This window comes from Prunus mume, linkage group LG3 (genome assembly GCF_029339155.1).
Source record: "Prunus mume cultivar Tortuosa linkage group LG3, ASM2933915v1, whole genome shotgun sequence".
Lineage (NCBI taxonomy): Eukaryota > Viridiplantae > Streptophyta > Magnoliopsida > Rosales > Rosaceae > Prunus > Prunus mume.
In genome coordinates this window covers 25,856,808-25,928,896 of record NC_142700.1, presented here as the reverse complement: position 1 = coordinate 25,928,896, position 72,089 = coordinate 25,856,808, and the positions used below count along the sequence as shown (strand labels likewise).

The following is a 72,089-nucleotide window of genomic DNA, read 5'->3' as shown; positions in this document are numbered from 1 at the left end:
TTAGCATTTTGCAATTGATATCTACGTTGGAGATGCTATGAATGCAACCTGCTTATTTACCGGGACGTTGCTGGGATCATTATGCATAATGCCACGTTTTTACACTTTAGATGTTAGGTTAACACTGCTCATTTCCATCACTTGAGTGTTAGTTGGATGTCTTTGATGTACTCCCAAATGGTCTTGGGTTCAAGCCCCGTGATACTTGTGTGTGTGTGTGAGTTTCCCCCTTCTCCCTTCCTAACTTTGGCCCCAAAAAAAGAAAATTAAAAAAAAAAAAAACCTGCACTGGTAACCCATACATATGTTACTGGTTAACCAGACGAAATATTTTACATATATATATATATATATATATATTATTCAAATCACATGTAGAAGCGTAACCTCTTTCATACCATGTTATACGGCCAAGAGCTTTAAGTCCATAGAGGGTGAATTGAAGAGAAAAAGGAAGAAACAAACAGAGATATTGTTAGAACCAGCTGAACTCCATCCAACTCTGTCGGATAGATAGAGATTGAAGGTAGATGCAGAAATGGATTGAACAAGGCATCATTATTAATGCAGCTTCAGATTCTATTTGGGCTTGTACTTGAGGTGGACTTTTGGCATCAACAACAGCCGCTTGGAGAGAAAAGAACTACATTATCTCAATCACTGCTCGGCCAACAATGTTTCCCTTGTTCAAATCCTGAAACGCATTGTTCGATTCCTCGAATGTGTACTTTCTAGAAACAGCATTAGTTAAATCAAATACACCTGTTTCTGCCAACCTCACAACCTTAGGAAGATCCTGCCTTGCCCTTCCTCCATAAGATCCAATGATTTGTATCTGTTCCACAAGATCATTGCCAAACAAGTCTGTTAGCTTAAATGAAACAGAGCATTCCTAGACAACTTGAGCTTAACTCAGCTCTTCCAAAAAGAAACATAAGACCAAATCTGACTTCAATGACAGACACATGGGGATTTGAGCTAATTTTGTGGTCTTTTAGATGCAAGAGGAAGTAACTGTTTAGAACAAAAGGAAAAATTGAGGGTCAACATTACGTTATTCCTCTTTGTTCTTTCATCATAAGGCAACATTTTAAGCTGTAAAACCTCATGTTCTTGAAATCTGAAATGGACCCACATAAATGCAAGACTACAAATGGAATCTGAAAGATCAAGCACGTTACTTACTAGTTACTACATAACTTCTTGCAAGTGTTTCCCCAAGATTTCTCAATTCTCTTATCGTTCCTATAATCTTATCACGACTACACCTAATTACATTCACCTAATAAATATTGATGTGTTTGCCACAAACATTATACCATATGCCAAAGATTGAAAATCAATTCAGTATAATACATCATTGATAATACTCACCTTTCTACGAACAAGACGATTTATATCTACTTCCCCAACTGAACCCGTTTGTGCAAGCCCAATCATTACAGCTTTTCCTCCATCTTTCACACTTTGTACACATTGCAAAAAAGTCTGTGGCCTTCCCAGGGCTTCCACAGCGACATCCACACCCTTTCCACCAGTTATTTCCTGTCCACAAGAAGTGAACTATAACAAACTAAACAGCAAGTTAACATTACAGGGATAGAACAATGAAAGATTTTGCTTCATCTCAAAAATTAATTTCAGCAGTTTATGTTCAATTTAAATCTAATATGAGGAAATGTTTCTCAGCCATCTGAAGAGACACGGATTGCTGAGATACATTCAGATCTATTTCACCAACCAGGCATCTCAATCTCCGTATCCCATCTAACAACTGATAGACAGGTCCTTGTTTAAGGACCTTCTTAGAAGATGACTCATTTATTATGGTTGGCTCCATGGAGTAGTTTAATATAGTTTGTGGGACTGCGTACTTGAAACACCACAAAGGAAGCCACAAAAAAAAATTATCGACATCATAATGAGCACAAAATACCTGTGTGCTTGAAGTACCATACCAATATTGTATCAAATCTCACTAAGAGGAAAGAGAATTTCTTTAAGTTGTTACCATTATTTTGCCAACAGCATCTTCTTTAGCCGCATTTATTGCATGAGTAGCACCAAATATCTTGGCTTTCTGCAGTTTCTCATCTTGAACATCCACAGCAATAATATCAGAGGCACCAAACGCTCTTGCTATCTGCAAACAGCTGTAGCAAATGATATAGTTATAAAATATTTATAATAATTTCATGGGTGAATGAAAGTAAAACGGGCATTAAGATAAAAAAAAAACCCACCCAAGATAAAGCAAAAGTGCCTAGCCTTGTATGGATGAAATGAGAACCAGTTCAAAATTAGAAAATAAATACATGAATAAAAGACATACCATCAACCTGACATGGATCCCAAAAGAGAACTTTCAGAGATTAAAAGGAGATGGAAGAAGAGAATGAAAAGAGAAGAAATTGGAAGAGAAAGAGAGAGACAATGATGGATAAATTGTCCAAAATTTATGTTGCCGTGACCTGCTTGTCCACAGATTGTAATCTTCTTCTCATTAATAAATTGTGTTTCTTCCCAAAAAGAAAAGGAAAATTATAAGGCCTAGAAAGGAATTTCCAAATCTTGGTGTTATAGTATCTGCCAGGAAAAGCTTTGAACCTAATATGAGATTACACAAGGAGTAGCAATTAAGAAACCCAATGTGATTGGTAGTTCTATTCCTAAGAGGACTACTCCTAGGCTCCTCTATAACTCGAGGATAGGCCCCAAAGCTAAGAAAAACCAAATGATAGAGAGAAAAAGTTCTCTTACTTTTCCTCCCAACAAATCTTGACAAAGACCTTGAAACTCACCAAGTCTTGCCACAATTTGTTTCCCTTATGGATTGTACAGCAATTGGAATTCATAGCCTCCCATGTACATGATCTTACTAGCTTTGGTGTGAAGGTAAGTTAGCTTATATTCAACTTCGGTGATCGCACAATCACATCCTAGGAAGGTTTCTAAAGACATAGAGTGAAGAGTACACAATGAAAATCTAGGAGGACGCACAGCCACATTAAGAAGAGCAAGGAAGAGGAGCGACCATATGAAGGAGAGCAAGAATATGGTGCAACCATACAAAAGAGGGCAAGGTGGTGCTGCAACAAGCTTAGAAGAAAGACTCTGCAGTGGATAAGGAAACATACAGCTTTGGTCTAAGGTAATTATCCAACCCATCGACAAAGAGTTAGATCTAGTTCATCTTTAAAATCATCAGAGTAACTTTTTGAAAATCACTTCCTATAGGAATAGTGAATTCAAAGAATGCATTATTTTATTCAATATAAAATTATGCAGTATATGTTATCTTATTGATGTATTGCATGCATGATTGCATAGATTTTACATGATGTGATACGCATGCATTGATATCAATCAGTTGCGTGTGATAATTCACCCAAACCCATTGACCAGAACCATCTATATTTACATGGAATAGATTATAGAACTTGGACGTTGTGGTCAATGAACCAAAGTGTAGCTTAGTATTTACCATGGATTGTACATAAAGTGTGACTTTGCATTTACCATGGATTGTACATAAAGGGCAACAGTATTATCATGCACATTTTTAATGAATCTCATGCTTTTTAAAACTATTAGGTTTGAATCATTTTTAACAGAAAGTCTGAAATGATGCCCCATAAACATCGATTATTTCCTACCTGGACACTTATGTTTGTATACATTTTATGCCTTCCAGGTGGAACTTTCTACCACAAAATAGTACATGCTTATGCTTTTATCCATTTTTATTCTTATAACACACACCTCCAAAGAGAAATTAAACCAAGTTTTATAAATACAAAAATTTGAACATACAGGTCAATAAACATACAAATTTACTTGAGTACAAAGTTTACCTTGATCCAACACCCCCAATTCCAATCACAGCAATTGAATCCCCAGGACGCACCTCAGCTGCATTAGCCATAGCACCATAAGCAGTAAATACTGCACATCCTAAAATTGCAGACTCTGTGTATGGCAATGACTTCGGCAAAATCGACAATCCATTTGCCGGCACAACACAGTACTCAGCAAGGCCTCCCATACTATACATGTATACTGGTTTTCCTGCACAGCATATAGTAGCTTTTAGTTATCAAACAACGAAGGTGTGTACTCTACATGATTTAATCCAACCTTATCAAAACAGGAAAAAAGAAAGAAGACCTCCAAGGAGGATGAATCTTGGAACACATAACAGACATGTCAGGCATATGTGCAAACGTGGCAATCAAGATGAAAGATAATTTGAATTGAAAGAACATTTCTACTGTTTTCATTCAACTTCTGCTTTCTTTCTGGGGAACAATGGCCACATTCTTTCGATTATTCTTCCCATAACGGCACAAATGAAAGATCACTATTCAAAGTTTTCAACATAGAGAAAACCTGATTTTTGCTTACAGCAAACAAAATTCGGATTAAACCATTTTGTCATTTTTTTTTTCTTTTTTGAAAAGAAAAGGAATGTAAAGCAAAAATTAATAGTAGCTAGCATAGTTTTATCACAATCTTCATAGACATATTCTCTTTTCTATTTTTCTTTATAGTACGTGTCCGGAATTAGCCAAAAACAAAAAACTATGGATCTTGTATACTACCTATACAAAAGGCAAGAAGAAAAATGCCATCACAAGTAAAGATTCTATGTGATAGTTTAAGGAAACTTTGCTGCTACATGTTGACAGGGTTCAACTTAGTCAACAATAAAGTTTGGAAAAGAAAATGACACAGTTAATCATAAAGATCAGAATGAAAGACCTGTTCATTTCCAATCCCTTACGCCCTGCATTAGAATTACGGATACTAGAAACAACCATTTATATATGGCTATTAAAAGTTCAACAGACTGACAATAAAAAAAGGAAGAAAAAAGAAAAAGAAAAAGGACAGAGAGAGAGAGAGAGAGAGAAGAGCATGCTTACCACTGCTGTGGAGGAATAGCCGAGTCTCACCATCATAAAGGGTCCCTTTTGCACGGTTATAGGCAAAGAAATCCTCACATAAATCATCATGGCCCTTTTCTCAATTCAGTGACCAAAAAAAATCAACTATTTGATACACACTTTTCTCCTAAAACGAAATGGTAACTACCACATTGTAGAGCAGTCAATAAACTATTATTGATAACAACAGATTGGAGAGAACGATCAAAGTAGCATCTCTGAGTAGTATTACCTTTGAACAGTAGGAACAGTTACCACAAGGCATGATGAAAGCTCCAATAACACGAGATCCAATTGGTAATCTGAAAAATCAAGAATATGAAACTAAAAATCCACAAAGCCGACGTCCACACACACACACACACACACAAGTGTAAACCTAAGATAACGGCCAACCAAAAATGTACACAACTCCTCACATCTTCTAGTGGACTTTTTCTTGTTAGTCTATAATTTCGAACCTCGCAGTTGGATTAAAATTATAATATGCTTTTTCCTCATCTATTGAACATGTCGAATGTCAAATCAATAACTATCGGTTACTGCATACTTCTTTTTCTTATCCACGAAACTTTCAGTTTTCAAAACTAATGGTGCATTTGGATGATTGAGTTTAAGGTACTATGAAATTTCGAAGTAATTTTAGAAAATGGAATTTAAAATTCTGGAATTTGTAAAGTTTCCTGTTTGGTTAATCTATTAAGGATATAAGATTTAAATACGTGTTAATGGTGCTGGAGGTGGTAATTGTGTGAATGGTGATACTACTGGTAGTGGTGGCATCGGCGATGCTGCTAGTGGTGGTGGTAGTGATGGCCATGGCAAGATGGTGACAGTGGAGTGCAGGTAGAGGTGGTGGTGGTTCTAGCCTTTGTCTCAAAACTATCATTGTCTTGTATTCTGGAAATGATACCTATTTAGGTGGAATTTAAAGTAGAGATTTATGAACCGCAAATTCTAAGTTTCTTTCCATGTAAAATTTATACACTCATACCAGGAATCAGTACATGTCATTTCAGAAATCTTGACTTTTGTATAAATTCCAAGTTTATGTTCCCATCCAAACACACCGCAATGTGATGGATTTACCACGACCCTTCCGACTTATATTTGTGAAATATCAAATCTAACGGTGAGTATAACTGCAAATTTCCCATAAAAAAGTTATAGTAGTATAAAAGTTTCAGACTGGTGTCAATTGATGTCTACACTTGTTTTTTTCATTTGGTGATCTAGATATCTACATTTTATGAGAGCAAATTTATAGAACACCATTAAAATTGTTGTGATCTAAATGAAGGGCACCTTGCTATTGTTTTGGTATCTGTAGCCGGTCCATGTTCGACAACCTCACCAGTTATCTCATGCCCCACGACACAAGGGCTAGCAAATGGAAGCTCACCTTTCATAACATGGAGATCGGAGTGGCAAACTCCACAGGCTACAACAAGAAAAGAAAACACTAACAATATCAGACAACATTTTGTGAAGAGTAGTGAACACATGAGAAGTGCATCCACAATTTAGTGAAAACCGAAAAGGCGCAAGAAGGGACGGACAAGAAACCTATCATTGGCTAAAACAAAAAAAGGTCAAGTGAGAATTTACTTGTGGGAAGATTAGAGAATTGAAATGGCAAAACCCAATACATAGAAAAGGCAATCAAGCTTAATTAAGAATGCTCATACATCACATTTCAACAAATCATATTCAAAGCTCCAAAGTCTATGGCGCATTATCAGCCATCCACATGTGTTTCCGATTTTCTTTTTCTTTCTTTGGCCAATCATCTTTAAAACTAAAAAAAATTCTGGGTATTTTCATCAAAGAACTATAAATTAATAAATAAATAAAAAGTCAAGAATCAAAACCAGCATGACAGATTCAAAATCAATCACTGAAAGGTAAACAGGGAAATGAGGAACAAATGATAATAACAATTCCAAAATCCAAAGACTAGAGAGTTTGAAGTCATATATAATATACCCTTGGTTTTGAGGAGAATTTCACCGGATTTGGGGCGAGGGATGTGAAATTCCTCGATGGTGAGAGGTTTGTTAGGTTCCCTGAAGACAGCTGCCCTCATGGAAGAAGGCAACCCCCCACCACCACCCAGTGAGGCAGAGTGAAACCACCTGCTGCTGCTACTCTTACTCGTCTTCTCAATGCCATCAAATTCAAATTCAAGCTTCTTGTTGTTGTTGTTGTCGTCATTTAGGCATTGACCCACCAACGACGACGATGATCTGCTGCTGCTGCTGGTGGTGGTCTTTTGGCACAACCAAGACCAACCAGAGGAAGAAGAAGAAGGAGGAGGAGGAGGAGTTTGAGGAGACAAGTCTTTTGGCGATGGCACTGCGGATCATCATCTTTCTTTTTTTCTTGGTTTCTTTGTTTGTTTCTCAATCTGAATACTCAAAAGTGTTGAATAAAACAGACAACAATAGAAATAGCAAGTCAGATGGGATGATGCTACTTGCTTGCCAGGGATAGCTCGCCAGGCGCGAAGATAGTGCCTTACTTTTTTAATCGAATTTTAGGAGAGAGGGGAAGGAAACTATTTTATAACAACTTTTTCTTCCATATTAAATTTAACCATCTCTTCTCTCTCCTACGTTATAACTTTCATGTTTTTTTTATATTATACAAGGAAATTGAAAGCATCCTAATCCGATGGGACTAACACGTGGAAGGATAATCTTTCAATGGAATAAAATTTAAAAAAAAATTAGTGTACTAATCACAAAAGTTATTCATTTTTTATGCAAGCATAAAATAGTCTAAGGAAACTTAGGTTAGGAGATGTTCTAAGAGGTATTGAATAGATACTAGTTACTCAATAGTTCCCACTCGTAGGTATTGTTAATTAGGCATTAACAATGCGGTAAGACTGGCATATTCTATCTCTACTCAATGCCGAAGATAATTTGGTCTCAATTATCTGTGTAGAGACTATAAGAGGAATTTGGGTACTATAAGAGGGGAATATCTATTGACACCAAAAATGGGTATCAACTTAGATGTGAAGTGGTAGATGATGTGTGAAGACGTGTGCCTTTAGCGTGTGTATGTGCCTTTGGGATGCAAGGCCAAGATGGGTATCAACTTAGATGTGAAGTGGTAGATGATGTGTGAAGACGTGTGCCTTCGGCATGTGTAGTCACTGAAGTTCAACATAAGTAAAGTAAATAAGCATGTAGAAGGCAAGATATATGTAGTTCACCCAAATAATAGGCTACGTCCACGAAGAATGATATTCTCATTATGATAATATTTGTTTACATTTATACAAAGGGATTAGACCCAAAGATAAATGGAAGAAGACTTAAGGCCTAAGGTACAAAGCCCAAGAATCCAAGACTAAGACCAAAGTGGAGAATAGTCTTCTTTTATAGATGAGGGGAAGTCTTCACCTCTTGTAATCTTCCAATGTGGGATTCTTGACATTGCCCCTAGTTGTGACTTGCGGCAAGGCTTCTTTGACTAAGGTGATGACCTCTCAGAGCATGTCACGTGGCTGATCTAGCCTAGCTAGTTGCTCGGCTAGTCAAGGTACCAACATGATCGTATACATGAATTCTTCGATGGAGTTTTACTTGCCCATCAAAGAAGAATTCTTCGTTACAACTATGTAAGTGATCTTTAAATTTGAGGCTTCACATTTGTCTTGTATATATAAGTTGATATGCTTTGACAGTGCAACAAGTCTTAGTTCTAACCATGAGTTATGATAAGTGTACTGGCATAGTGATTTGTATACGAAGACAATGAATGTGCAACATAGGATTTATCATCTCTAGTAAAATAGGAGAATATTTCATGAAAGGATGATTCAGAAATCTCTAGCCATAGTGTAAATAGTATTCTAATGCTATTGTATTGAATCATGTATGAAGGAGTGTTATTCATAGTATCATAATTAGGGCTTGATAGTAATTCCATGCCTAAGAGTTACAGTCAGAATATTGTATGATAGAAAAATTGAATTACATGGACATGGTAGTCGTAGTCGGAATTATGTTCAATTCATTTAGTCCAGATAGCCAAAATATGTTGCTAGGAGACACGGGTGGCTTGTGAAAGCCCCGAGGTAAAATGGTAATTTTATACTCGAGGGATATTTAGAATGAGTTCTTGTAAATATTAATTGTGCTTAATATTGTTGATTCCATTGGCAGGTTAATTAGAACGCAACAGAGGTGCATAGTAGTTTTGGTGAAGAGGGCAATATTAGTTAATGATTAATTAATTTGGGCAATTGAGTAATTAAAAGATGTTCTGTTGCTTTTTTTTTTTTTTTCAAAGATCAATCCTCAAATTCTAGATGAGTATTGCTTTTTGTGTGTGTGTGTACAAAAGAATACAAATGAGTAATAAACACTTTTAGCATGCCTATTTTAGTAATTTAACATAGTCGAAACAGTTCCACACAAAAAATTTATCAAAGTTTTTTACACTGCTTATTATCTCACAACACTTTTGCAAAATACAGTTTATCAAACGCTCAATTACTTTATTTCACAATTGATTATCCTCACAACATAAGATAATCAATTTTGTTTAAAAGCACAACAATATCAAATTCGCCCTTCGGCATCAAAGAGGCGGACTTAGTTGAGGAATGCCTTAAAAAACATCTCAGCAGATGAATGTGCCAGGTAAAACATGAGGTGCAATATGTAGAGTAGTAGTATATCATACAAAAGGATAACCAATTACTCATATCTTTCTATTTACTCTAACACTTAATTACAACAAGCTTTAACTAATTACTTCATTTTTAGCTTTGGACGTCTTTTAGTAGTAAATCCCAATTTTACACGCCCTCTTTTAGCCTTAGGCAGCTTCACTCCACCGTGTCGCCGAAACATGTGCCACCAATGCAGCTTGTTCTTCTTATTAAGGCGGCCGTGGCCAAGATGATGAGATAAATGAGGGCCATGTCTCAACCGTCCAATCCCACCTCCTTTCGACAACTTATTTGATTTCTTTGAATGCCTAACGTGCCTCAATAGCCCTTCCGCCAGTGCATGAAAATGCCCCTGCTGCTGCTGCTTATTATTATGTGACATGGTTTTCAGTTTCAACAACGATTTTTTGACCCCTCCTCTTTCTCCTCCTTGATGACCATCACTGCCCTGCTTGGATTTTTGGCCCTGCAACATCATCTTCCGTAGGTGTTTCCATGTAGAATGGCCGTGATCATCATCACTGTTAACATTTCCATGATGATGGTGGTGGTGGTGGTGATGGTGGTGAAAGATGAGTCCCAACTTGTTCTTGAGCTTCCTTAACCGTCCAACGGGCTTGTCCGTTTGTAATCTTTTATGGCTATAGAGACCCTCTGATGGGGAGGAGGAGGAGCAACAGCTACTAATTAGTGAACTACTATCTTGTGTCGTCACTCTTATCGACCTTTGTCCACTTCTCATATGAATGTCACGAGTAAGTCTTGAAGACTGACTTGGACTCCAGTAATCCTCCTTAGAATATTCATTACTACTGGCGCTGCTTTCAGTTTCAGTTTGCTCACTGGTTGACCATGTTTGGGACTTTGAGGTACTTGAGCTAGTCTCCTCTTCCAATACTTGCTTGCGTGGCATGACCTTGTTCTGTTGGCCCACATAAGACATCCTGTAGCTCCCTCTCCTCTCACTGGACTTGTGTTCATCTAACAGAACTGGCCTCATGATCATCTGATTACGATGTCTCGTTGTTTTTCTTGTCCGCTTCTGATTCAACTTCTTGCCAGGTCCAAGTCCAACTGACGAAGCTTTGGACCCCCTCGACTGAGGTGGCATGGACGGTTTAGATCTTGCAATCTTTTTGCTCCTCATTGTTGGATTTGTCCCCAGACTGATTTGAGATGTTTGATCCGTCTTCACTTGCATGGCAGGCTTCATATCTACCTCATCCTGAGTTGGAGTTGGGGGGACCCTTAGCCCATTAACATAACTTGACATCTTAAAATTCTGATTCACTGGTTGACTCAGAGATTCAAATCTCTCCATAATGGCCTTTAAAGATTCATATCCCCTAGAAGCAAACTTCCCAGTTGGATTCTCATGCTTTTGAGACAGTAGTTGACTTGCCGGACAAGTCAGCAGCGCAGTTCCACCTAACAAAGACAATGACTCGCTCCTATCACTCGGCTGATCTCTTCTAGTACTAGTACCAACTACCTGCTCTTCTGTGTGTACTATAGGAGTAGGACTAACTGAAACATCAACATCATTATTGAAAGAATCCGCCAAGTCATTAGAACTCAATTGCAAAGCCAAAATTCCGGACTCAATTTGTTTGATTGCATTTGTGACAACTTTAGAGTAATCACTAGCCTCGTCTGACTTTTCCTTTATCAGACCAAGTTCTTGCTTGCCATCCTTTGTTGGAGAGACTGAGGAACAAGCACCCAAACTATCAATGCTTGGATTACCAAGAGTTTCACCAATGCCATTCGATTTTTGTAGTCTTTTAGTGTGCTCATCAATACGATTCAAATGACTAAGCCAATCGTGCCGCTGATCTTGACTCTGACTGTTTTTGCCAGGTACCTTGGCTTTCTCATTTGAGATTTTTGACTCCTTGGCTGAGTACTGTTTGTTCAGATTGCTTTCTAAGCAGATCCGGCACCGTTTCCTTTTGTATTCAGGTAGGTCTGTTGAGGTGCTTATTTTAGACTCTGGACTTGCTCCCTCGGGCTTCTTAGGTGACAGCTCATCCGTTTTTGAAGTGATCTTGCAGCTTTTAGAATCCTTTCCATAATTCAGGACAGTATTAAGAGGTGATTTTACTGTTGCTGGCAAAACAGAATTTAGCTTAGGCACCGCCTTGGGTTGCTCTGCTTGAGAAGAGCAGGGTGTGCTCTCAAAACCTGATCGAGCTGCTGTGATCTGCAAAACCAACACCATTAGAAATCTAAAATCAGAAATGATAATGGAAGGGTGAATATACCTACGACTTACAAATCCTAAGTCACAGCATTGTTAAAATTCAGAAAGGGAAATAGGAATCATTGCAAAAAGCAAAGGGACAAAGGTGACACTTGAAACTTGAAAATTTTAAAGAGCATCAGCGCATATACATACATTATTTTACGGTTTATAAAGACCATCAACGAATAAAATGTATTTGTACTATTTTTAATGGTTTTGACGTCAAAAGAGAGCTACTTTTGCAGAATTTTTACACAGGTGATACCTTTGAATGAGTATTCAAAATCTTGTCAGTAGCGTCATCCAGAAGATCTTTTAATAGTTGTTGCGCTCTCACATCCAAAGCTTTGCCCACCTTCATGAACATAATATTAGGCACAAAAAGTCATCTTAGTTGTGAATTACTTAATAAAATCAATACAAAGTAATCTCTCTGCGACTAGGTAACAAAAAAAGAAGAAAAAGAAATAGATAGCCACAGTTAACATAAAGTTCCTGGCCTGCATCATACACTAAAACTCATTACTTAGAAAGCGGAATTCTATATTGATAAGAGCCATAAAATCAATGATTTGTTTTTTTAATACACGCGATATTGGGGGAGGGGGCTTATCGAACCTGAGACTTTTGGTCCACAAAGTCAAGGCCATTTCCACTCGGTTAGACCCAGTTGGCGGAGCCATAAAATCGATGATAAGGTTTAAAAATATATAAATGATTTACATTGGTAATGGATGTGTTAAGAGTAAATCAGTGGATAAGGCATAGGAGGCAAAATTGGTTGGATATTAGCAGACACCCAGTCCTCTGTAATTTCTATCTATTTCCCAATAGTAATAATAAAAAATATTAAATATACTGAAAAAAAGAGATCTGTTCTGTTCCAACAATTTGTAAAATTGATAGCATACTGGAAGACATTATCCACATGTTTCTGCTGAAAAGAAAACCTGACTAGATGATTCTGAGAGTCCTTACATTGTTTGAATTTATACGTTCGAAGCCATCTTCCCCATTTTGAAGGAGTCCATATAACTGTCTCAGTGCATAGAGATTAGACAAAAGTTCCACAGGATTCATAGTTTCTGATTGGAACCTGTCGCGCGTACCAATTCGCGGTACGTTAGCGACCTGAATCGATGTATTCAACGAACCGCATTTGTTAGGGAGAACCAGTACTGGGAGAGAGCGAGAGATGTGGAAACAGGGAGAGAGAGAGAGAGAGAGAACGCGCGCAATGGAGAGAGAGAGCGATGAAAGGAAGCTTTGAAATTGGGTCAGAAAAAGTGAAGCAAAGAAGAGGAAGGCATTGGGTCGTTAAATTTAATAAAGAATGTAACGCACCTGTTGGAAATTAAGGCACGGGTCTTTCAGACCCTTTCAACTTCCAACTAATCTTACCATTAAATAAAATAAACTCCCAATAATTAAAGTTTTTTCAATTTTAAACTGGATTAAAAAAATATAATTATCTTAGTTTTATAAACTAAAAACGGTACCCAAAAGGCAAATTTCTATTAACTAATGCCCACCATATCGAAGGGATGTTCAGGCTTCCTCTTCTTTCTTTCTCTTTTCTTGTTTTTCATTGAGTTGTTCAAGCACAAGTCTTTTTTAAAGATCACGCATGTGTTCATGTCTCTTATGTTTAGGTTTTGCATAGTGTGGAAGCAAAATATCTACGGATTCTAGGTCAAATAATTAAGCCAATCAATTTGGGAATTATTTGACCTAATTGGGAGTTATTTTATTTAATTGACAATTATTCAATTTTTACCATAATTAGGGATTTGATTAATTATGTCAATCTCTCCAAATTGGGGAAAAATAATTCATTTCCATCTCTGGAACTATTCTTCCGAAACTCTAGTCTCCGAGACTCCTATAAATACATGGCTGCACCAAGAGTTGAGGTACGTCTAAACTTCTGTCTGAAACTCTGCAGAAATTCTCTCTCACAAACCCTAGCTACCATACTTTTCCTTTGTTTCACACAAGGCTCCGACCACTACACACGGCTTCAGCCACCCGATACTCACCTTATAGAAATCTCCATCATTTTGTTAGTTATTGTTTTCCTACAAACATTTAACCTAACTTAGGTATCGGATGGCCTTTGGCCAACACCCCCTAGGTATGGTCTTTTCAATCCATATTGTTTTGTAGGGAGAAAGAGAAGCAAAGAGGAAGACAAAATCTTATACGAATATTCTTTTGGGACGAAAAACACTTCAACAAATTGGAGCTTTCATTTAGAGCACGAAATAATACTCAAAGCATGCTCCAAATCCATTTTCCACACTTTGTTTCAAACAACCATGGTTGATACAAGACATACGAAGAGTAACACCACAACGAAGGAGCCTGTCTCATGGCTTCGTGGTGGAAACCTCACTGCAACCGCACGGAACAATGGCTGCCAACACCTTGCAACTGCCTCTTAGTGGTTTGCAGCCACCTCCAATGCTGGAATTGCGAACAGCGCCACATGGTCTCGTGACCTCCCGACCTTACGACCATAAGCGCCGGTGCTGCTCGCCGCGCCATCCTGCTGTCGGAACACAGCGGTGGCGACACCACGCAGTTGTTGGATTTACAAGATGCCCCACGACTACTTCGGTTGTCCCAGTCTTGGAGCAAATCCATTCTCTCCCTCCTTTGCAACCACACTTGACGTTTGCACATGTGTACGTATCTAATGGAGCCCTAACCCATATGCCATTGGGTCCGATGCACACCTCTATACCTGACTCATGCAGTCAGGTGGAGACTCACAGGTTGATCAACTCACACAGAGGGTCGATGATCAAAATAAGCTAATTGGCGAGTTACTCAGGCAGATCAACTTGAATTAAGGCCCTAAACTTGGATCCTGTGACGAGGAGAGGAGAACGCATGAGCGTACAGGCGAGCAGTTCGAGAGGTCTCAGCTGGTCAAACAGAGACAAATGAGCAGGGGAGAGAATAAGATCGTGCTGACGAGATGCAGACATCTACCAGCCGTACTTTGAGCATGTGGATGATCCGCAATCCAATGTCCACTCTCGCTTGGGCCCACAAGAAAGTATCCGTTCTAGGATGGGCCCACAAGGAGCTAGAGTTTGTGAACAACCGCGTGATGAACACAATGACCGACGCTCACCAACCCGCACAAGAACCAACACACTGCGACAAGCCGTAGAGTAATCCTTACAAGCTTAATCTCCTAATTAGCCCCACGGACAGAACAACCAAGGGGATCAGCCTTTGGACGTTGAAGATGAAGTTAACCAGCAGCGCTCTAGGCATCGAAAACACCAACCTGAGCCACCAACCCTGAGGGCAAAATATGTCAAGAGGCTAGTAGATGACCAACTCCAAGGTCTTCAACTTAAAGGAAGCACGGAGGAGGCCCTGCGCAGGGAACTTGATCGAATCGACTACTCACCCTTTACCAATGAGGTGGAACAAGCAACACCTTCGAAGAGGTTAACGATGTTGTCTATCACACCGTTCAAGGGGGACTCTGACCCTGAAAGCCATTTGAGGCACTTTAAGAGCCTCATAATCTTGTACAAAGGCGACGACGCCCGATCTTGTACAAGGCAGACGACGTCCTGATGTGCAAGGTGTTCGCAATGACTCTGCGAGGAGTAGCTCAAGACTGGTTCCATACTCTACTGTCCGCATCGATATACAACTTCAGGGAGTTCGCCTTCATTTTCACAAAGGAGTACACCTCCTACCAGACGGTCAAGTAAGCACGCAGACCATCTGTTCAACCTGTGCAAGAAGCCAAACGAGTCTCTTCGAGACTACCTCAAACGATTAAGGCTAAGAAGGCAAACATCATATGATGCAATGACCTAGTTGCATCCTCAGCTTTCAAGAAGAGCTTGTCAACTAAACACGAGCTATATCGTGAGCTGGCCATAACTCCAAGCCAAACCTTGGCAGAAGTCTTTGTGACGGCAAAGTGCTACGCACTCTGGGACGATGACCGTATTGCTGCAAAGAAAGCCAGCAAGCAAGTGACCACTCGACAAGGCAGGCAAGCCAAAAGAGCAACAGGTTTGAACACAAAAATCAGGAGAAGTTTAGATCGCGCCCCAATAAGGAGTCCCGAAAATGGAAACCTTCACTGAGTTTACTATCCCGATCCACCAGATCCTGGCATAAGTGAAAGACAAGCTATGAGTGAAGAGATCGCCGCCTCTAAGAGGAGACCTGGCTAAGAGGGACACCAGTAAATATTGTGCATTCTATGGAAAGCACGATCATTACAACAACAACTGCAACGCCTGAAAAAGGCACCTCAAGGAGCTGGTCAAAGATGGCCATTGGATGGAATTCATCACAAAGAAAGCCATCTAGCAGATCGAGGACGGTGACGCAGCTACCAAGGAACCTCCACAAAAAGTCATACAGATCAACAACATCCTAGCCGACTCCCAGGAGTCTGGGCTAACCACTAACGAGAGCAAGAGAAAGATCGAGCAGGTGACTTATGTATCCCAAGTCACAACTAGCGAACTAATCATTGAAGACACACCCGTCATCGACTTTCAAAAGAAAGACTTGATCAGGCATGATATGCCACATAATGAGGTCCTAGTCATTTGCATCCAAATTGAACAAGTTGTGATCAAATCTATTATCCAACAAGTGGGATTGGAGCCTAAGATCAACAAACTTGCCAGATCGCTCACCGACTTCAATGAGGCCACGTCTATCATTGTGGGAACGATTGACCTTGACATCCACTCACACACAGTGGTATGTTCGCAGACTTTTATGGTCATCAATTAGGTCTTCCCCTACAACAGAATCTTAGGCCGACCATGGATCAGTAAGATCAAAGCTGTCACATCTGCTCTAAACTGTGAGATCTGCTAGCAAGCGTTGTAGTTGACACTAGTAATGTAGGCTGCCGACATGGCAGGATGAGCTCCTTGCAAAAAAGCAAGCCCAAACGGGAGCGGAGTTGCTACCTCATAATAGCAATTAAGGAGCCAGGATCAAGGTGAGGGAATCCGCTAGGAAGACTCTCCTGAAAAGGATTGGAAGCCTGAGGATGACGTTGAGTTAGTAACCCTTGATCCTGGCCCGCCGGACAAAGAAGCGCAGATCAGCTCGCCTAGAACCCAAACGAGAAGAATCGAGACGAGGGAATCCACCCGAAAAGGCTCCCTTGGAGAAGGTTGAAAGCCTGAGGAAGACTGTGAGAGCTTGTAAAATATATATAATAATTATTCATACTACATATTAATTATTTATTAATATGGATTTTTCTTATTTAAATATTTATTTGAAGATTTATATGTTATTAAATCTTAAGCCTAGTATGAGATTATCCCTTTTGTTGAAAGATGACACCATTCTTATTATTCCCTTACATTTTTATCTTATCTTTTTGGTGGTTTAAAATATTGTATATATAAATATTATTTGGGTGCATGCATATCCTCTCCTATAAGTATCATGCTTCTCTACTTCAATCATTCATTCCAATCCTTTAATATAGATTTCTACCATGAGAGAGAGAGAGAGAGAGAGAAGGAAGAAAAAGAAACAACATGAAGATTGTGTGTCTGCTTTTGATAATTTGAACGAATCATATATGCAAGATCAGAAGGTTCGATTGGTGGCATATACAGAACACTTGGAGGCTTCTTATGTGCTTTAAGGTCATTTTTGAAGAAAGAAAGTTACACAAAACGACATGGCAATGGCCTCCTTGCATTTGAATGAATGAATTCATTTTGACCAGTAGCATAATGCAAAAAAACAAAAAAAAAACAAAAACAAACAAACAAACAAACAAACAAACAAACAAAACAAACAAACAAAACAAAACAATTTGAGTCAAGCATTAGCATAAGAATTTTTTCACATATGTGAAACTATTTTTCATATCACATATATAGTTGTGCATGTCTACAACAAAAAAAAGGACAATCTTTTGTTGTAATACGCATACTTTAACCCAAATGAAATTAAACTTTACATGTATTACTATAATTTAATTTTACAATTTTAGTTCTTTACAGGTGTCAATAAAAGTGATTATGAGTATATAATATATCTTGCCGAGCACGAAAGCAAAGTTTAGCGAAGCAATATCATATCCCAAATTAGATAAGGTTCTTGAAATTCAACTTTCTCAGATAATGAGGTATTGATATCTTGAATTATATGTATTATTTAATGTCATGTAGACAAATGGCTCGATTAAGTTTGTCCACAAAGAGGAAACTACGTGTTACTATGACATTGCTTGCTTTTCATTCTTTCTTTTTTATTTAGGGCCAGAAACTCGAAAATTTCAATATAATTACATGTTATTCATCACTTATGTAGTAGATTGATTGTTTTTCATGTTATGTTTTCCTATTTAGATGGGTGCACTAGATACTAAGTTATATCAGGTTTTGATAAGAGTTTAAATTAAGTTATACCTCGAGGTCCAAAACCTTGTGGAATAATGAAAGGTTTTGAAGCCTATTAAGGGGTCCTATTTATTTCCTTTTTTAAGTGAACCGTTTTGGTGGGCTTGGAAGATTAGTCAAGTCGGACCTCGGTGATGAGTAGAGATGACTTGAACTAGCCCTATATAAGCTTAAGACCCTACTCTCATTAGACACGTTCTCTAACCCTATTCTCATAAATAAAAAAAGAGAGTTGAAAAAGATGCTGAGAGAGAGTAGAAGTCTTGAGCCGTTCCTGTTCTTGCTGGGATATTGGTGCTACGGTTGAATGAGTTCAGAGGTCGTGTACTCAAGGAAGATGGCTCCAGGTATGTCTTTACGTATTTCAGATTGTGTGAAAGATCTTGAACACACATATTATAGAAATCTAACATTTCATATCTTTGACATTGACAGCGTCTGTTACATGACACTGCTTGCCTTTCATTCCTTTTGATTAAAAAAAATGTGTCTTTTTGTTGTTGTTTATTTTATGTATAGTAGATCATTTATTGTCATGAGTTCTACTGCTACTTCAAGTGGAAAAGTAAAGGGTGGAAGGGGACAAAATAAGCGCTATTAGACAACTAAGGAGGATAACACATTGATGGAATGCTTGATAGAACTCCATCAGAATACCAATTGGCGAGGTGACTCAAGTTTTAAAAATGGATACTTGAATAAATTAGAAACTATTCTAAAAGTCAAACTTCTGAATTCTGGGTTGAAGGCATCACCTCATATTGAATCAAGGGTAAAGACTTTGAAGGGAAAATATGGTGCTTTAGCTGATGCATTATCTCAAAGTGGTTTTGGGTGGAATGAGGAAGAGACGATGTTGATATGTGAGAAAAGTATATTTGATGCGTGGGCGAAGGTAAATCTAAGCATATCCTATTCTATGCATATTGAATTAAAAAATAAATATATTATGCTATGTGTTTAATATTTATTTAAGAATACTAATGCACATATATATATATGTAGAACAAAAAGGATGCAAGGTTTGTATCGCAAGTCGTTTCCACATTACTATGCACTTGGAGAGATATACGAAAAAGATTGTGCTATTGGAACAAATGCTAGAAATGTTGCTGATGATGAAGAAGACGTTAGGTGAGATGATGCCAGTGTTCATCAAAATAGAAGTGTGGGTGATGACTTTATTGAGGAGATGTTTTCACATCCTGATGGCGAGTCACAACATGGGGAATCTCAATTTGAGGATGTTGAGGATTTGGAAGATGATGAGACAACCTTTACACAACCAAATCCCCAACCCTCAAGTGCCCAACAATGTGCCCAACAGAAGAGACCTACATAAGATGTAGAAAGTGATCCAAATCATCCTCGTAGGAAGGTAAATGCTTTGGATGATATGTCTAACAAATTTGGACTTATGGTTGAAGCTGTAGCAGGAATGTCACCTCAACTTGCAGGTTTGGTTAATGTTCTTTCAACAGAGAAAGATCTTGCTGATATGCAAGCTAAACTATGTGGTGAACTGAGGAAAATAGAATTCCTATCTCATTTGCAAGTATTTCGTATCACCAACGTTTTAGCCAAAGAGCACGATTTGCTGAGGGTCTTCTTTACCATGACTGATGAAGAAAAAAAAATTATGTATTTAATCTTATGGAACATGGCTTACAGTGATTGTGATTGATGAGTAATGGGTGAATGACTTTTGTGGAGATTATATATTTCTTTTTTTGGTAGTATGAAGATTATGTATTTAATCGTATGAAGATTATGCATGTTATTATTATTTGATTATTTACTAGTTACAGAGGTGAAAGATATATATATATATATATTTATTGGAGTTTTTTTTTTTTTTTTCATTTGAAATTGGCTTTGGACAAAGGTGTTATTAACATTATCATTGAACTGGGCTCACGCTATTAATCTTATTCAGCATATTGATTCCTCATGTTTACACCGCCTTACTGGTTTGGATATTGATTCATGAAAATTAGTAAACAGCTTAATGGAAATGATTCTTCCCATACCGATTTAGTATTTCCCCGATTCCTAAATTCTCAGATTCCTTACTTTCTCCATTATTGATATTAAATTTTTTTAAGAACATGAAAATAAGAGTTTTTATATTCAAATAAACCCTCCTTATAGACACTAAAATACAAAATCCAAAGGCCTATAATTTCTGGCCAATGTTTCTTAGATCTAACAACGACCACGATACAATAGTAAGAGAATCTGCAATGAGCTCTCTAAACCACTTGCTTAGACAAATTTTAGGGAGGAATTGAAAAAATATAATTCTAACCATGCTCTCTATCCACCTCCTAAAATAGAGAGACTCTAAGAGCTTTTAAATATGAGGTAAAAGAAAAGACTCTTTATGACCCCCTATAATTTAATGCCGCTTTATTTAATGAGTATTTCAAACTTTTAATTAATGTTAATTATTTTTTATAATATTTTTTTAATAGAAATAGACCAATTAAAAAGAGTTATAGCATTTATAACTCCTTAAACTAAAAAGTATGATTGTAATTTAAATTTTTTAAAAAGCTCCTAAAATAACTTTTTTTATGTTTTTAGCTAAATTTTAATTGAAAAATAGAGTTTATGATTGTGGAACTAATCGAAGCTCCCTAATAATTACCATTAATTAGCAATTAATCAGGAATGAATGATGGCGGTGAAATCGCGCATCCATGGGCGACGGGAATGGCGCTACCTCCATTTGACAGTCAAGAGAGAAGACAAAGCAGAGCTGACGATGACGATGGAAAAAGGAAGTTTGGTCCTTTTCACGTTCACAGTCTCATGGACCTACTTACTTCTACGACTACGACAATTTCCCCCTACTTCCAACAATATGTGTGAAAGAAAGCTCTCCGTCATTCCCCAAATATATTCCGAAATGCCGCAAATCTCTGCCTGCAGGTTGTTTCTCCAACTTACCATTCAGCTCATTTTTTTTACCACTTGAATCCCAATTTTAGTTAGATTAGAAATCCTTCCTTGTAATCACAATTCTCATGGCCTGTCTGTCCTGGCTTAGTCTTTGTATGCATGGTGTCAATAGGTATCTTATCTGATTGATTGAATTCGTTCTTTCAGTTCCGGGGGTGTTTTCTCCAAATTTATTGTTTAGTCTTCATGGGTCTCTCAATTTTCAAATATTTTGAAATGGGTATCAGCAATTTCTTACTTTTGTAAGTGGGTCTTCGCTATTTCTTCGTTTAGCTAGATATTGTGAAATGGGTACCTATCTATTTCACACCCACGGTGGTCCCTCTCTCTCTCTCACTCTCATGTAAACTAGTATGGCGTAAAATTGAGGACTTGGGTAGGTGCTCAGCAAGCTATGTGTTCGAGTTGTGCGTTTGAAGTTATTTACCAAGAAACATTAGTCTTCAAAATAGGGTCTCAACGATTCTCCATTCTAATGATACATTTGGAAACTATTCAGTTTTATATTATTTTCTTTTTTTTTAAATACAGAGTCTTTGGTTTGTTGGTTGAGATTAGATCGGACTAGAAGTGAGTTCTAAGCAAAGCTGAGAATCAATTACCAGATATTGGTCCGGCACTTTAGCCTCATCTTTATGGCTTACTTTGGATTTTCTTTTGCATGGTTTAGAAGCTCAGAATTTCCCATACAAACCAAAGATACAACTGGGTTTTAAATTATGATTGATTTGAATCTTTCCCAGATTTGGACACTCAGATATCACTTAAGTTTCAAGCACAAGGGTCTCAAGGTGGTGTGGTGCTCTGTAATGATGCATTGATGATTTCTACTGAGATGCTGCGTTGCTGAAATTCAAGATGGACAGGCGGAGTCGGCTATGGCGAAGGAAGTCATCAGAGAAGAGTCCCGGCGAGACTGAGAGTTCAGGATCGATGTCTTCTCATTCTGAAAGATTTTCTGATGATCAGGTAGATGGCGTTGACATTGTTCTGATAAAATTCAATATTTTTCCTTTTGATAATTGGATTAACCAGTTCTATGATATTTTGAAAATTCTGTAATTGTGATTAGTTGGTCGATACTTAATCATCATTGCTGCTTTCCATTGCGCACACACACACACACACACACACACACACACACATATCTATAGTGCTGGTTTCGTCGCTTTGATTATACAATTACATATACAATTTCAATAGAAAGAATACTCTTTATCTTGGTAAATTCTACTATTTTGCATGTAGCTACTACTCATTACAAAAATTCCCACCTTTGTGTTCTGCCATTTTTAGATGATCCACTGCATGACAAAAACATTGACAAGTTACGTTCTTAGTTAACGTGTTTGGAATACTAGTATTCCTTGTCAATCTATGAGGATACGTAATAGTCCTCTTGCTCTTTTATTATGTCACATTCCAAAGGAATTCTCCATATATAACCTATATACATTGAGCTTTCTAATTTTAATTTGAGAAACATGGAAACCGTCTGATACCTATATATGTCCATGTTTAATGATGGCTAAAAAACAAGGCTATTTTTCTTAAATTTAGTGGTAAACTACCTTTATCAGACTCTCTAAACCAAGGTGAAAAGAGCAAGGGAATGATCAACGATTAAAAACTTTCATATGTTTTTGAGTGCCAGCTGAATATTTGTTTTTCAGGTGTATGGATATTTGTCTGTTTAAGTGATGTGGCTGACCAAATTCTAATTTTTCTTTCTTTTATGTCAAAGGCAAATCCAACTCATACCACTCTATTGCCAGAAGTCACTTTGAAAGCTCCATGCAATGAACAAGAAGATAATGAAAGTGTCGAGACTTTGACAGAGAAATTATCAGCCGCCCTTCGTAATAGTAGTGCCAAAGATGACTTGGTAAAGCAGCATGCTAAAGTTGCAGAAGAAGCTGTCTCAGGTTTGAACTTTTCTGGCTTTCATTTTGTTCCCTCGCATTTAACTTTACTTTGAAAAAGGAAACTAAGGATGGAAATTCCAACATCGATATCCTAAATAAGAGAAAACATGTAGACAAAATAAATAGATGCAAAACTGTTTATGAACTGCAAGTTCTTCCTCTTTTTGGGCACATTTTATTATGAATGGTATCTTTTTTGTCTAAACCATTTCATGAATGGTATTTAAAGACGTTATATACTTTTATATTATACTCATGATTAATCTGCCATGAGTTGATTATGACGAAACAATTTTCATTTTCGAAGACCAAGAGTTTCATGAAAGTCATTCTTAATGTTTCTAGGGGAGGTTCACTCATCTTATCTTTCTTCAAGTATTTCTAGAATGGGTGCCCTGAGTTTATAGAAATTGAAAATATTGGGTGTTGCCGAGCTGTTCCTGAGTTTATAGAAATGGAAAATATTGGGTGTTGCTGAGCTGTTCCGTTTTAGAGTCAATGGTATGTCGTAATTATTTTTACCTTCTATTACATTTCCTTATTCTGAAAGGGAATTAGTTGTTTCTCTTTGCCATTTCAAATGTTAGGCTGGGAGAAGGCTGAAAATGAAGTGTTGGGTTTAAAACAGCAACTTGAGGCTGCAAATCAGAAATGCTCAGCTCTTGAAGACCGAGTTGGTCATCTTGATGGAGCACTAAAGGAATGCGTGAGGCAGATTCGACAGGCAAGAGAAGAGCAAGACCAGAATACCCGAGAAGTTGTTGCCATAAAAACTCGTGAATGGGAATCCTCAAAGTCCATGCTTCAGAGTCAGCTTGTTGATCTCCAAGCACAACTTCAGACTGCTAATACTGAAGCTGCTGCCTCAATTGATTTTGATTTGCGCTCAAAGCTTGAGGCTACTGAAAAAGAGAAATCTGCTCTTCAACTTAAGCTTCTTTCTCGAGTGAAGGAGCTAGAAGTCAGGACTATCGAGAGGGATTTGAGCGCACAAGCGGCAGAAACAGCCAGTAAGCAATATTTAGAGAGCATAAAGAGGGTGTCCAAGCTTGAAGCTGAGTGCCGTATGCTAAAAGCCTTGACTCGTAAAACATTGCCTGCTAATGATCACAAACCGTTTTCTACATCCTCAGTATACATAGAATCTTTTACAGATAGCCAGTCAGATAGTGGGGAGAAGGTACTGGCAATTGATCCAGATCCACATAAAGTGAGTGGCTTGTATCCATGTCAATATGATCCAAGCCAGTCAGATTCACAGGCATCTGCTCAAATCACAGAACATGGTCAGTTTAAGAATGAGAAGGATTTTGGAAAAAATCTTATGGTCCCTTCAGTAGAAATCAATCTCATGGATGATTTTCTTGAAATGGAACGGCTTGCTTCATTGTCAGATACAGAAAATGACGGCTGTCATCTTGAGTCGGGAATTGGATATCAACCTCACACTGAAGAAAACCCTTTAAAAACTGAATTTGAAACCATGATTCAAAGGGCCACGGAACTTGAGAGGAAGTTAGAGAAGATGGCAGCAGAAAAAGTGGAACTTGAGATGACTCTGACTGAGTGTCAAAAGCAACTTGAGACATCACAAAGTCAACTAGTGGAGGCTGATATGAAGTTGGAAGACCTTAAAAGAGAGTTAGCTCTTGCAAATGACTCAGTGTATGCTGCAGATGAGGAAGTAAGGACTTATCAAACAATGAGAGTAGTGGCAGAGTCGCAACTAATAGCTGTTCAAACTGAATTCAACTCCTTGCTTTTAAAAGTTGGTTCACTAGAAGAAGAGGTTTGGAAGGAGCGAAATTTTTCAGCAGAAAATGTGGCCAAATGCCTGAAACTGGAGAATGAACTATTTAGTATGAAACATGAAGCTGAGCACCAGCGTGAGGTTGAGCTCCAGCGGTTGGCCAGTACTAATGGTGAATTGAAGATAAAGCAGGTTAGTTTGCTTGGACACGCTAAAACTTGGTGACTATCTTATTTTAGATATGCTAAAGAAACTAATATCTAGTACAAAAACCAATTTTCAGTTAATAGTAACTATAAATGTTGGAGTTGAAGGAAAAATCAAAACAATGTAGCGAAAATGAGAATGCTAGATCAATTGTAGGATTGGGTAGAAAAGAAATCTAAAAGTCTATATATTGGATATTCAATGGGACGTGCTAGGGATAGTATAAGAAGAATTAGGCTTTAGTGGTATTTGGATAATATACAAATGTATACCATTAGAAGTACTTTAATCAAAGTAAGACTAGTAGTACAGGGCCATGACTAACATGGGAAGAAGTAATATGAAACGATCTGAGAAAAATAGATCTGATAGGAGATCCTGCATATAATTGAAAAGAATGAAAGATGAGAGTTCAAATGGTTTGACACAGTATGATGGGGATTATGGAAAGGATGATGATGAAATGAACCCAAAGGTTCATGGTGCTTAATACCATATAAATCTGCTCCTTCCTCATAATTATCCTCTGACAATATGTTTGCATTCAAAATTACTGTGGGTTACTACGTCATCACAGTATGCCCAGATGGAGTGACTCTTCTTGTGGCCCGAATAAGTACAGGATGGTTGAAAGATCTCGAGTTGGATATGGCACAAACCCATGACTGGACAAAGCCAGTCAAGGCAAGTGTCCTCTAAGGTTGCAGACAAGCAGCTGAAGCACAACCTATGTTAGGATCTTTTGGTAGAGACACCACTCTCAATGACATATGTGTTGTGATTAAATGGATTGGTCCCAAAGTTGAACTGCTTGGAACAGGTTGGACAACACATGACAGGGGTACCTCTAACTGATCCTAATACCTGCACAGGACTCATTAAGGCCAATGAAGACACCTAGGTCACTTCTGTTTACCCTTTGTGGGACATAAAAAGTTGAGAGTATTTAGGATCCCCAACACAGCCTAGAAACAGCTATCTTTTTCCCCGTGGCGGCGTATGATGATCAAATCAATTCCATGTAAGGAAATAATGCCTAGTAGAGTGAAATGAGCTGTGATATTAGCATGATACGTAGTCGCTGATTTTCTTTGCAAGAGGCAAAAGTCATACTGGACCCAAGATTTGATTACTACTAAAATATGACCTCCGTTTAAGCGGAAAAAAACCCAGGAGATTGGAGTGAGCCACAATATTAACATTACCAGATACTGATCCCTTCAAGGACATTTGGTCATCAAGAGGCAAGGATCACAGTGGATCCAGGTTTTGTTTATGACAAAAATATGTCCTATCATCTTGGGTTGCCACTTAAACTCCAGATATAGAGTCAAACCCGTACATGCAAAGGAAACCAAATATATGTAAAGCCTTTTTTGCAATTAACTATGAATCTTGTGACCACGGTCATCTAAGTACTACCTTTCCGTTAATTTTTGCATGACCATACTTGCAAGCCTCTGGATATTTTCACTTTAAATTAATATATTCCCAAAATAGTCCATATTATGCTTTATCTTAATTTATGCAATAAGCAAACTGATGTTTATGGTGAAACAAATTCTCTTTGTCCTCCTGTAAGTTAGTGGGTTTGAGTTGAGACTTCAAACTTTGTCACAAAGGTGAAAAAGAAGGAAAGGGCTTTTAATCTTAGTAATTCTTAGGTACTTTCTTGATTAAAGTTCAAGCAGTTCTCAATTTTTCTGAACATGAAAATGTACTTTTACTACCCAACTTTTAATTAAACAAGGTATTTTTCAAATGATACTTGTGTACAGGTTTTGCAAGTATAAAAGCCAATTCTTTTTTTGTGAATTATGTAAGTACTGCGAGGTCCATAACAAGTCTTTGGTTGACTTGCATCTAATGACACAACAAGCTATGTGCAATTCTGAAATAAGAAATGAAAGATTATGATGTTACATCTATCTATTATTCTTCATATATGCGGATTTTGACGTGTGCTTTTCTGTGGCAGGAGAAAGAACTAGCATTGGCTGCAAATAGATTTGCGGAGTGCCAGAAAACAATTGCATCTCTTGGCCAACAGTTGAAGTCACTTACAACTCTGGAGGACATCCTGGTGGACTCTGAGAGGCCACCAGAGCTCATTGAAGAAGGAATGCAGTGCCACATAAATAGTCCGGAACCACATAATTTACACCCAAACCTGAATACTGCAAGGGTAGTATAAATTTTGAAAGCAGCAGATAATTGACGAAATCCTTGAAGTTTGGTGATGGCGGATTGTCCTCTGTTACTGTTATCAGCAAAAAGGGCTTAATGGATTTGGAGAACTTTTTGCCAGAGGTAAGAGCGGGACACAATATGAAAAATAATTAAAGAATTATAATAAGAAAATTTGGAGGGGAAAAAAATATATAGTTTCAAGTATTCATTGTAGAGCTAGAGCAGGTATATTTTTTTGGTGTTCTGTAGATTCAATGCCCGTGAATCAACAGTTTGTATTTACATACGTGGACGTAGTGGCAATGTTGAAAGACGGTATAGTAATATACATAAGATTTAAAATACTTTCAACCACTTCATTGCTTTGAGTCTCTTCCTCTAGTCACACCAGCACTGAACATTATAAGAAAAGCAATTCTTTATGAAAGTAAAATCACCCTCCAAGGATCAACGCTAATCCAAATGTATCTCTTTTAGCCTCAGTTTACTGCAAACTTCATACTACATGGAAATATACTCACAAGCAGCAACAAAAGCATAATTGCACGACTTTGCGGAACTTTCGGAATGCGGCGTGGTTAAACGAATTCTAAAATTAACTGAGTACACTCTATGATCTAAGTACACCCTAATATATAAATCAAAATGTAAAATTAACTAAGTACATCATATTTGACTACCAAAAATATCCACGGTACACTCTAATACACTATCACACAACACCAAATCCATTCGAGAGCTGGCTGTTGAACACTATCAGACCACCAAACCCACCTTGCTGCCGAACTTACTGCATAACCCACCAAAGCCGCCGTCCAAACTTCATAGTATGTAACTGATTTTTTATTCTCTCTAAGTGTTGTCAAATATTAAACTCAATTTTACCTTGATTGTTTTTAATTATTAAACAAAGAAAAGAAAACTATGATTCTTATTTATAGCCCAATCATAAAGCGAAAAGTATATTTCTCTTGCATCTACAGCATTTCAGTTTGTTTTCTCATTTTCTGGAAAGATTTGAGATGTCCTGCTTGCTTCTGGTCATTGATGGAAATCAGTTAGGTAACATCTGTTGCACATGTGCTTGTCTGTAATGCATTTGTTCATTTGTAGTTTTAACACTGTTCTTATGTGTACGCAATATGCATGTGCTGAGGAAATTTTTTTGTCTCTGATCTAATTTATTTGAGCACACTTGTTGCCTCCAAGAAATGATATTAAATGGATACGGAGAGGATGAAATAATGCTTCAACTTGCCTAACTGCTTGATTATGATGAAGATGGTAGTTTATTCTCATTCTCATGCTGAGTTTTACTGAGATTCATGAGGTTTCCGATCTAAATATATCATACTTAATATATGATCCTTAATTGAGGTCCGTTATTCTTAGATGATCTTAGATTTTGATTGATAATAATGGGCCTATAGTTAGCAATTGTGAGATGAATCAATAATTTCTATATAGGAAATCATTTTGGGTAATGACAGAAGTGATTGCCAAGAGGGCAATGAGGCTAAGAACATGCGTTCGGCCCGCTGTTTTCACAAAACACGGAATCTGTTTTTCGAAAACAGATTCATATCCATGTACAAATATTGAAAACGATACATCGACGTTTTCAGCGTATTCTGAAAACACAAAAAAGGCGGCTATTCTTTATTTTTTTTCTTTGAACTTTAATAAGTTGTAACTTCTCTCTCTGCGCCTTACTCATATCTTGGACGTTGGCTCTCAGTCTCCTCACAACAACCGACTGTTCATTTCTCTTGCAACAACTACTATTGAAGGATAACCCACAGCGACCATGAAGAGAGAGCAGTTATTCTAAGTCTTGCTTCTATTGTAATCTCCATAACATATATGTCCTTTAAGATCTGTGATTTTCTTAAGAGAGAGAGAGAGAGAGAGAGAGAGAGAACCAGAACGAACCAGAGCGTTAAGAGGTGGGGGATGAGATATTTTTAACATTTAGGATTTTATTATATTTTTTATAAGGATGAGTTATTTTTTGTCAATTGTTTTTCCTTTTTCGCTGCACTTCATTACTCTATTTAGTTAAACCATGATATATTATTTAATTATATATATATTTTTTAAAACTAAAGGTTATAAGAGTAATACATAAGAACATTTTCTTTTATTTTGCTAAGATGTTTTTTAGTTTTTTTAAAGATATTTCTAATTTTTTATATATTAGAATTTTATTTTATTCTATTTTTTAAATTGTATTACTTTTTTTTTTCTAGATGAGAATTGTTGAGGCTCAAAAAATCTAAGGCTAGACCCAAATATATTCTCGGCCCAATGTGATATCTTACCAAGAAGAAACTCGATTTGGGCACGCGAAAGTTGATGCGTTTGCACACATGCTACGCTAAGCAAATAAGCAACACGCCACGCTACAAGTTTAAGTGGGATCACGCCATGCGAATGCTTGGGGCTTGTTGAGCGGGTTATGGTATGGATGGTTACGAGCATTCACGAGGCCTATTGATGGGCGAAGAAGTGGAAGTTTTGGGCTGCTTCTCGAGCCCAAACATATGGGTAAGTCTGAGAGAGAATGAGTGACCCAATAGCTTAGGAAAATATCCAATGGCTTGCAAACACTTGGAAAAATCTCACATCAGCCAAAATATCCAGCACCTTGATCAAATAAGATGTTTCTAGCAACTTGAGCAAACTCATAAGCCGCTGGAAACAAAACAGCCCAGCACCTTATAAAATATCCAACGTCGTGCATCTCTTTAAAACCAGATCACAGCCAAACCACCAAAACCAAGCAAACCCATGTGCTGATCACCTTTTTGACCAAGCACCCTTACCCATTCTTTCCTCTTCAAGCTGTGGTGAGAAAACAAGAAGCAAAAGTGGGTAGCTCATCACCCACATGGAGAAGTCCAGCTGCCTGAGGACCTTGGAACCCCAAAAAGCTGTGTGCCTATGGGTTCAGGCTAGGGAAATTTCACCGAACAAGATAAATGGAAGAAAGTGAGGAAAAAAGAGAGGGAGGCTTGACAAAATTAAGGTTTCCAACGCCTATAAAGGGAGCCACTTCCTAGCCAGCAAAAACAACTCACCTTGGTTGCTGCAAGCCTCCCAGCAACCATGAGAATTCATCGAAGGCAAGCATCCCCTCTAGAACCCTTCAATTTCATGCTTTGATCTTCCATCTTCCTTCTTTCTCTCTCTCAAAACCCACATCCAGAGAGAGCAAGCATCATCTCTCATCTCTGGAACCCTTAGATTTTAAGCCTTGTTCTTCCATTGCTTCCCATTTTCTCCCCTGGTAAGCCATTCCAGAGCTTGACAAAGCTTTCGTCAAGCTGCTGGAAAATTACCCAAAGCACCTGTTCATCCACCATAAACTATGTCTCTCTCTCTCTCTCTCTCTCTCTCTCTCTCTCTCCCCTCAGCAAATCCTCGCGAAATCATTACTTCAAGCCTCTGTTGCTCATAGGAAACCCAAGCCTTCTCTCTCTCATGCTAAACTCGTGAGTGCTCAGATTTCATTGGTGAAGAAGACCAAAGTGTTTCCTAAGGCTTAGCTACCATTTCGAAACACTCTTGGGGCCTGATCCTTGAACTCAGACACAAGGGCAACTTCACCTATTTCTCTTTTTCAGCAGCCCAAGCCTATTCGTCAGGTTGCTGGAATAAAAAGACCCCTACAAGAACATTAACAAAAATGTGTTATAAAAATAGTTCACATATTTATTACAAGATACAACATTCTTTGTTTCTCTTCAAATTGTACTACAAGAAACGTTTTTAGTTTTTTAGTTTTCTGAATTTGTTTTTTAATTCAGCTACCATACGCATTCTCGGATCTTGAAAATGCAAATTTATTTTCTCGTTTTCATTTTCTAAAAACATCCATTGAAAATATTATCCGAAAATGTTACCAAAAGAGCAGTAAGTTTTAACAGAGTAGTACATCCCTTTTATAAATTTCATAGTGATATTTGGGGTCCATCTCCGGTTGTATCCATTGAGGGTTATTGATATTTTGTACTGTTTGTTGATGACTGTACCAGATTTATCTAGATGTTTCCTTTTATCAATAAATCAGACTGTACCAGATTTATGCTTCTATTAAGATACTGCAAACTAATGGGGGAGAAGAATATCATAGTCATTTGTTTAAACTGTTTTTGACATCTAAAGGGATATTGCATCAGGTGACTTGTCACTACACTCCCCAACAAAATGGGTTAGTGGAACGAAAAAATAGGCATATAATTGAGACTTCTGTTACTTTGATGACTGCAACAGTTTTACCTCTTAAATATTGGTCACATGCTTGTCTGCATGCTAGTTTTTTGATCAATCGAATGCCTTCTAGGACTTTGGGATTTCGTTCAGCTTATCAAAAATTCTTTCGGAAACCACGGAAACCACCTGTGTTACAGTCCCTACGGGTTTTTAGGTCTACTGTGTTTCCATTTCTTAGACCTTATAATGATAACAAGTTGCAGCCTAGGACTTGTCAATGCATCTTTCTTAGATATGCTAATGGTTATAAGGAAGTTATATGCTATAACAGAGATTCAGGGAGATTATTTTTGTCTAGGCATGTTGTTCATGATGAGACTGTGTTTCCTTTTAAGCATCAGCACTCAACCCATACCTCAAGTTCTTCTCCAGTGCCTAGTTCTCCCTTGCTTCTTCCAGTAGTTTTACCTACAGCCCCTGCCCCAACCACAAATTCTGCTAATATCCCATTTTAGTCATCTCTACCACCATCCTTACATACATCTCTGTAGGATTCTACTTCATCTACTACTCCTCCTTGCCCTTCCACTATGTTGCCTGTCCTTACAGATGCACAATTACAAAGTGATACTCCCTATGAGCTCTTCTTCTCCTCCTGATAACGGTCATCTACATCAAGCTTCTCACTCTACTTCTGTAACCTCTCAATCAAATTTAGTTCAGAGTGTTCATCCTATGACAACTAGACTCAAGGATGGTACAATATCCATAAAACATTACTCTAATGTTGCTCATTACGCAAAGTCCGTTGATCACTTCTTCTCTGGTGTTACTTGTATTGCTCATATTACAGATACTAGTGAACGTTCTCATTTTAGATTGGCTGCTTCTCAACCTCACTGGCAACAAGCTATGAAAGAGGAATTTGATGCTCTTACAGTTCAAGGCACTTGGGTTTTAGTGCCTCCTCCACCAAACAGAAATATAGTTGGTAGTAAATGGATTTACAAAGTCATGAAAAATCCAAATAGGTTTATGTCTAGATATAAAGCATGGTTGGTTGCTCAGGGTTTTAGTCAGGAACAAGGGTTGGATTACGATGAGACTTTCAGTCCTGTGGTTCGCCATACCACAGTCAGATTGGTGTTAGCCCTTGCTGTAGCAAATCATTGGGAGTTGTGTCAGTTAGACGTCAAAAATGCTTTTTTACGTGGTGATCTTCAAGAAGAAGTATATATGAAACAACCTTAAGGCTTTGAAGATGTTATACATCCTTCTTATGTCTGCAAGTTACTCAAGTCCTTGTATGGTCTTAAACAAGCTCCTCGAGCTTGGAATGCTAAGTTCACCAGTTATCTTCCTACTTTGTGTTTCATTCTATCCCATTCTAATCCGAGTCTATTTGTCAAGCATACATGCACTAACATCGTTCTTCTCCTTCTTTATGTGGTTGACATTATCGTCACTAGCTTCTCTTCTACATTAGTTCAATATGTTATTACAGATCTGGGTGAAGCTTTTAATATGAAAGACATGGGCAAACTTACCTTTTTTCTTGGATTGGAGATTTCATATCTTTCAAATGGCGATATTTTTGCCAACCAGGCTAAATATCTTCGAGATCTCCTCAAAAAGGCAGCCATGGTTGAGTGTAAACCATGTTCAACACCAGCCAAACCTCATCAACAGTTTCTTAAAGATGAAGGTGTTTCTCTCCAAGATCCTACCACTTATCGAAGTCTAGTGTCGGCTCTTTAGTATCTCACTTTCACTAGGCCTGATATCGCCTATGCTATCAATTTTGTATGGCAGTTTATGACAACTCCTACATATATTCATTTTGGTGCAGTCAAATGTATTCTCAAGTATCTCAAGGGTACCTCTCATTATGGTCTCATTTACACTTCAGGTGATATACAACTGTTGGTCTATAGTGATTCGGATTGGGCAGGAGATCCCAATACCAGGCGCTCTACCACTGGTTATGTGGTTTATCTTGGGAACAATCCTATCCCATGGCAATCTAAAAAGCAAACTTCTATTTCAAGAAGTTCTACATAAGCCGAGTATTAGGCTTTGGCTCATTCTGCATATGAGTTTTTGTGGATACGACAGATTCTTAAGGATATGCATTTATTTCTTGTAGCCCCTTCTATCTTGCAATGTGATAATTTGTCCGCTCTTGCCTTAAGTTCAAATCCTGTTTTTCATTCCAGGATCAAACATTTAGACACCGATTTTCATTTTGTTCGTGAAAGGGTTCAGCATGGGGACATTCATGTTCAATATGTGCCTACACAAGAACAGGTAGCTGATATGCTCACCAAGGGGCTTCACAGTCCAATCTTTTTGCAAAATTGCTCCAATCTAAAGCTGGGCCCGCTAGCTTAGCTTGAGGGGGGAAGTTAGAGTTATATTAAGTTCAGCCAAATAGTCTTAAGCTGGTGTGCCAGCTGTCAATTAGTTAAGTGAGTTTGTTATTAGTTTAGAGCTTAAGTCATTGTCAGCTCATGTATTCTTCCAAAAGCTACTCTATAAATATTGACCCAGCTAATATTATATTAAATCAATAGAGAAAATCAATAAAGAAATCCAGAACCTTTTAGTTTCTTCTTCATTTCCTCTGTTCTTACTTGCCTGGGTACCAGGGTGTACTAAGTTAATTTTAGGGTTCATTTAGCAGCACCCTTTTCTTTGTAGTTTATAAAGTTTTAATTTGTACGATTCTCATGGTTATACGATGGGTCACTTTATAAGATTCTCAATTTATAGATTTGTATCATGAATAGTTTTGTCTCCATTTGAGTTCTCAAATTTTCAATTCAATTAATATGGTCCTTAATATTTTGGTCCACACATCAATTTGGTCCCGCTTGTTATAGTTGGTCAAATTATTTGTTAAAATTAGTCAAGTGATGACTAATGTAATTGCAAAAGGACAATTTCGTTCAAATTAATATAGTAGTAAATAGAGTATCGTTTCGACAGGGATCAATTTAATCTATTAAGTACTAGAGTGATTTATTCCTAATTATATTTGAATTAAACAATAAAAGGGTCATGATGACAAAAATCTAAATAAGCAAGTAAATTCAGAATAAGTAAACAATGTAAAAGATGAAACTAAGGATGATAAGGCATAGAACACCGATTTCACCTAACTAATCTCACTTAAACCCTCCTAGCTTGTTAGTCCTAATTTACCTAACATGTTCATAGTCGTTTTCCCTTATCTCACCAATACTCTTTTCTAAGTTATACTAGTTGTGTTCCTTACCGTCAACCCACTCTATTCCTAGTTGTGGATTTAGATGGCTAAGAACTCATTAAGATTTATGGAAAATATTAAAGACTACACAAACCACAACCTAATCTTCCGAGTCAGTTATGTAATTTATGGCCATGTTACAAGAAGCTATTTATTAGGCCTCTCATTCCGGTCTTAACTCATTCCTTCCAATCATGCAATTAGTGACCAATTAATTGAAAGCATTAAGAATGGTAACAAACACTCAACATGCATAGATAAAAAGAACTAACAATATGAAAGAATTTAAGTATTCATAGCTAGGCTACATCGTAGCCCTAGTAAAAATAAATTAGTTCATGAAAGACTTATGGAGAAGCATGATGATTGATGAAGACATGAAAGGCGCTGAATGTTCCAAGTAGAAGGCCAAGGTTGCACTGGCTCTCCTCTTCTTCTCCTTAGGATGTGTCGGCTATGGGTAAGAGTGTCGAGGAATTGGATGATGTTAGGATTGAGAGATCTTAGGGTGGCCTTATAACTAAACACTAATTTAAAATGGTCCCGAAAAACTCTCGTAAAACAAAACAAAATCCTAAAAATTAAGGAAACAAACTAAGACAAAATCCTTCTTTGACTGAGAAACATGTCAGCCAACTTGGACGCATGTTATGGGTTTGTTCCACTTTTGAAAAAAAAATAATATGGGAATTGTAGCTTTATCTCTAAGCTTTCCAAGTATATATCGCACACCACTAGGAAAAATCAGGAAAGTCTTCAACTCTTCAATCTTCCACAACAGTGTAGTTTTGATGGGATTTCAACTTAGGCTGACTTGCAATTCTGGAGCAATTGGCCTATTAGAAAATTATGAAATTTGACACAATGATCTTCAATGTCTTAACTTTCTTCTCCAATTGTCCTTGCGCTCAAATTATTCTAAAAAGTTGATGTTCTTTCAAAAACCTTCTAAGAGAGCAAAAAAGTTGATTGGCAAGAAATCTTAGCTCCTCTTCTTATGCTTTTCGGCATCTTTTCAATTAATCTCCAATCTTCATTTTCTTGTTGTTTTGAGCTCAATTCTCATATTTTCACAATCCTTCACAATTATCACAAAATATAATAAAACAAACAATTTAATCTAAGAATAACAACTAGTACATACGTAAAAGATGCACAAAATGTATATAAAATATAAGCTTATCAATGACACTTGATCAATTCATTAAAATACAATCTATCCACCCACGACAAAAAATAAATCTAATGTATTTGCTGAACAAGACTATATGTTCCCTAAAACCATAGATGGAAAGCACAAAACTTTGTTGAGCAAAACATGAGTTATATTTTGATAAAAATATCCATTTAAAGTTTGTCATTGATGACACGTGACCAAATCTAACAAAAGTTAAGTTGGAATGCGACATCATATACCAAAATTATGCATAGACCAAAATATAAAGGACCACACTAATTGATTTGAGAGTTTGAGACCTAAAATGAAATTTTTTAAAGATTAGGGACCACTTGTGATAAAACCCCAATTTATATTGAGGTTTCCCAAGTTGAGTTGTTTCATTTTCTTTTTGAAGTATTTTGTTTCTTATTCACTATTAGTTAGGCTTAATGACTGTTTTGGCCCATACAATTTCGCTCAAATCTAATTTTGTCTCTGCACCCTTAGCCGACTCATTTTGCTTCTTGTGCTTTTATTTGGTGTAACCCCATTATGTCAATTGGTTCTAAAAAAAACATTTAATTTGGCTGACATGGCATAAATTGGGCGCACTCTTTCTTTTTGGCCAACGTTTTTTTTTTTTTTTTTTTTTTGGAACAAGAAATTTTTTTATTTGGAAAATGTTAGGAGAAGGAGAGGAAACTCACACACACGGGTACCACGGGGACTTGAACCCAGGACCTCTTGGGAGCACACCAAAGGCCAACTAACACCCCGTTGGTCCACGTGAACTAAACATGATAAATAACTTTAATATTTTTGAAATGTTACAATATTAGTAACTGAATTGAAATAATTTAATTTAATTTTTTAAATCTGTATTGCTTACATGTAACCAACAAATTGGGCATCCATTTGTGCTATGCCAACCAAATTAACAGACATTTAATTGAGTTGATGGAATAGAGTAACGTGAAACAAGGAAAAACGACGTGGGGCAAATTGAGTCACTTGAGATTGAAAAGGGGAAAGTGAAATTTGAGTGAAAGTACAAAAGGCAAACATTAATTAAGCCTTGTTAGTTAGGTAATGGTTTCTTAAGGCCTCATTTGGTAGCATCATTTAACATTTTAGTTAAAATTATTTTTAAGAAACAAATTAGGAACTCTTTTAGTTTTCAAATGAAATAAGGAAAAAAATAAAAACAGAAAATTATTTGGTGTGTGTTTATCATGTTGAACCGAATCTCAAGAGGCACATCAACAAAGTTAGGAGGATGAAAATTTTGTATTTCAAGAAAATAAACTTCGTTTAAAACATGATTAAAGTACCATCAGATAATATGGACTAAATGTTGGAATCTTTCACCTGCCAGACAGTTCTTTCATTATGAGATACACGAAAATATGGTAAATTGTTCTTGGATTGTGACATACTTAGAGCTTTGCCAGTCTTTGTTTATAACTACGAACTAAGACTCGTGGTTACTGGTTCAAGTCTGGTGATCCCCAAGTTGGGTCAAAAGGTCAAGGCGGAGGTCGCGAGAGTCAATCAGTTGGGCATCAATCACTTCTTTGGACATGGGGGTCATCAGGTCAGAGCCATCAAGTTGCGTCTCCTGGTCTGGGTTGAGTCATTAAGCTGGTCCTACAAGTCACTCAGTTGGGCCTCGTAGCCACTCGTTTGACCAGTGTCAACAGGCGGGTAATGAAACATGGGGCATAAGATACAAAGTAATCTTAACTACTTGCGCTACAAGACCTTTACAATGACATCCTTTCGACAGATGAATAACATGTGTATATCCAAAATTTAAATATATTTTCTAATTATGGTAATATTATTGATTTTCATAAACAAATAAAAACAGGTTAATGTGACCCTAAATTAACTTGGACTAATAGATTAACTTAAATTAAACTAAACTCACAAGATTACAAATACATAAGAAAGATCTTGTACCAACATGAGTCAATTAGAACAACCCTTAAAAAGTTATTACTTAAATTACCTTAATTATAGTTAAAGCAGATTTTATACTTAATTTTTTAAAAAACATAAATTTATAAAATGAAAATTTAGATGCCCGCTCAAGTTGCGTTTGCTGATCAATGGCATTGGCAACAAGATGCGTTGTTAGGGACCACATGCATTTAAGTGTTCGAATCATATGAGGAGTATTAAGATTCTGGTTAGAGTTTGGGAGTTTGTGGTTGGAGTTCTAAAATTTTTTAATTTATACAAACGATAGCCTAACGAAATTAATTCAATCTAAGTGCGCGCCCGGGCGAATTGGCCAAAACCCGCATGATCTGCCTCAAATTAAATTTTAAGATAATGTTTTGAATTTAAAAATCAATGTTAAACTTTGAATATTTGAAGTTTAGAAATATTGAATTGTGAATTTGCACCCATTAATCAGGTTAGCTTAATATTGGTAGGAATGCAGAATAGAAACAATATAAAAGACAGTTGAGTGAGAGAAGATGAGAACTATATTATTTGAATGAAATGTCATAATCTTTACCAGCTCTCCGTCCAACTAAACGCACGCATTATTAATAATTATATGGTAGAGTGGGCGTACGTGGTTGACAAGAATAGATAACAGTAAGCAAAATAATGGAGGCTGGTTGAGAAAATGTGCTTTCCCGGGGAAAATAAAAAAAAGATTCGTCTTCCTTCCATTGTTGTGTGTTGTTACAAATTCCAAACCTTCTGAAAGCAACTCTTTATTTCTCTCTCCCTAAACCCTCCAACCAATATATAAAACTTTTACTCTCACTCACTGTTATCATCCCTGAATAAAAGGTAGTTGAATGTTAGGATGTTTCTTAGCTCTCCCCCTCCCCCCCAACTCTCCTCCCTCTATAATATATAGAATATTGAATGCATAGATTATAATTTACAGGCCTTGCCTTCTCCGCCATCCCTCATTTTCTCCTCCCTCCCTCCCTATAAAGATATGAAATAATTGGGCTTACATTGTCCAAAACCAGAGGAGTTTAATTTTGAGAATGGGGTTGTTGTTCAAGAATGAAGGGCATGTGGTTTTCAAGCCTGCAAAGGATGTTGATCTAACTCCTGCCAGCTCTGAACTCTATTTGCGAGCCAATGTCAAAGGTACGTACTTACATTACATGTCCATATCAATTCAAAGTCCTGTTTTTTTTTTTTTCTGAGATTGTTCATTAGTAATCAGTTTTTGCTTTTTGGTAAACACTAGATTAATCACTAACTTTTCTGCTGAATGAATTGTTAACTCTTAGATCAATATTGTTTTTGCTTTGCTTTTCTTTTCTGCTGTCTTTTGCCTATATGGATCAGGGGTCTTGCCCTACCAATCGCGGTTGTTAGATACATGAAGTAAGAAGTCCATAGGAATTTTTAAGCTTGTATTGTCAGGTTGAGTTTCCCCTTTTATCCATTTTCCTTTTTATCACTCGAATTTTTTATAAAATATCGAAACATTAGCTCAGTATGGACCTGATCATTGACATAAATTATTTTAATTGATCATGTTTAGACAGGTCTTCACCAGTTGTTCAGAAAGAGTACATGGAATAACTCGCAATCTGATTTTGGTTTTTTGGTTTTTTATTAAATAAAGAACATCTGGATTTGCTTGTTCTATGTGTTTTTCTATGGCTGATTTCTTCCTAAATGTCATTTGTTCTGCAGCTCCTCGTATGGCTGGATTCCTGGTCAAAGTGTTTGCCTGGTTTTTGGAGTCACGGATCTTTGGGACCTTGCTATTGTTTATACTGAAACGGGATAACTTAATTCATAAGGTACACACATGCCTTTTATTTGTCTCTCATTTCAAGTTATGAGGTTTCTGTGGTAATGCATCTAAGCAGTACATTAGGTCCATTCACAGGAATTTATGATATAACCTTTTGCAGTAATTTTTTTATTGCAGCAACAAGGTACACCCTGTAGAATGCCAACTCTATGATAATTCAACCTGTAGAATCCACCATTAATTACATCAACATAAAAATTGCACAACACAGGTGCCACCGTACTTTTTCCATAAAAACTTGGGTGCAAATAGAATTTAGCTGAAATTTCACTGACCACCTAGTTGTCCTTGGTATTGAAAGGAATGTTGTTCCTATTCTTTCCAAAATAACAACTACGAGGAATGAGAACCAAACAAAAAAACTCCAAGTCTAGTAATTGGAAATATTTTTGCAGGGCCTGGAATATTAAGTCACTTATGCACAAATAGTACTGCAATTCAATGAAATAATCAAGGAAATAGCTTCTAAATTGCCAACAATGTCTTTGAACTTTGCAGCTGGTCACAAACGCTGAGCTGGAAGAGCCACCCGTCTATGTTCCCCTACATCCTTTGGATGGTATGTATTCTTGACCTTATCTTTACCCCTAAATCTTGCTGAATGTAACTGGTTTATCACTTTGTATCAGAATATCAATAAACCATCAATTAAATGTACATTTGTTATGCTAAGGTTCCAATTAGAAATGAAATTTAATCAGCTGCTACAAAAGCTGAAGCTTATTCAAAATGGAGGTTATTCACCTGACACCTTGATGGAATCTGATTTGATTGTGTAAACTGGCACTTACATTTCAAATTTCATCATCTGTTGTCTTACAAATAGGTTTTACGCACCTGATAAATTTTACCTCTCACTCTGGACTTTGAAATGAGAATATACATTTTCTTTTAATTTTAACTTAAGCTTGTGAATGCAGATAAAGAAGAACAAGATGTCAAACAAGTAGGGTCTGATTTGTCTCCACCCGAACTAGTTCAACAGGCAATTGAATGTCTGCCTGTGTCCTTAGAAAAAACATCAAATGGTTCAAACTTTTCTTTTCGTCATTGGACAATATTGGATTATTCAAGAGCTTATACCTCTGGAGAAATAACTCCTCGAACGGTATGTCATATTTTTGACACTTTTTTTTATAACTGTTATTTGCACACTCTGCACATATCAGTAAAATGTTTTCAGAGCGATTTGAGTTGATCTTAGCCAAATCCCAAAGAGACATATAAGAGGTTATTTACCCAATTTTATGTTTTTGTTCGGACTCTTACCTTTACTTATCTAGTGACAAGTTCCTAACTAAAATTGAAAAGAAACTGTATTCTATACTTTCATACCCTCCTCTGGCTTTTTGTTTTTTGGTTTTTTGTTTTTTCTGTTACTTCTACAGGTTGCAGAGCACCTTATAGCTGCCATCCATGAATCTTCCACTCCACCATTACAGATGTCATTCTTTATCAACTACAAAGCTGAAGATATTCTAAAGCAAGCAACTGAATCAACTCTTCGCTATGAACAAGGTACTTGTGAAGACTAAATTGTAGTCTTAAACACATTAATAGTACACCAGCATTTGAGATCAAATTAGGAATGCTTTACTACTGTACTTCCTGTGGTAATAGTAAGTAGAAGCTAGAACTGCTCCCTTGTCATGAAATGCTTTTCTACAATGGTTGTGGAGTTCAACATAACTTGGGAAGTTTCAATTGCAAGTATTTGAACTCAGTATCTCGTCTTATAAAGCGTGTCAAGGAATATGAGCTAACTGTTACTTTGTAACCTAATAAATAACATATTTTGTACTTCTACAGTGGATCTCCATTATCTGTTAATGTTGGTATTTCATTTACAAAATGTTGGATCAAGCCCTGCTATACATTCTTATACCGTCCGCATTCTGGTTCCTCTCCAGGAGTTCCTATTTCAGCTCTTGATGGGATCCCAATTGCAATCAAGGATGAAATAGATTGCTTACCATACCCAACTACAGGTAGCTTACATTTCAGGTTTTCCAGTGACAGGATTATTTATACATGTCAACCCAATATTCGTATTGTATGCATTATAACAATGAGTTTTTTAGTTCATATATGAGTAATAGTTTCGCAATCTAAAAACTGACTTTACTAGGAGGTACAAAGTGGCTGCACAACCTAAGACCCTGTACAGATGATGCATGCTGCGTTAAGTGCCTCAGACTATGTGGTGCTGTACTTGTTGGGAAAACCAATATGCATGAACTTGGAGCTGGAACAAGCGGGATAAATCCCCATTATGGGTAAGAAGACCCCACATTGTTTTCCAGAAACTGAATAATGCCTTATCCTATATTTAGGTCTGCCATTCTTATCAATATTCTGTTCTGCTCTGAGTCTATATCAACTGTTGATTTACTAGGCTACGTGCCCTTTTTGTAGCAAAATTTTCCCTATCATTTTCTTTGCTCAATTAATTCCGAGATCTCAACCACTATAATAAGCATGTTAATGTTTTATCTGCTGTACTGTAGGGCAACTAGAAATCCGTACAGCCGCAGCAAGATCTCTGGAGGTTCCTCTAGCGGATCTGCTGCAGTGGTTGCCTCCGGATTGTGCCCTGTTGCTCTTGGTGTTGATGGAGGAGGTAACTTCTCCCATGAAAGAAATTCATGTTTTAATCTAACAGTAGTCATTTTACCTGATTTTTCAGAGACTTGGGGTTCAACATCATTATATTTACTCATCTTTTTAATGTGCAATCTTTACATATGGCTGATTGCCTCTTCTCGATGACAGCCGTAGGAAATTTGGCAAATTCGTTCTCAAACATGCATGTGTGTGAGTGTTAGATATGAATATCGTGAAGTAACTGACAGGTGTATTTCATTTCTAATGTATGATTAGGATCTGTACGGATGCCTGCAGCTCTTTGTGGTGTTGTTGGCTTGAAACCAACATTCGGACGAGTACCTCATTCTGGGTAAATTAGTCTTTCAATGTTTTTCTAGTAGTCATTTGTTTGAAGGTTTATTACCATCTATACAGTCTTATAGACTGATTTGGTTTTTTCTTTAGTGTTCTTCCTCTGAATTGGACAGTTGGAATGGTTGGAATACTAGCAGGCACTGTTGAGGATGCATTTATAGTGTCAGTATTCTTTTTCATATGCTTTTCTTAGATGCCTTCTCTAAGCTTGATGTTAAAGCTTTTACCTATCTGCAGCTATGCAGCTATTAGTTGCCAACTTCCACCACGTCAACTTTCTGTATCGGTAAGAATGTTGTTCTGCAAATTTATTACAACTATTTGTTACCAACAGAAAATCTATCTGTTTTAAGTATTAATTAATTAGATTACAAACTTATTTGTTTTTCATAGTAGTCTTAATGGTCACCTTTCTTTACCTTAATTGTCTTTCTCTGTTCCAGCCCAAAGTAAATTTTCCTCTGCTGAACTCAACTAAACCGATATCTAGTATCAAATTGGCGAAGTATGGCGAGGTTAGTGACCTGTTCTTGACCTGTTCACATGTATGATCAAAGTTACATGTCTATGGTCAATGATAAATCATTGCTATATATTAAATGTGAGTTCCTTCTAATATTCAGTGATTTGCTTGTGAAACCGCTAATTGGATCCAATTAGTGGTTTAATGATTGCAGTGATGATATCAGAGAATGCTGTTCAAATGCTCTGGAAAGGCTTCAGAAACAATATGGTTGGAAGGTACCGGCATTCCATTGCTTGCTTTGGAAGCAATATGAGAAATTATACACTTTTGACGATTAATATATAGTCGATAAAGACGGTATAGACTACGTTCTAACGTTTTGATTTTCTTCTTCATCTGTAAGACTGTAGAGGTGACCATACCAGAGATAGAGATGATGCGCCTAGCACATTATGTAACAATCGGATCGGAGTGTAGCACTTCGCTTAGTTCGTTTCTGGAAAAGCTGTATGTTGTTGACCACCCCTATTTCTCCCAACTATCCTCTTCTAACAGGGAATAAATCCAAATGCTGACATTACAAACTCATCAAAATAGGGATTTCGAAGAGTTAGGATGGGATGCAAGGGTAGCACTTGCTGTGTATGGTGCTTTCAGCGGTAAAGAGTATATAAAGGCTCAGAAAATTAGGTATGTGCTTCTTAATTAGCAATACCAAAAAGTACCATTCTTTGGAAAATATAGTGACTGCTACAATTTTCAAATACGAGTGTTCTTGAAATGGGACACTGATCCTTTATTTATACAGATAAAAAAAATCCAAAATAAAAAATTCACTGCGTCTATAAACCTATCACATCCTAGCTGCCATAGCTGTATGTTTTCTTTTGCGACAAATTCAATGCCTCACGGGCCTTTTCAGCACCCTTGTCCCTCATTTAAGTTCAGCAACTTTAGATGCTGGCATGCTGTCCTCTTTAATTATCTACCAATTGCAAACTAAAAGTCGAACTGTGATTGCTTTTCCATCATCTTTTACGAGTGATAAAACCACCTCTTTTGCTACTCTTATTTTTGGAAACTTGACCACTGTCTCAATATGATATAGATTTGAAAACCCCACCTAAACTCTCTCAAATTTTCACTTTTGTTTTTGTTACACTTTGAAATTATAATAGCATGTATTTTAAACGACGTTTGTTTCATTGTAAAGTTCTCTTTTTGTTGAAATTCATCCTAAAGATTTTGGTTATTGTCGAAGGATCATTTCTTTTGTTTTTTGTTTTTGACAATTCAGATGCTTTTATTTTAATTTTAATATATTTAATGTTGTTTAGAAAAACATGTAATTGACACACCGTAACAATTGTAGGCAATCAAACAATAGCTTATGAACACATAAGGACTGGAATCTGAGAATGTGAAGAATGTCTCATATTGGAAAGTTGAGAAACCTAGTGAGGACTTATAAGGTGTTGGGCTACTCTCCCTATTGCCAATTGGTTTTGGGTGGATTCTCAACTTCCTTTCAAAGCGGGCAGTCCACATGTCCACAAGTAGAAAAGATGAAAAAACAAACCCCAAAAAATAAAATAAAAAACTTAACACTGTAGCTTCGTCAAATAATATGGGGGAAGGTTTATAATGACTAAAATAGCTTCGTAAAATAATACTTGCTCTTTATTTTGTAGTTGGAGGTTTAGTACTTCTATATTGGGTAACTTTTTGCTTTACATTATATATTTATTAAGTAAAATAAATATATCACTTATCAGGCCGGATTCAAAGATGGGATAACAATTTCATCCATAGCTCGTCCTCAAACAAGGATTTTTAAAATTCAGGGATCCCCGTACCTTCCCCTGAAATCTTCCCCCGTTAGGGCCAAGGTTACATTTGAAAAAGCCTCAAAGTTTATTGATAAAGAAAAGAGGGATAACAACTCTAATCACTTAGCTAAAGTTGAAATAAATACTACCTCCAACCCTAGGATCACTTGGAATCCTAATTAAAGTATAAAACCAAAAGTAACGAAGATCCAAAAACGACATCAAAACTTTAAATGTCGAGCCCCATACATCATAATGAAGCAGTGAGTTTGACTCATCTTGCCATTCTTTTCGAAATAGCGGATCATGGGCCAAATTAGAGCTCATGGCCCATGTTGTTTGTTGTTATGGGTCGCGCGTCAGTCCAATTGCTCCTCAATCTCCTCCATAATATGTTCTACATCAGTCATGTTTTTATATAGTTTAATATATATAAATGTAACCAGAAAAAAAAAATGTACATAAAAAGGAGCAATCAGCATGCTGTTCCTTACTCTAATGGTCGAGAATTTAGAAGGGTGGTATGGCTGTTGCTTATCGGAGATGAAGGAAAAAAAAAAAAAAAAGGAAAGTGGAAATGAGATTGTGAAAAGAGATACACGATGTCGAGGAGAAATGAAGAACAATACATACATAGGGTGAACAACAGACATTGTAAAGTTAAAATCCCTAGCCGCACTATCTCCCCCTCTCTAATTCCCAAATAAAAAACTCAACAGATGTGGGACGAGGAAGAACTGTCACTAACCCTCCTCCCTTCTCCTCTCCTCTTCTCTCCTCTCCTCTCCTCTCATCTTCCATTTTATTTTGGGTAAGTGAATAAGTTGTTAGATTTCTTTAATATGCGTGTTCATGATCTTTCACACAATCTGAAATACGTAAAGACATACCTGACTCCATCTTTCTTGAGTACACGACCTTTGAACTCATTCATCCGTAGCAGCAACAATCTCAGCAAGAGCAGGAATGACTCAAGACTTTTGCTCTCTCTCAAAATCTGTTTAAGCTCTCTCTTTATGATGAGATTACGGTTAGAGAACGTGTCTGATGAGAGCAGGGCCTTAAACTTATATAAGGCTAGGTCAAGTCGTCTCTACTCATCACCGAGGGCCGACTTGACTAATCTTTCAAGCCCACCAAAATGGTTCACGCAAAAAGGAAATAAATTGGACCCTTAATAGACTTTAAAACTTTTCCTTATTCCACAAGGTTTTGGGCCTCAAGGTATAACTTAATTTAAACTTTTATCAAAACCTGATATAACTTAGTATCTAGTGCACTGATCTAAATAGGAAACATAACATTCTCCCACTAGATAAAGCACTAGAGCACTAAGCTTTTGTATTCCAAAAGGTTTGATAATCTTTATTGGCCATGAGTTTAAAACAGTTAAGTCATTCCCTTCAAGCTATAGTGAAAAGCAATTAGACAAAACAAACTATAGACAAGCACTGCTCTCTTTATTAAAAATAGGTCATCTACAATCACATAATGCAATCTCAAAATACATGAAGCAATGTTGTAGGATCTGGTTTAGCAATGTTGGGTGAATTTTCTTGTTGTGGGTTTTCTGCAATTTGTTCTTCTTGTTGTTCAAGTGGTACTTCGAACTGTGGAGGCTCCAATTGATCATTCTGTAGGGTTGGTGTGATATTACTCATGAGAATCAATGTTGTAGGATCTGGTTCAGCATTCTCAATCACAACCACATCCCCTTCTTCTTCAAAAGTAAAATCTTCATTCCTAGTAGCATTCTCTTCATACTCTATAAACTTTGCACAACCAGTGTCAACAATTTGGGTACCATAATTTGGACAGTAAAATCTAAAACCCTTTGACCTTGCGGATAACCTATAAAATGATAGCTAATCATTTTAGAATCGAGCTGCTTTTCTTGAGGGTTATAGATTTTAGCTTCAGTCTTGCAACCCCATAAATGAAGATATTGCAGGCTAGGCTTTTTGGTAGTCCAAATTTTGAAAGGTGTCTTAGGTACGGAGTTACTAGGCACTTTATAGTTTGTTGTTTTGATTGCCTCTCTCAAAAAGCGTAGGCAAATCAGTTTTGGAAATCTTGCTAAGAACCATGTCCTTTAAAGTTCGATCCTTCAAAGTTCGATTTCTTCTCTCAGCCACACCATTCTGTTGCAGAATTCATAGTGTTTTGTACCTAGCAGCTATTCTATTTTCTTGTAGATACCTAGTAAAAAGGTCTAGCACGTCTTCCTCCTTCATCAAACATCCATAATATTCACCCTTTATGTCTGACCTCACAATTTTGATCTTTTTCTCAAGTTGTCTTTCTACTTTAGTTTGAATTTTTTTGAACATTTCAAAAGCTTGAGAATTTTCTTCTATGAGATATAGATAACCAAAACGGGAATGATCATCTATGAAGGTGATGAAATAGCTATTTCCATCAATTGTTTGATGAGGGAATGGTCCACAAATGTTTGTATGGATGATTTCTAAAAGATCACTACTGCGAGTTGTACCTTTCTTTTTAGTCTTAGTGAGTTTTCCTTTAACACATTCAACACAAATTTCATCATCACCGAAAGTCAGTGATGGCAAGATTTGTTCCTTAACAAGAATTTTCATTCTTTCTTTTGAAATGTGCCCTAAACGTCTATGTCATAACCTAGTGGATATTCCTTAATAGTGATCCTGAGACTTCTGAGATTGTCCTTCGTAGCCGTGTATATCATTATGGGTCCTCCATAAGGTCAACGACGTCACTGCGCCTTAACCCTTTTTCGTTCCAATTCATATTCGTTCCGCTTCTTAATCAGCTCCACTATATTCTTTACTAGAATGCCATTCGTGACAAGTGACACGAGTGACACCTATTAAAAGCCAAATGCTCCTCCTTTTTCCCAAACTTTTGGAGTCGTTCTATAGGATACATAAACGAACAAATAACATGAGTGAGATCATAATTGATCTCATTCATTCCGCGAATATCTTTAAAATCAAACGTCCATATTTGAAGTTTGATCTAGTGAATCTTTCAATTCGCAAGAAATTGATTGAGGGAGTGTTCAAAGCTGTAAGGATTTCCAAAAGAAAGCATAATTACTTTCCAAGAAACCAATTCTCAATTTGTTAAGAGAAAACAGTTTTTTCCGTTTTTTATTCACAAAACTAACAAATAACATATTCAAGCTTCCTTAATTAAGTTTCACACCTTTGTGGCAAGAGATTACTTATAGCTTATACAAATTACATGTTATCTTGAGCCATCATAAACAAATTATAAGATAGATTCTATTTGTTGAAGAAACTTATCGAGCTATTTAGGTTTGATGCAATTTTGGTTATTTCTATAGGGTTTGAGTATTTAGGTTTGGTTTTGTTATGAAAAAATTGTTGATTCTAAGAACAAAGACAAACACCTATCTAGCTCAGAAAATAACCAAACAAACATAGTTCAAGAAAGAAAATCCTAAATTGCAGTGAATAGTAACTTTTGCCGTGAACAGTGTTTTAGGGGTTTTTGGTGTTTGTTTTTTTACACAAAATACATTTCTGAATAGGGAATGACCTAATTAACACAACTCACAACTTTGCTGTGACATATGAGCATTTTAAGGGTTTTAAGGTCATTTAGTAGGTAAAAAACGTGTTTAAAGTTTTGAAGATATGAAAAATCAAATTAAAACATGCTTTTCCAGATTCTTTAATATTCTTGATATTTTAGAAAACATGTTTAATCCATCTTCAAATTTTAAACATAACCACAAACTCATCATGGCATAAACAGATAAGAAATCGTAATAGGCATGCTTGAAAAACGATTTCAATGTGTGCAAATAACCATGTGCTCTAATACCAACTGTTAGATTTCTTTAATATATGTGTTCATGATCTTTCACACAATCTGAAATAAAGACAAATCTGGCGCCATTTATCTTGAGTATAGGACCTCTGAACTCATTCAACTGCAGCAGCAACAATCCCAACAAGAACAGGAACGACTCAAGACTTCTACTCTATCTCATAATCTGTTTAAGCTATCTCTTTATGATGAGATTAGGGTTAGCGAACGTGTTTGATGAGAGCAGGGCCTTAAGCTTATAAAGGGTTAGGTCAAGTCGTCTCTACTCATCACCGAGGGCCAACTTGACTAATCTTCCAAGCCCACCAAAACGGTTTATGCAAAAAAGGAAATAAATAGGACCCCTTAATAGACTTCAAAACCTTTCCTTATTCCACAAGGTTTTGGGCCTCAAGGTATAACTTAATTTAAACTCCTATCAAAACCTGATATAACTTAGTATCTAGTGCACCAATCTAAATAGGAAACATAACATAAGTCCCTTGGGCATTTTGAATAAGAAGCCCTTTGTGGTGATTTCTTCTAAGCCATGCTCAAATCAAAGTTCCCCATCACCTCTTTGGGGCTATGTCCTCAATCAAATTCTTCTCCCAAAACCCCATCTCTAGCACTTCTCATCTTGTCTAAATTTATTTCTACCTTATATTTGATAGAGTTTGTTGCAACCTACCAAATTATTTTTTTGTCATGATTGTTGGATTGGCATAGATGTTTCTTGTTATGCACAATTAGATTGCTGCAAACTATGTTTTACTCAATTCTATCACATGTTTCACTTTTGCTTAAAGACTATTCAATGGGTGTGACTGGCATTACGCTTCTTTAGGTGGTCATGATAGTGTTCATGTAGGCTACTCGGTTGATTTAGTGTTTTAGTTATGTTGGATTTGTGGGCTTTGATTGAGATTATGCTTAATTGTAGTAATGTGGGCTAGTATTTATTGGTGCGGCTTTTGTTGACTTTAGTTTTGTTTCTTAGCATGTTAGTTTTATTGCCCTCTTGGTGCTTTGGATGTCTTGTTGGTATCTTAGTTTGTATTTTTGAAGATTATCTAATAAAGTTGTTCTTTTATTGAAGAAAAATATACATACATTGATATAAAAAGAAAAAGAAACGTTAAAAAATATTAAACATAGTAATTTTATGGGAAAAATTTGTTTATGCTCTCGAGACGCTACTGTTTGTTTTAAAAATTTAAAATCTTATGGAATGTTTGATAACCATTTTGTTTATAGTTTATAGTTTTCCTTTTTATATTAGAGTCAGAAGGAAATTAATATAGGGACATGATGATTGAAAAATGATAGAGGAATGGTGATAGTAGAAAAGAGGGAGAAATGAAGGAGAATGCATGAACCAAAATTTAAAAAAAGAACTACTAAAAATTGTTTTTAATTTTTACTTTTCATTTTTTTAACCATTCTGTAATTGCTTGAGTTGAAATTAGATTTTTGTGAGTAAATTATACACATATTTTCTTATTATACTAAAATTTTCTAGTTTTGTGATAGCACTGTTGTGCAACATAGAAGGGGTAGATGACACATTAGGAGGGAGATTTTCATCTAATAGTTACATCATAAGCAATTAAAGAGATGATAGTTCAAATTCATATGGTCACCATGACTATAATTCAAAGTATGGATGATTGACCAAATTATGGTTATGATCATAATTATTATGAATTCAATAATAATAGTCGTATGGCTAAAAGCTAAAATTCATATATGATCAAAATAAGTTATTCGAATAGCCCAAATAACTAGTATTGCTACAAGCCAAGTTGTGTCTATGAATATGATTTTGATTATATAATGGTTTGTACTAACTCAAGCTATTATTTTTATAATTAGGAGCCAAAATATGGCAATGATAGGCTAAAAAATGACTTTGATTGCTGTCTCAACACTCAATATCATTCTAATGGCTACAAAGAGCCAAAAGTCAACCTATGGCTATATCCAAACGGTCGGAGGCAATACAATAATTCATGCAATCAAGGTGTTAGGCCGAAATATGTCCTAATGCAATTGCGGTCTACTTAAAGCTGCTAAAAATATTCTCAAAACTTATAAAGAAGTGTCCAAAATAGTTGAAGAATTAAACCGTTTATGCTTATTATTGGAAATGGGTTATGCTTATTATTGGAAATGATAGATAAGTATAAATTTTGGAAGAGATGTTAGGTATACTCAGAAGTTGTTGAAATGTTAATTGGTTAGAGTTGCAATTAAGTTTGTTTCTTTTCTTTATGTGCATGTAAATGGTATAAAATATGGGTTAAATTTAAACCCTATAAAAATAAATGGATATAATTTTTCAATCTTTGTTTGATATCATTTACTTTGTCCGATTTATTATTACGAGGGAGAAATTTTTAAAAAAGGGTATTGTGAAGAGAATTACCTCAAAACTCTAAGCTCATAGTGCATCCTTTCTGGATATCCTATTGATGGTAACGTTAACTAATACTATTTGGTGGATTTGTTTAATATTTATTTTTGACATCAACTGAACTTATTTACAGGAACAGACAGATGCAGTTCCACATGAATTTGTTTACTCAGGCAGATGTCATTGTTTCCCCGACAATAGGGTATTGTTTCCTCCTTAATAAACTGTAATTCTAAGATAATGTCATAAACTAAGTTTTAAGTAGATGACATATGAAACATTAGATAACATCTAGATACAAAGACCATACTAAAGTTTTGAGAATACAGAGTGCATGATAAAATTTTCTAGGTTTCTCTCCACTTAAATGAAGCTCGATGTCATACATAACAGGGTTACTGCGTACACAATTTTGGATGATGCTCTTAACACTGGTGAGCTTGACTACATAAATGGAGGTATGAAATAACATAAGCCCACATATTTCTTCTTCAGTTTTGTTGAACCTAGATGTGAACAATCTCAATCTTTTCATGTTTTGATAATACTAAATGAAAGAACACTTGATTGACTCTAACCAATTTTTTTTTTTAGCTGCACTTGTTCGATATTCAATAGCTGGAAACTTTTTGGGATTACCGGCGGTGACTGTTCCTGTATGATCTTATTATTACTTGTCAGTGTCGAACTTTCATATAAGTAGAATAAGAAGTTAATTTGCACTAATTTTCCTTGGTAGGTTGGATATGATAAATCAGGTTTGCCAATTGGTCTTCAACTAATTGGGAAGCCGTGGTCTGAAGCAACGCTTATTCACATAGCCTTCGCAATGCAGGTAGACTATCATTATCTGCTTTAATTCTTTGGTTCTCTTTTTTTAAGTACCTTTTTTCTTAGTCTTGCTCCTAAAGTTCATATTTAAAAATGTGAGAAAATTCATATTGAGAATCAACACATAACTATGCACAAACCTTGACATTGTGAAGAGAACAATTGTTATCAAGTATGTCAACAATAATCAATAATATATCAGCATTCTCATTCATTTTGATAATTTCCATCCTAGTTAAGAGTTCAAAACTGACTATCAAGAACCACCTAGAAGCGAAGCTTTATTTTCTACATGTGGATGCTACTATGACGCATGCTTCATGTTGATGCCTATATTTGGTTCAACAACAAGATGACCTCTTCAAGATCGAGGTTTGGTAATCCTTCCAAACCAAGTTGGCATGACCAAGCATGTCATCCTATAGAACAAGTTCTAGTGCTTAGGGATTGCTACTTGGAATACAAATTAAATGACAACATGTAATCAAGCGATACGAAAGATTTAAGCCGTTCACCAATAATCAGGCTACGTCCATGGGGTATTGGGTATTTTACTATTGAAGAAAGACATATAAAAGTACAAAGTGTTTGATCCTCAAAACTCATATCCCAATTATAGTCATAACACTCATTATTATAATGAACAAGATAAAATATCAATATCGTAGGGAGTTCTCGCTGGAAGATCCCCTCTTAGGTTAGAGAGTTGTCTTTATATAAAAGCTTGGAGATGACCAAATCCTTGTTGAAATTGACAATTTAGAGTCTTTCTGAAAAAGTGTATCTCTATTCATCAAGAATTGCCCATTATATGGACAGAATGCAAGTTAATTAGGAAAGAACATAGGCTGATCTTCAGCCCCTAAAATCACCTAACCTACCATATATACATTTATCTAATTATAGCCTACAGCTAGTATATCCTAATTAAGGAAAGAATCTGCTCTTATTTAAATCTGTAAATCTGTATAATCGGCTATCAATCTGCTGGCATTAATCATGTAGTTATTTCCTTTGACATCCCCCCTCAAATTTATGTTGGTGAATCGAGAAGCATCAATTTGCCAACGAGGAAATGATGGCGCTGACGTGGCATGGATTTGGTGAAGATATCGGCAATCTGCAGAGTAGTGGAGACATGTGGAAGGGTGATAACCTGATGCTCATAGGCTTCTCAAATTGAGTGACAGTCAACCTCGATGTGCTTGGTGCGTTCGTGATAGACGTGGTTGGCTGCAATTTGGATGGCACTTGTGTTGTCAGCATGCAGTGGAGTAGGATGAAGTGGACTGAACCCAAGCTCTGTGAGGAGACCACGCAGCCAAATGATCTCGGAGCACGCATAGCGGACATGGAGCAATACTCTTGCCTCAGTGGATGATTTGGAGACGTGGTCTTGCTTCTTGCATTTCCAAGAGATAAAGGCATCACTAAGAAACATACACCAGCAGTAGATCTCCTGGTGTTTGGGCAACCGGCCCAATCAGCGTCACTCTAGGCTTGGAGTGAAGGGAAGAACACTGTATGGAAGAACAAGCCATGACTAGGTGTGCCAAGAATATAGGGAATGATGAGGCGAACGGCAGAGAGATGGTGATGCCTTGGGGCTTGCATGAACTTGCTGACAGTGTGAACATCATAAGAGATGTCTGGTCGGGTGATGGTTAGATAGATAAGACTACCAACCAGCTTCCGAAAGGTAGTAGGATCCTCAAGAAGCTCCCCGTCGTCACGTCGATATTTCACATTAAGTTCCATGGGGTGTCAACTGTAGTGGGTAAGGTCAACTGAACCAGATCTTGACTGTACTTGTGCTGATGCAAGAAGAGACCATGAGGTTGATGATGGACCTCTAAACCCAAGAAATAAGTGAGTTGGCCAAGATCTTTCATGTGGAAAGTAGAATGCAACAAAGTCTGAACTGCAGAGATTGCCTCCAAGTCAGAGCCGGTGATGACGATATCATCCACATAAACAAGGAGGACAACGATACCCATGGATGTCCGTTGTAGAAAAAGAGAGAGTCATACTGACTCTGAGTGAAAGAAAAACCAAGCAAAGTGGAGCGAAACTTTTCAAACCATACTCACATCGCCTGCTTCAGACCATACAAAGAACGTTTCGGTTTGCAAACATCATTAGGTGAGGAAGCAGGCATACTAGAGGGAAGTTTCAAGTAAACTTCTTCCTTGAGATCACCGTGGAGGAATGCGTTCTTGACATCCTTTTGATGTAAGGGCCATGATTGGGATGCAACAAGGGCGAGTATGGTGCGGACAATGGTCATTTTGGTGACTAGTGCGAAGGTCTCATAGTTAGTCGAGACCATATTCTTGTTTGTTGCCAAGTGCCACTAACCGAGCCTTATAACGGTCTATGGACCCATCAGAACGAATCTTGATAGAAAACACGAACTTACTGCCAAGGGGTTTCACGAATGAGGGACATGGAACAACGTCCCAGGTTTGGTTTTCCTCAAGTCGAGAAGCTCGGTTTCAACAGCTTTCCGCCAACACTCATGCTTCATGGCTTGTGTATAAGACAAAGGAAGAGAAATATAAGACAAGGTGATAGTGAAGGATGAAAGAGGAGAGGAACCAAACCTATCTGGTGGTCTACGAACCCAGTACTTTGTCGAGAGGAGGAGGTGCAGTTGTTGGAGCAGGAGCAGCGATCGGGAAGGAGCTGGAGGGGGTGGGGAGGTCTTTGGAGGTGGTGGGAAGTGGTGGAGGAGCGTCGTTGATACACTAAGAAAGGCTTAGAAGGGACTGGTGCTGGAGAAGAGGTATTTAAAACAGGAGATGCAGAAGAGTTAGTAAAGATACTGATTTTCTAGAAAGATTACATTTCTAGAAACTCGAATGTGTCGCAAAGTTGGATCATAGCAAAGAAAACCTTTCTGGTGGACTGAATATCCTAGGAAAGCACACTGAATCGATTGAGCCGTGAGTTTTGTGCGTTCATGTGCAGGAAGATGAACATAACAGACACAACCAAAGGTATGAAGGTTGGAATAAGATGGAGGGCGACCAAATAACTTGGTGAAAGGAGAGTTTTGGTGCAATGTAGGAGAAGGCAACCTGATTGATGAGATGGATAGTAGTGGAGAGAGCTTCACACCAAAAACGAGAGGGCGTAGATGACTCTAACAGGAGAGTGCGAACAACATCAAGAAGGTGACGGTTCTTCCTTTCAAGCCACCTATTTTGTTGAGGTGTTGAAGGGCAAAACCGTTGAGAGATGATGTCGTGAGTCTGTAGGAAAGTCCTGAAACAAATGAGACATATACTCACCCCCATTGTCAGAACGAAGGATTTTGATATGGACCGAAAATTGGGTCCGAATATATGCATGAAAAATCTTAAAAACATAAAAGACTTCATCTTTAGAATGTAGAAAATATATCCATGTGAAACGGCTATAGTTGTCAATAAAAGTGACAAAGTATTTGTAATTAGCATGAGAAGTGACTGGTGCCATACCCCACACATCACTATGTATCAAATCAAACGGTTGGACTACATGTGGTGTGTGAATAGGAAATGGGAGAGTCTTACTTTTGCTAAGTTTGCAAGAATTGCAATCAAATTGAACAGCACTAAGAGATGGTGATTCTTTATTCCCAAGAAAACCAGATTTCAGTAAATCATGAAGTACATTAGAGTTTGGATGTCCGAGACGTTTATGCCACGCTCGGTAATCAACATGAGTAGAATTACAAGAGACAAAGGGTAAAAAAGAAGACAAAGGAAATTGAAGAGGAAAAAGACGTCCCACTTTAGGCCCCCTCGCGATCATCCTCCCTGACTATTGATCCTGCACAACACAACCAGATTTAGAGAATTCCACTTTGCAATCATTATCAACCAACTGACCGACATACACAAGATTGGTGGTAAGACCAGGAGATACAAAGACATCAGTGAGAGAGGAAGAAACATCACCAGTGGCCGTGATAGGTAAATGATTGCCATCACAGTATGAATTATGAGATTTCCAAAATATTTGTTTACATTGGTAGGAGAATCAGCATTGTTTGTCATATGATGGGAAGCCCCGGAATCAAAGTACCAAGGAGATGATGTAGAGAAGGGTTTAGCTGAGAGTCCTAAAGCTGAAAATGCAGAAATGATCATTTGTTGAATCATGTCAGGGATCACAGGTTGAACAGGAGCAGGAGCACTTTGTGTCGGTGATCTGCGATCCGCAGAACTACCAGCACTAGAAGAGCCAACGGAGATAGTATATGCGGTCTCTGATTTCTTGGGGGGTCAAGTAGGACATTCCTTGATGATATTGCCATCCTTTTTGCAATAATTGCAGAATTTCCGGGGACAATTTGCAGCATAATGACCAAATTCCTTGCAACAAAAACATTGAACAATGCTCATATCCCTACCTCGTGGCTTACCTTGTGCTGCATAGGCCACAGGAACATATGCAGACTGCCGTTGTTTCATGGTGGTTTAAGTGAGAAGGCGTTGTTCCTCGCGAAGGAGATCATTGAGGCATGTATCCAAGGAGGGGACAGATTCCCGGTTCATAAGATTGGATCTGGTGCCTTCAAATTTAGGTCTCAGTTTCATTAGAAATTGATCCCTCTGGGTAGTTTCATGGACAGATTGAATAGAACTAAGACCTTCGGATGGTAAGTCAGCATAAACTATATCAGTGTATTCAGCCCAAAGATTATTGAATCTAGAGTAAAAATCAGAGATAGAAAGGCTATCCTGTTGGAGAGCGGCCAATTCATGTTCAAGCTGGAACCGACGAGCAGTGTTTCGTTGACTATAGATCTTCTTCAGGTAAGTCCACATCTGAGCTGCAGTCTGAGATGATCGAAGGTTCAAGATGATATTAGGTTCGACAGATCCTAAAATCCATGTCATAACTTGAGCGTCCTTGACTTCCCACTTGGCGTGCTGGTCTTTGTCTTTGTTTTTGTCAGGAGCTGGGTTACTTTCATCAACATGTCCCCACACTTCCTTACCTTTGAAAATCCCAAAGTGAAACGCCCAAGCAGAGTAGTTCTTGCCATTGAAATGAATCAGAGAAACCTCAGACTTATCCAAAGACATGATGTCAAGAGAACTTGATCAAGAATAACTGAGACTAAGGAACTTGGGAGCGAGAGATAATTCAGAGCTATAGCTCTGATACCATGACAATTTAGAGTCTTTCTGAAAAAGTGTATCTCTATTCATCAAGAATTTCCCATTATATGGATAGAATACAAGTTAATTAGGAAAGAACACAGGCTGATCTTCAGCCCCTAAAATCAGCTAACCTACCATATATACATTTATCTAATTATAGCCTACAGCTAGTATATCCTAATTAAGGAAAGAATCTGCTGGTATTTAAATATTTAAATCTGTATAATCGGCTGTCAATCTGCTAGCATTAATCATGTAGTTATTTCCTTTGATAGAAATAGGCTTCCTAGTTAGCCTTAAAGTATAAATCAATCTCTGAATTAAATTCCAGTTCTTATGAAGCTCGACCTTAAGGTGATTTTACCAACAAACACTTCCAGTGTAAGCTAGTCTTAGATATAATGACTCTGGAGCAACGATGTTTATGTAAGAAATGTGATATGAGTGTAAAGACACCTATAGCCCTTTGTTTAAATCATGCCTCATGTATGGCTATAGAGATTCATGATTCTCACATTTGTTTATTTCAACCTCTATAGTTTTAATTGTTGTCAAAAACTATCTACTGATCAACTATGAAGAAGCTTGATGTTGCCAAAAATAGGTGAATGTGAGATATGTAGTGTAACAATGGTTGTTTCTTGCAGTGCCAATCAAGTCAGTATAAGGCTTAAGGTTTCACAATGTCCTTGTATTCCTACTCTTTTAATAATGGTCATAACATCACCCAATGTTTGTTAGACTTCAATAATCATTTTTAAGTTGCATAGTTGTTTACATGAATTTGTGATGGGGCATGCATGTGTGAAGTGAGATAGAATTTACTGATGGTATTTGTTGATGGAAGAAGATGAGTATGTAGGTTTAACATTTTAACTGTATAGGTATTAAGGGGTATCATGAGTAACATATATTTAATTCCTTTTTATAGTTTTTCATTCTTATTTTCATAGAAAAATTTGCCCTTAATTTACATAAGGTTAAAATTAGAATAACATAACTCCTGAAAAATGTGATATAATGAGCAAATAAGGGTGTCTAACTAGAGGTACCCTTTCTTCCAAGTCTATGGTATTCAAATTAATTTATGTAGTTGAGTTTGGTTTTAAATTGATCCTTGTATTCGTACTCTTTCAAGAATGGAACATCACCACATATTTAGTTAGATTTGATCAATCAATTTAAGTTACATATTTCTTTTAAATGAATGTGTGATGGAGCATGCATGTTTAAAGTGAGATGAAGTCTATAGATGGTATTTGTTGGTGGAAGAAGATGAGTGTTTAGGGTTAACAGTTTCACAATATAGGGATTAAGAGGTATCATGAGTAGCATACATTTTATTCTCTTTATATAGATTTGCATTCATATTTTTCTTAGAAAATTTGCCCTTAATTTTGCATAAGGTTAAATTTAGAATAACAAAACTCCTAAAAAATGTGGTATAAGGCGTAAATAAAGGTGCTTGACTAGAGATACCCTTTTTACCAAGTTTATGCAATTTCTTTTAGCTCAAATTGATTCATGTACTTGAGTTGTATTTTATTTTGATGACTTCAATTAATATAATATTTTTTTAATGTTTTAGGACCTATATGTCTCTGAGTACAGAAAGCCTGAGGTTTACTATGATCTACTCAATAAAAATTCAGTTTTCTAAGAAAGTCAGCAGCAAAGTGTAATGGTGCATACAAGACAACAAAATGTTAACACACAAATGTTTATTTAGTAATACAGTAAGACCAAGTTATGATGTTTATTATCCATTAATAATGAGAATTCAACTGTAATGTTTTTTTTTTTCGGTTTATGAGAATTCAAGTTTCTTGACTAAAGTAATTTTTTATTGAAGTGATGATAGGTATTATATGTCATTTAAGCTCATTGTTTGATATTTATATATTGAATAAAATATTTTATTTGTTTAAAATCTTTGCAAATGACAGGTGCAATTGTATCAATTTAATATATAATGTTTTTATTATTGTGTTCATATTTTGTATCATAGGTAATTTTGGTTCATTAAATTAACCACTCAAAAGAGTTCATGATCATATTTTCCTTCTAAACTCAAATATCATTTCATGTCATAATGGGACTAGACAAGTAGCACAAAAATTGTACTCTATGTTGAATGACTAGACTCAATCATCAAGTGGTCAACCTCACAATTAGGTTTTATTTGTACATAATGAGCCTCCTTACCAAATCAATGTAAGATCTTCCGTGCTCGAGTCATTAGCATATGGACCTGTTGTGTACTATTCAAGGTGGACCAATGATTGCATTAATAGGAAAAATAATAGTGGGCACGTTAGTTTATAGTAAGGTTGATCATATGTTCTATTATGATATGAATTTCTAACTTATTTTGACTTGCACTATCATCCACTTGTATTAGGATAGTTATTCATTTTTCTTAATTTGGGTGGGAACCCTAACTTAGCACAAGATTGTTTTAATTTCCATATTCTAACCGTGCAAATACAGAAAAGTGAGGAAGATCCTACTATTGGTGCTTGTTATTGCTATAACATCTTCTCATGTTAGTACTGTTGTAACATCCAGTCCCAAAAATCATTGTTCAATTGATTATTTATTGTGAAATTATATTTTTTTCCTTGGGTGTAGGGGTACTTTATTCATTTTTTGTTTGGGAAGGATTTTGAGGAATTTAGTGGTACCGTTGTGTAGAGCTCGATGATACGAGTTTGTTGACATGCGACACGTCCAATTCCGAGTTGTAACGAATGAGGAAAAGTCTAAAAACGAAAAAGACGTAATGGAAATTTTCAAATTTGTTACTGCTACATTACCTACTACAATAACCCTAAAACCCTAGACCAAAAGTTGTTCTCTTTGTTAGTCTAAACACATTGGTATAGATTTTGGCCGATGGTTTGGAGATTTTCCTTCGCTAGGAAATCCCTCAAGGCACCCATCGTTGTTGGCGGAGGGTGGCGGCACTTGGGCCACTATGTGGTGGTCCATTATGTTCTAAATTGTTTCCCTTGTCATCCTGAGTACGACGGTATGCTCAGATTTGGATGTGGTTATCATTTGACAATCGAACGGATATTGTACCTATTATGCGATATCCGAGTTCGATAGGTTCAGACAGTTCGATCGGTCCCAATTTCAAATATGTTATTCTCTGTACCTCAAGGATCATGTAGGAACTTGTTGATCAAGAATCAGAGTCCTGAATACTCCGAGTCAATGATTCTAAGTTTAGGCGAAGCGATCGTCGTCCGATCATGTGATTGGCTTAGATCTAACCGCTCGATCGAGATCAAACTTTCAGGAATTGTTCAGTAAACCTTTTTGGACCTATAGGAACTTTTGAGTTGAAATTAGAGGTCGTGAGCCCCATAGGCCTAATTGCCCTAGATGTTGGGCCTCGCTAGCCCGATCGAGACTCTTTTGGTTAGGAGGTGTTTGTGGTTTGGTTGTTTGATTTTAAAACATTATTTATTTTTTCTTTTGAGAGTTTTATTACCTGTTTATGAATTATTGTTTTATCGCTTTTGCTTTCTGAGCATGATATATCCATGTTTATTTTATATATATATATGTTAAATGGATTAATAATTGGATTGTGTTGCCCTCGAAAATATGGTTGCCTTCAGAGATATTGATGTCTTCGGACGTCCTGATTGCCTTTGGAAATATTGATGTCTACAAATATGTTGATTGCCTTTGGAAATATTGATGTCTTCGGACATCCTGGATGCCTTCGAAAATATTGATGTCTTCGGACATACAGTTGCCTTCGGAATGTCTTAGGACATATGGTTATTTTCATATTTTTCTACACTCATATAACAACGTGCCCACGAGTTGTGGGGAAGCCTAAACCGTGTGTCGTGCGAGGAATGCGGTCTCAAGTTGACCATGTGTCCCCTATGTTCTGCGAGGAATGCGATCTCAGGCTGACTATGTGTCCCTTGAGTTTGGCGAGGATTGTGTCTTAGGTAGACCTCGTGTCCCCCGAGTTCTGCGAGGATGTATCACACATGTGGCCACATGTGTGGTGTGAGAGAAATTGACTGTATATTATTGGAATTGATGGATTATTTTTGAGGTACATTTATGTGGAGAATAGTGCAGTACCAAAATGCGGTACAAGTTTATAGAATACTCTTCACCACCCTTCTCATATTATCTGCACAGGGTTTGACTAGGATCCCTAGCCACCTGCCCAACTTGTCTACACAAGTGGTTAGCTAGTTTCCCCTTCCCCTGTTGCCTTCGAATTGATGGTTTTCCCATATTCCCATTGGTAGATGATTACATGATATATGCACTATGCAGATGATTGCAGGTATGGCTTTTTGGTAAAAGGTTTGGTTATGTAAGTATTTGGATGTACAATGATATACTAATTGAACAATTAAGTACATTATTTCATGGCATGATATTCAATTATATAACTTGTTGAAATCAAGGTAAAGAACGATTCTAGAATTTCATTGTTGGTTTGATTTTGATTATTATCAGTTAGCATTTTAATTATGATTTGTGATTTAACCATTAAGTCATATCTTTAGTCTAAATATTTTGACTTGGTCAACCATTCTGGTCGAACATGTTGACTTTGACTTTGACCGTTGACTTTAAACATCTCATCTTCTTCATTTATTTCTCAAGTTTCTCGTTCTTCATTTGTTCCTCTAACAACACTTTTCTATGTGCGATCCGTAGATTCCTTTTAATGAGGTAGTGGGTTGTCTTAACTCCTCTAAGTTGATTGTGAATTAAATCCCACCATTTAATTCTTGCTATTAGCGAAGACCAATTATAATTGAATCTTACAAGACTTCCACAACCCATGGTTAACGCCTAACAGCATGTCATGGCTACCCACGCTAATCAGAAAAGGTGAAGAACCTATTTAAATTGGAATTGTCGTGCAATTGTATCCTTCTCTATTAGAGTGCTCCCAATTCATATTATTAGGGTATGGATACTTTTCTCAAAACCCTAATATGAATTTTTCACTTATATGATTACATTGGTTATGTTTAGAAACTTCTTTTCTAATCATATACAATACTTTGCAAAGATTCCAATCATATCTTTGGAGCATTCTCTCTCCTCACTAAGAGCAAAGATCCATTGTTGTACATTCACTTGCCTCTGTGAGCCTGTCAAGAATCCTGAAAATAGCCTTCGAATCATTTTTCTTTCAACGGTTGTATAGTGATATCAAAGACAAACTACTCGTCCACAAGACAACTATGATATCTCAGGTGTGAGGACTAGTTTGCACTATTGCAACTATGAGTTCTAGTTTGGCATGTGAGTAAGACTTCCATCCAAGAACTCGTGGTTCGATCGTGTTCAATGTACTTGTCCCTATAAGCAGCTACACACTTATCTTACTGTCTCTACATGCAATGACTTGGGACTATTCATTCTCCCAATTGAGCAGAAATAGTATTAACTGGAATGTTTAGGAAATGATGTGGAAGTATGAGAGGTCTCCTTATATCCAATCTCATTACATAACTCTCATACTATTTCATATTCCAAGGACTTGTTGTTTTATTATTATGATAATAGACCAAATATCATGGTTGAAAACAATGACCTTGCCCATTAGCGATGGTGAAATATCCGGAAAGCAACATCACATGTTTGTCTTTAGGGAATATTTCTAACAATAAATGTTTGTGCATTTCCTTAAAAAGTTTATGAGACAACCCTCAAGCTTAGTGCAACCGAAACGGTAACATCTAATCTAATTTTTACCGAGTTGGTTGGCCTACAAGTTGAAATTGAGAAGAAAATGAAGGATGCTCCTAGAATGCCACTACCAAAAAAAGAAGTATTAGGGGCGTCCTTTTAGCGGCAGAAAATATGATACGCCCCTATTAATTGTTAATTAGGGGCAGAAAACCGATAGGCCCCTATTAATGATATTTGGGGCAAATAAACATGCCCTCATTGAATGGGGGGTTAAGGGAAATTTTGAGCCAAAAGTTTTGGCAAGTGTAACTTAAAATAAAGAGAGGCGTAAAACAAGGGCCCGTAAAATTTATATCATATTTATTAATATTTCTTTCCGCCCCTATTATTAATAATTTTTTATTTTCTTATTTTACATCAGTTTTTAATGCCTAAAAACCTAAGAATTATCTCTAGTCGCCTTTCACCTAAGCTGCGCAGGAAAGACCCAAATTATCTTATTATTTCACCCTGCACTACTTCTCTCAAGCAGCCTTCCAATTGTTGGAATTCTTCGTCCCTCTTCGTTCTATTCATCAAGTGGGTAAGTAATTTTTCATTTTTTACACCTCTCTCTTCTTGTTTATACTATCAATTTTGATTACTGTTGGATTACACTTTTATTTGTAGGGGTTGTGTGGTATTGGCTTGTGCGACACTTTAAGGTGGGATTTCTACATTTTTCAATTTTGTCTTCTTACTTTTTTAGGTTATATTTATATTATTTACTTTTGTTTTGGCTTTATTTGTAGGGCTGTGTGGGGCTTTTATAGGCTGGGATTCTAGTTTAGGCTTTATTGGCTTTTAAAAGCCAACCTCTGTGTGGTATTGGCTTGTGGGGCACTTCAAGGTACAAAAATTTATCTTTTTGCTTATCTGATTTATATATAGGTTATTGAATGATATACTCTATGTTTTTGGTGCTTGGAATTATATTTTTGTGCTCCCTGATTCTACATTCTCATTGATATATATTATTGTAGGTCATATATATAAATATATGATATATGAATGAGGGATTCTAATAGTTTATATGATTAGAGTGTACAATGCACCCAATTAGCTTTTAAAAATTTATAATTTATGTGGTCTCTTTTCTACTGTGAACATAGCAACTGATGCTTTATGGAATTATCTTTTTGGTCTTTAATCCCCTATAATTATAGTTGTCAGTACGTATGTATATACATAACAAGGACAATGAGGGTAGACAAGGAAGTTATTTCCTACCAGTTTCTCATCTTTATTCTTTTTCTTCTGCATGACAAACCTACTAATGGCTTACAATCTAAATTTAAAACTAGAACATCACAATGAGTGATGGATAGAATAGAACAAAGTTTTGTTGAAAGTGTAATCATAGATCCCAAATATTTAGGTCTTTACACCACAAAAATAGCCAGAGACATCAGTTTAGAAATTCCTAGAGGTATATTCATGCTAATTTTCAAGTTGGGATCTATTTGTCACCTGCTAAATCTCTATATTCAACAACATTCTTCATTTTATTTTGTCAACTACTAAATCTCTATATTCAACAGCATTCTTCATTTTATTTTCTCTTATCTAACTGCTACATTTAATCATACACAAGTTAGGAGTTGTTACATTTAATTGCTACATGTGGGATATGGAAACATCAACTGATGGGGATTGAAAGATGGTTAGTGTAAGGGCTTGTTACATTTAATTTTATCCATTATATTTGATGGATTGTCTGTATAATAGGTAAGGTATGGATAAAAGTTGGGTACATTTGCATCGTTCCACACAAGAATACAAAGATAAGATGGAATCATTTTTGAATGAAGCGTTGTCCAAGTCTGCTCGTAAGGATAAGATCATATGCCCTTGTAAGAAATGTTGCCACCGTTATTATGAAGATAAGATTATTGTTGGAGGGCATCTTCTTTGGCATGGAATGGATCCCTTTTATATGACGGCCTGTTGGACGCATCATGGGGAATCTTATATCGATTCCACTGATGCAAGACAAATGGGTCATTGATGAAAAAGGGTCAATGGATTCGACTGATAGTGGGGGCGAAGCAGGTCAAATGTATGACTTTCTGAATGACACATTTGTAGAACCATTGATCGGAGAGCATGTGGGTTCATCAAGGCATTACCTGTTTTTGAGGGTCGAACCCCCGAGGCTAAATGATTTTATAAGTTGCTTGAGGATGCTGATAAGGAATTGTACCCAAAATGTAAGAAGTACAAAAAATTGGAAGCTGTTGTGAAGTTGTACCAAATCAAGTGTTTAGGAAATGTGACTAATAAGGTTTTCTCGATGTTTTTAGAGGCATTTAATGATATGTTGCCTGATGAAGTGTGTTTGCCAAAATTCTCTTATCAAGCCAAAAAGATTATTGACGATTTGGGCCTCAAATACGAGAAGATCGATGCTTGCCCTAATGAGTGTATGTTGTTTTGGAAAGATACATCGAGTTTGAATGTGTGCTCTTGTTGTGGTGCTTCAAGACATATAGTTAATAAAGATGGGGATAGTTCTGGTAAGCAAGTGTCAACTAAGATTCTTCGATATTTTCCACTAATACCAAGATTGCGAAGGTTATATATGTCAAGGTATACTGCAGAATATATGAGATGGCATTCGATTGAATGTCCGAAAGATGGATTCATGAGACACCCATCAGATTCCCCAGCTTGGAAGCATTTAGATACTTTATACCCTGATTTTGAGTCAGAAATTCGTAACATACGTTTAGGACTTGCAATTGATGGGTTTAATCCTTTTGGGAACACGAGTAGTCCCATAGCACTTGGCCTGTCGTAATTTCTATCTATAATTTGCCTCCATGGATGTGCATGAAGCAACCTAATTTGTTTATGTCGTTGTTGATTCCCAGCCCTCATGAGCCCGGAAATGATATTGATGTGTATTTGAGTCCCTTGGTTGATGAGTTAATTGAGTTGTGGGAGGTGGGTGTCAGAACGTATGATGTGTTTTCCAAACAAACGTTCAACATAAAGGCTGCCCTATTAAGGACTATTAATGACTTTCCTGCGTATGCCAACCTCTCAGGATGGAGTACGAAAGGGAAGCTTGCATGTCCGCATTGTAATCACAAAACATGTTCAAAGCGCTTATCGAATAGTAATAAGCATTGCTATTTGGGTCATCGACGATTTTTACCTATTAGGCATAGATTTAGAACTAATGCAACGCTATTTGATGGCAAGCGAGAGAGAGATCTAGCACCAATTTCATTAACTGGAATTGAGTGTTTAAGACAATTGTCTAATTTGTCTTTTACCTTTGGAAAAACACCAACTGTGGAACCTATTATTGGACAGAAAAGACAAAGGCAAAGAAGGGGTAATGATACTGCAAGAGAGCCAAAAACTGGTGCTAAAACTCCATGGAAGAAGAAAAGCATACTTTTCAGTTTACCTTATTGGAACATCTTTTGATACGTTATAATCTAGATGTAATGCATATTGAGAAGAACGTATCTGAAAAGATTTTGGGGATATTATTGGGGACCTCAACGAAGATGAAGGATGGCATTGAAGCTCGTGTAGAGCTTGAACATATGAAAATAAGGAAAGCTCTTCATCCTGTTCGTGAAGGAGTTAGGACTTATTTACCTCCTCCAATTTTCTTCTTGACTAATGAAGAAAAAATATTATTTTGTAAAGTATTGTCGAAGATGTGTGTTCTTGATGGGTATTCAACAAATCTTGCCCGATGTGTGAATGTAAATGAGAAGAAGATCCATGGTTTGAAGAGTCACGACCATCATGTTTTAATGCAGCAGTTTTTCTACTTGCAATTCAACGAGTTTTGCCTAAACTAATCACCCTTGTATTGCTTGAGTTGAGTGCTATCTTTAGACTTTTATGTCATAAAAAAGAATCTGAAACATCGTTCAAGTAGCTGAAATCTAGGGTTGTATTGGCCCCGTGTCAAATGGAGAAAATGTTGCCTCCTTCATTCTTCGATGTAATGGTCCACTTACCCATTCATTTAGGTGATGAGGCTGCAATCGCAGGACTAGTTCAATATTGATGGATGTATCCTATTGAGAGGTAATAAAATTATTCCTTATTAAGTTCTTATATATTTCTCTGATTTAAATGCTTCATTAATCCAAACTATGACTTTTATCAAGGTATTTACAAACATTGAAAAGATATGTTCGAAATAAAAGTTGTCCATAAGGTAGCATTGCTGAAGGATATCTTGCAGATGAGGCTGTGTCATTTTGCTCAATGTATCTAAATGATGTTGAGACTCGTCGTACTCGACGTGGTCGTAATGCTGACGTTTCTTCAACCTGTGATGTCCTTGGAGGCCTTTCAATATTTTCACACTTATGTCATTCTTTGGGCAAATGCATAAAGAAAGATCTTCAAAAAATTGTTTGGGAAAAATGTCACACATGTGTTGTTCAATTGCAATGATGTCTTTCCATTTCTTGAGTAAGATCCTTCAATCATGGTCAATTCTATTTTTTAGTATTCCTTCATTCAATAAGTGATAATTATTTTATCATGTTTTGTCATTCTGTACTTTGATAGAAAAAGGTTGGCGGAGTTAAGAAAAATCCATCCTCGGAGAACCATTTGAGAAGTTGAGAATATGAGAAATAAGGAATTCGCTACTTGGTTCAAGAAACATGTAAATATAAATCTCATGAATATATAATTATGCATGGATTAATCGTTGTTCTTTTTAAAAAATTAATTAATAAAGTTCAATGTTTTTTTAGGTAAATGATCTTTATGCAGTAGGTGACTCGTCAATATCAAAAGATTTATGCCAGCTAGCAAATGGTCCTAATATAACCGTTAAGCAGTATAAGAAGTACATTATTAATGGTTGCAGGTTTTGAATTAAGTTTATCAATGACAAGTACAAAAATCAAAATTGTGGTGTCTTTGTGAGTGTGCAGACATCAAGTTACTTTAGTTTGAGAGACAATGAACCACGTGTGGAAGACAATATCAGTATGTTGTTCTTGAATAATGTCAAGTTTTAGTTATAAGATTAAATTAACTTTTATTCAAACAAACAGTTTTGTATACTTGCAGGATACTAGTGATTGGCGTCCTGAAGACATTCCTCATATTCCTAAGATCCGATATGCATTATTGCAGAGATTGTCCAAAAGGTGCAGAAATTACGAGGCTGAATTAAAAAGGAGATATTACTCTCCATATGTTGGCTCACCACGGCGTTTCATATGTGGAGACAAGCGTGTAGACAACGATCAGTGGCCGCAAATGGTTGATTATTACGATTCAGATCCAGCAAACGAAGCGACTATTACTGTGTTTAACTAATTTTTTATACATTGATTGATATATATATATATATATATATATTTTTAATAACAGATTAAGTGTGATAAAAATGTTGAAAATCGTAAGAAGCAAACAATGAGTCACATGGGTGGCATGAAGACTTTTGTACGATACCATGGCGAATATGTAAGTAAATTGAATTTATATGTACTATTAGGCACTAGAGTTATGCATATTCAATGTTTTGATCATTTTCAACTTGCGTCCATACACATGCTTAAGAAGATGCACAAATATTGAATTAACTAATTGTTTATTAATAGGAGTAAGAGCAAGGTCGTGCACCTGATCCTATTGAATTTATTGATTTGGTGCATAAGCGGCGTGATGAAAACAATAGTTGGATTGATGATGCATCAAAGCAAGTTGCTGTAAGTTTGATATTGAATTCTAGTTTTATGATAGTCTGACATGTTGAGAGGCCTTGAATTTTATTAGTTTGCAATTATTAAAAATGATTGACCAAGGACAACAATATGACCTTGAATTTTATTGTTATACTATTCTCAGATAGACTGCATCTTTATATTTTCTTAGGTTGTGGTTATACTGTACCTTCATAAATTTCAATATAGTGGTAAAAAAATTATATTATATGATGTTCTCATATTGTTTTGATGTATAGATTTCTTAATCTTTGTATATGCTTTGACCCAAAAAAATAAAACACGACATTGAATTATTTGTGTAGACAATACTTAGTTATTTTTCTTATGAACCTTTGTAAAATATATTTTGGTTAGAATAAGATCTCGCAGGAATTGACACAACTAGTTATCACCCATGGTAAGGAGACTTTAGAGTTAAGGTTGCAAGCATATGTAGCAGCAAGAGGTGTTGAGAGTTGTGGTAGAGTTCGTGGTTACAAAAATATTGTGACACTAGATATGGTTCCTTGGGTGGTAGAGGTGTCAAACGGGACAGGCCGGCCCGACGGCACGAGCCCAGCCCGTTTAAATGAGACACGGCACGGCACGAGCATGAATAGTAATGGGCCGTGCTCAGACAGACGATAACTTGGGCCGGGCCGGGATAAAAATGAGGTCCAATGGACCAGGCCAGGCTTGGCCTGAGCCACTTCAAGCATTGCACGAGCCCAAGCACGGCCCACTTAACTTTTTTTTTTCTTTCTCAAAAGTCAAAATGCAAAAATTTGACATCTAATATCATTGTTTATATAGTTTTTCTTTATTTTTTTATAATCTTAAACATATATATTTTAGGGAAATTTCTTGGATCCTTAATTAATTAAACATATCAACTACAAATTAATTTAACAACATTGGACTTGATATCTAATCAATACATATGGGATATACGCTTCTCTTATAATCAAAACAAGACATTTCTTCACATATAAAATAATAAGTTGTTTAAGGATAAAAAGTTGAAGTGGACTTCGTGGAGTTGTATATTTTTTGCCCTCCACCTTTTATATTGTTTGGATGTTTGATTGATAAATGTTTTCAAATAATTCATCACTTCTTACCTCTAATTATATTTTTAATGTTTATAATTTGAATTATCAAGTGAAAAAACTTTAAATTAAATGGGTTGGTTCTTGGGCCCGAGTATGGCACGAGCACGAGCATGGGCACGGCACGAGCACGGCCTGGCCCGTTTCAATGTGGACATGGGCTTTGGGCCGAGCACGGATCAATGATTTTCCTAAATGGGCGGCCGGCACGGCCCAATAAATTAAATGGGCCGTGCAGCGTCTCAAATTTTTCTCCCTCCCAACATCAGTCACCTTCCCAGAAGCTCCATCTTCACATCAGTATCCGACTTATCAACATCATCCTTATTTATATCAGCCGTCATCTCACTTGTATTATCCCCAACCATACTATCCACAACCATATCACCCAATGCCGTATCCTCCTGGAGAATTTTCAGGGATGCTTTGGAAATTTTTTTGCAGGATTTAATGTCTTCATATCAGAGGGCTCATCGTCCTGAATTGAGTTAGGATATTTTGCTATTTTCTTCATACTGTCGGAATCAGTTTGAATTATTGCTACCTAATATTGTTTGGCTGGCTACATATGTTTGGGAGCTATATAAATATATATTTGATGTTCTGTGCATTTTATATTATACAATTAATTAATTTTATTTATTTGGCTGGCTACATAAGTTTTGGATATATATATATCTCTGCATTTATATTATACAAGTAATTAGTTTTTATTTATTTGAAGAATAATTTATATGTTGAATATAACAAATTAAAAACTAATTTTAAATAAATATGCTCCGATGAATTAATGACTTAGAAATGTATTAGGGGCACATGTATATGTCTCTACAATTAATTATTATTTATTACGAAATTAGAGGTAGTGGTGCAAATAAGTGCCCTTAGAGCATCCACAATGATGCTCTCTATTTATTAGCTAAAATTTGGCTAAGAATATAAGAAAACTATTTTAGGAGCTCTCTAAAAAATTTCAACTCCAACCACACTCCCTAATTTGGAGAATCATAAATGTTATAACTCTTTTTTGATTGGTCTATCTCTATCAAAAAATAAAATAAAAAATAGTTAGCATTAAATAAAGGTTTGAAATACTCATTTAATAAAGCAGCATTAAATTATAATGAGTCACTAGGAGTCCTTTCTCTCTCCTCAGATTTAGGAGCTCCTAGAGGACTCCCTATTTTAGGAGGTGGATAGGGAGCGTGGTTGGAGTTGCATTTTTATGATTCCTCCCTAAAATTTGTCTAATGAAGTGGTTTAGGGAGCCCATTGTGGATGCTCTTACTGTTTAAAAATTTATTAGAGGCACATAAATATTCGCTCCTAATATGTATTCTATGGTACATTGCCAACGTGGCAGCTGGAACTATAGTGGCGTTTTTAATAACCTTTCCGCCCCTATTACTTTTTAGTGGCGCTACTAATAGGGGCCTTTCCATTATCCGCCCCTCATATTGTCTAGTTTTCCACCCCTATTTGAAGTCATAAGGGCAAATGTAATCGCCCATAACTCTTTCTTTTTTCGTAGTGAGCAATGGGTGTGGATAGTTCAATGAAGCTGAAATTTAATAAATATTGGGGGCAGTTTTGAATGTCCTATGAATCTCGGCAACCGAGAACTCTGGCCCTGATATTGGTCTCTAAATAGGCGATCTGCTTCTCTCTGATTCGATAGTCGGCTTTCCTTGCTCGGGTTGGTTGTCGTACCAAATTCACCCTAGTATTATAGTTGGGCTCGAATGGTGAGTTTCGGAAAGGAGAGGAGTGAGTTGGGTAGAAAATGAAAACGATAATTTGGCGTTTTCAATTTTTGTACATGAGTTTGAATTTGTTTTTAGAAAATGAATTTTAGTGGTTTGGAAAATGACATACCAAATGCGTTTTGGGTAAAAAAATGAAAACGAGGGCTTGAAAATGTAATCGAATGACCCCTTAATAAGTAATGCTACTCTTACCACATTTTTATATCACAATTCTATACCACATGATGTTGCACCTTACTTGGACATGCCACCACATCACTTAATTTCTGTTTAAGTGTTCTTATTTTTCATCAGTTTTAATTTACTCAAATTTTATAATTTAATTCATTAATCATTTGAAACACCATCATCCACCATTGAATATTACCCTAACACCATCATCCACCGCTGCCATACCACCACCACCACCACATAGCTGCCGTCATCATGGCCTCTTCATCAACATGATTTCCTTCATGGAAAGATATATATACACATAGTTTTGAGTTCATTGTGCAGATCTTCAATACAAGAAA

At 36.7% G+C, this 72,089-nt stretch overlaps 4 protein-coding genes and 2 pseudogenes across 8 annotated transcripts; 4 read left to right on the top strand and 2 right to left on the bottom strand.

Annotated features, from left to right (window-relative positions):
* Positions 1-305: 305 nt before the first annotated feature.
* Positions 306-7,499, bottom strand: LOC103327172 (GroES-like zinc-binding alcohol dehydrogenase family protein). Its single transcript, XM_008229462.2, is given in 9 exon segments — positions 306-835; positions 1,375-1,545; positions 2,012-2,153; positions 3,855-4,068; positions 4,926-5,019; positions 5,179-5,248; positions 6,252-6,387; positions 6,933-7,272; positions 7,274-7,499. Coding segments are annotated over 9 exon segments (1,401 nt in total). The 5' UTR covers positions 7,316-7,499; the 3' UTR covers positions 306-643.
* A 1,975-nt stretch (positions 7,500-9,474) lies between these two features.
* KPL (kokopelli) lies at positions 9,475-13,209 on the bottom strand. The gene is made up of 3 exons (XM_008229507.2): positions 12,860-13,209; positions 12,147-12,236; positions 9,475-11,839 (listed from the first exon to the last, which is right to left on the bottom strand). Exons 1-3 carry the CDS (start codon positions 12,959-12,961, stop codon positions 9,716-9,718), a joined length of 2,316 nt encoding a protein of 771 aa, XP_008227729.2. The 5' UTR covers positions 12,962-13,209; the 3' UTR covers positions 9,475-9,715.
* A 5,635-nt stretch (positions 13,210-18,844) lies between these two features.
* LOC148919246 (uncharacterized) lies at positions 18,845-19,983 on the top strand (annotated as a pseudogene).
* Positions 19,984-20,996: 1,013 nt separating this feature from the next.
* LOC103327173 (filament-like plant protein 3) lies at positions 20,997-27,699 on the top strand. Of its 3 annotated transcripts, none has more exons than XM_008229463.3 (5): positions 20,997-21,243; positions 22,017-22,242; positions 23,018-23,198; positions 23,786-25,140; positions 27,134-27,699. In XM_008229463.3, the coding sequence occupies exons 2-5, from the start codon at positions 22,132-22,134 to the stop codon at positions 27,347-27,349; spliced, it is 1,863 nt and encodes a 620-aa protein (XP_008227685.2). In that variant the 5' UTR covers positions 20,997-21,243; positions 22,017-22,131; the 3' UTR covers positions 27,350-27,699. The 3 variants fall into 3 exon arrangements, with proteins under 3 accessions (XP_008227685.2, XP_008227686.2, XP_088905298.1); XM_008229464.3 differs by lacking the exon at positions 20,997-21,243 and adding an exon at positions 21,269-21,385; XM_089049172.1 differs by lacking the exon at positions 20,997-21,243 and adding an exon at positions 21,679-21,884.
* An 11,077-nt stretch (positions 27,700-38,776) lies between these two features.
* LOC103327174 (fatty acid amide hydrolase-like) lies at positions 38,777-59,111 on the top strand. 3 transcript variants are annotated; one of them, XM_008229466.3, is made up of 20 exons: positions 38,777-39,110; positions 39,669-39,778; positions 40,291-40,351; positions 40,713-40,900; positions 41,181-41,310; positions 41,703-41,780; positions 41,921-42,068; positions 42,300-42,412; positions 42,673-42,748; positions 42,844-42,915; positions 42,991-43,039; positions 43,197-43,268; positions 43,414-43,494; positions 43,623-43,726; positions 43,817-43,909; positions 51,414-51,482; positions 51,674-51,738; positions 51,875-51,936; positions 52,020-52,115; positions 58,856-59,111. In XM_008229466.3, exons 1-20 carry the CDS (start codon positions 39,005-39,007, stop codon positions 58,925-58,927), a joined length of 1,845 nt encoding a protein of 614 aa, XP_008227688.2. In that variant the 5' UTR covers positions 38,777-39,004; the 3' UTR covers positions 58,928-59,111. The 3 variants fall into 3 exon arrangements, with proteins under 3 accessions (XP_008227688.2, XP_088904691.1, XP_008227689.2); XM_089048565.1 differs by having other exon boundaries at positions 38,781-39,110; positions 51,420-51,482; XM_008229467.3 differs by lacking the exon at positions 42,844-42,915 and having other exon boundaries at positions 38,781-39,110.
* Positions 59,112-64,955: 5,844 nt separating this feature from the next.
* On the top strand, positions 64,956-67,450 carry LOC148919245 (uncharacterized; annotated as a pseudogene).
* The last annotated feature ends 4,639 nt before the right edge of the window (positions 67,451-72,089 follow it).

Excerpts from the sequence above, each read along its gene's own strand:
- KPL (XM_008229507.2), bottom strand. The coding sequence starts at position 12,961 with ATGAATCCTGTGGAACTTTTGTCTAATCTCTATGCACTGAGACAGTTA. Across the intron at positions 12,237-12,859 it reads AACGTATAAATTCAAACAAT|GTGGGCAAAGCTTTGGATGT; the intron begins GTAAGGACTCTC and ends ATGTTCATGAAG. Across the intron at positions 11,840-12,146 it reads TTTTGAATACTCATTCAAAG|ATCACAGCAGCTCGATCAGG; the intron begins GTATCACCTGTG and ends TTGGTTTTGCAG.
- LOC103327173 (XM_008229463.3), top strand. The coding sequence starts at position 22,132 with ATGGACAGGCGGAGTCGGCTATGGCGAAGGAAGTCATCAGAGAAGAGT. Across the intron at positions 22,243-23,017 it reads AAAGATTTTCTGATGATCAG|GCAAATCCAACTCATACCAC; the intron begins GTAGATGGCGTT and ends TTTATGTCAAAG. Across the intron at positions 23,199-23,785 it reads TGCAGAAGAAGCTGTCTCAG|GCTGGGAGAAGGCTGAAAAT; the intron begins GTTTGAACTTTT and ends TTCAAATGTTAG.
- LOC103327174 (XM_008229466.3), top strand. The coding sequence starts at position 39,005 with ATGGGGTTGTTGTTCAAGAATGAAGGGCATGTGGTTTTCAAGCCTGCA. Across the intron at positions 42,413-42,672 it reads TCTTGGTGTTGATGGAGGAG|GATCTGTACGGATGCCTGCA; the intron begins GTAACTTCTCCC and ends ATGTATGATTAG. Across the intron at positions 43,495-43,622 it reads AGAAACAATATGGTTGGAAG|ACTGTAGAGGTGACCATACC; the intron begins GTACCGGCATTC and ends TTCATCTGTAAG.